The sequence below is a fragment of the Camellia sinensis genome, chromosome 5 (assembly GCF_055761805.1).
Source record: "Camellia sinensis isolate YWXY chromosome 5, ASM5576180v1, whole genome shotgun sequence".
NCBI classification, from domain to species: Eukaryota; Viridiplantae; Streptophyta; class Magnoliopsida; order Ericales; family Theaceae; genus Camellia; species Camellia sinensis.
In genome coordinates this window covers 211,542,290-211,614,378 of record NC_138965.1, presented here as the reverse complement: position 1 = coordinate 211,614,378, position 72,089 = coordinate 211,542,290, and the positions used below count along the sequence as shown (strand labels likewise).

Sequence of the window (72,089 nt, the reverse complement as noted above, 5' to 3'; positions counted from 1 at the left end):
TGCTATTACTTTTGTTCTTATTTCAAATTTCTATTTTTCATTATTTGATTTGCATTGCTTGATTTTTGTAATTATTTTTCTTGTCTCATGATACTTTATTTAATATTTTCTTTTAATATACTTTCTCAAATTATTTGTTTTTTTATTTATAAATATAAATATATTATTTATTGTTTGATATTGTTTGCCAAGAAATTTGAGAAAAGAATTCATATTTTGGTTCTCAATGCTTGAGATTAGGAAAAACGAAGCTCTCTTTCTTGTAGTTTCCATTTGAGACTAAAGTTTCTCTCTCAAATTTCTTTCCAATCAAAATTATTGTCTTAGTTTCTAATTAACTTTGCCATGTTTTGTTTCGTTTTTCAATATTTTTTTCTTCGTTTCAAGCCCTGTAAATCTCTATTAAGAGGTCATATATCAACCTCTGTGTCGTGTCTGCAATTTCTTTGGTTCTTATTTTCAAATTTCTATTTTCTATTATTTGATTAGTGTTGCTTGATTTTTGTAGTTTGTTTTTTTCTTGCTTTACGATACTTTGTTTACTATTTTCATTTAATATACTTTCTCAAATTATACGGATTTGCTTTGATAAATATATAATTTATTACTAGATTTTGTTTGCCAAGAGATTTGAGAAAAGAATTCATATTTTGGATCTCAATGTTTGACATTAGTAAAAACAGACCTCTTTCTTGCTAATCTCCATTGAGACTAAGTTTCTCTTCACGATTTCTTTGCAATCAAAACTATAGTCTTAGTTTTTAATTAACTTTCTCATATATGGTTTCGTTTTTTAATATTTTTGCATTTTGATCCCGGCAAATCTCCGTTAGCGATTGATGTATCAGCCTCTCTATCGTGTTTGCTATTACGTTTGTTCTTATTTTAAATTTATATTTTCCATTATTTAATTTGCATTGCTTGATTTTTGTAATCATTTTTCTTGTCTCACGATTCTTTGTTTAATATTTTCTTTTAATATACTTTCTCAAATTATTTGGTTTTGTTTTGATAAATATATTATTTATTGCTTGATTTTGTTTTCCACAAGTTCTAGAAAAGAATTCATATTTCTATACTACTATATATAAACCACAGTTCCTATTTGCTACATAACATGGCTTGTACTTTACTTTCCCTTTTTGCCCCTTTCTTGTCATGTGACTCTCATCCGCTCCCTCTCTCTGCTTCTCTCTCTCTCTCTAGCCCCCTCCCTCCCCACTACCTCAACTCCTTCCTCCATCGTCACCATTGCATCGAATGAAATTTATTATATTTCATGCAAAATAGATCTCGCCAAACTTTGACGATTGATAGGTAGGGCTCTCTTGCCATTCTTTCTCACACGCATTCATCACCGATGTTATTCTACATTTTAAAACCCTAACCACTATATATAATTATTTTTAGGAAATCCTAAAAATCAAGCTGGTGTTAAAGAAACCTAGTGACAATTTTCTTGCAATTTTGTCTTCCAAATTAGAGCAATGGCTATGCCGACCTCAAGAATACTGGTTAACTAAATGCTTTGTTCCAGGTTTCTATCAAAACATTCCAAACGGAACCATTGATTACTGCTTTTGATTACCACCAAAAAAGCATTTAATTAGTCTTTTCTTTTCAATTTCTCATAATTTTGTTGGGGTTTTGATTTATGATGTGATATGGGGATTTTGATTTTTTAGGCTCCATTGTAACTCTTTTTTGGGCTTATGCTTCAATTTGTATCTTGGGTTTTGGTTGGTGTGAATTTAAGTAATTGTTTGTTGTATTGCCTAAGTGAATTCAATTCTTGTATTGATTCAGCTTCTTCAAAAAAAAAATTTGTTTTGTTTTCCCTTTTGGTTTGTTATTCACTCCCCTTTGTTTTGTGCTTGTCACGAAGGAAGGGCATTCACTTATGTGTGGTGATTGAAGCTATTGGTGCATTTTTTTATTGTGTTGTTCTTGTTCATAATAAATTTTTCTTTTTTAATTATAATTTATTGGTTATATATATATTCATTTTCCTTGTTACAGTATTCTTGTGATTCTTTGTTTGCTTGTTGGAAATTATATTGCTTTTACATAGCTATGTAGTTAAGTACTTGTCACGACCCCATTCCGCCCCTAGTAGAATGGTACTGTGATGGCCAGTAATCCGAAATTACCGAAGGCCAACTTTCAAAATTCACACACAATCAGAGTATTACATATGGGGCTAACATGTGCGGAAGCAGTATATACAAATCTAATTAGTCCATAAGAGCAGTGCATAAGTTAAATGGAATGGCATACATCTTTACATAGCTTTAATACAACAAAATGAGGTACAAAAATACATCTTGACCAAAAGGCTTCTTAGCCATCAAATACAAAATACAATGAATTACAACTAAGAAGCATAATCTTCAAGATGCTGCAAAGGTGCAAAATCCAAAACAAGTGACAAGTACATCTAGGCGTCACCGCCGTCCTACTCGTCACCTACATATATATAGAGAGGGGTGAGCTTGGATACTCAGTGAATGGTATAAATAATAAAGAGGTTTACATGAACGATATCCGAAGCCTTTATCAAATCAAGGCACATCACATTTTGTACAAAATCCAAGGGCAAATCAAGTTTATCTAACAAATCTTTTAAGTCCCAACAATTAAAGTCTTTCAAGGCCTTCAAGTTCCAAGGGATGACATTAACAAAGGTTGTGCTGCAAATGCTTATAGTCCCCTAGCACGTACGGACTTTCAAAGATTGTGCTACAAATGCTTATAGTCCCCTAGCACGTACGGACTTTCAAAGATTGTCAAAACCCAAGGCTAATACTTGATACACAAAATAGGGATAGTCATTCATGCTTAACAAATACTTTTCCAAAACAAGCAAGGCAAAATTTTATCAAAATTTAATAACATAACTTTATTAAAAACACCACTCACATAGTTCTTCAAACGTCGGGGTCGAGGCAAATCCAAGTCCTACAAACACATGACAAAGTCTATTGAATGCACTACTCAAAACAAGTCTTGCATGCATGCAAATGACCTCGGCATTCTTCAAAAACTAAGTCAAATCAAAACAAAACACAGTTTCTTATCTCGGGAAAACATGCTGGGCAACTACCAGGTCTAGGCCGAGGTCCCACACCTCCTTGCCGAGGTGTAGCCTCGATGGCCACATTCAAGGAAATGAAGTCGGGAAAATCTGGATTTCCCTCTCTTGAAAAACATGAACATGAGGAAGATGAATGCAAAGATCATAATTTGCTATTACAAAATCTGAGATTTCATGCTATGAATTCAAAAACATGGACCTGGGTACCCATATTCAAGGATCTTGTGAGAACAAACACAAAAACATGAATCTTAATGCAAACTTTCGGATCAAACAAGACTTTTTCTTCAAGAACACATGAACACTATTTTCTCTTTCTAAAACCAACTTTAAATCAATGCATGACGTGCAGAACAGGTTCGATCGTGCAATGCAGCTAGATAAACATAAAGAACAACAAGAGTAAATCAAGAATCTAACCTCAATACACGAATCTAACGGTTTGATCTCTAGGAATCAAGCTCAAAAGCCCACTCTTTCACTCTAAAACTTCTTCTTCTTCCTAGAGCTTCTCTCTCTCTACAAGGCAAAGATATAATACAAAAATGTATATTTTCTGGGTCTGTCGGCTGACTTAACCCTCTGCAGGGGTACGTGGCAACGGTTGGTTGGTTCTACTCAAAAAGGTGACTGAGTGAAAATACAAGACTATGACAAAGTGTACTCAACAAGCTAGGCGGCAAGAGCACTACGACAAGTAACGACATCGGCTAACAACAAGACTTCGGCAAGCAAGGGGCAAGGACATCGGCTAGAAAGGACAACACTTGGCCTAGCTGTGCCACACCTTGGCCTAGATGTGCCACACCTCGGTCTAGGTCGTACCAATCCAGGAGTAAGGTCATTTGGGTTCAAGGGTAACATCTCGGCCTCAGCGATGAACACCTCGGCCTAGATAGTGACATCTCGGCCAATATGTCAGAGCGAAGGTGGAGTCAACCAAAGTAAATTCCAAGATGGTCTTAGATGTAAGAGGTTCAAAACTGACCTAGGCTCAGGGTGACCTCGGCTAAACCCACACCGGTAAGGTACAAAGCATGCTGTAACACTTAAGCAAACAAGGACAAGACTTGAAATGCAAGATTAACAAGACAGAATCATATGAATGCATATGAGTACAATTAGGACAGTGTGAGGGTTATTACATCCTACCCCCCTTAAAGAAGTTTGGTCCCCAAACTTGAGTTACCTCGATTCAAGAATAACTCTGGATATCGGACTTTCATTTCTTCTTCCATTTCCCATGTAGCATCCCTGCCGTAATGCTCCTTCCATTCAATTTTCACCATCGGTATTGCCTTGCTTCTCAATTGCCTCATTTGTCTATCGATAATACGCATCGGCTTTTCTTCATAGCTTAAATCTTCATCAACCACAATCCCAAAATAATCTATCACGTGCAGTGGATCCCAAATATACTTCCTCAACATCGAGATATGAAACACATTATGAACTTGACTTAATCTCGGTAGTAAAGCAAGTCTGTAGGCAACCGGGTTAACTTTCTCAAGAATTTCAAACGGCCCAATGTAACGGGGTGCCAATTTACCCTTCTTCCCAAATCTTGAAACTCCTTTCATCGGCGAGATCTTCAGGAATACATGATCCCCAACTTCAAACTCTAACTCCTTTCTTCTCTGGTTGGTGTAACTCTTTTGTCGACTCTAAGCGGTTCTGATTCTCTGTTGGATAAGCTTGATCTTTTCGGTTGTCCTTTGAACTAGATCGGGGCCGATCAAAGCTTTATCTCCTACTTCGGTCCAACATATCGGCGATCTGCACTTTCTTCCATACGAGGCTTCATACGGCGCCATGCCAATGCTAGCTTGATAACTGTTGTTGTAAGCGAATTCTACTAATGGCAAATGCACTTCCCAGCTTCCTTGGAAGTCCAATACACATAGTCTGAGCATATCTTCAAGTGTTTGAATTGTTCTCTCTGTTTAGACATCGGTCTAGGGATGAAAAGCCGTACTAAACCTCAATTCGGTCCCCAAAGCCCTTTGTAAACTCTGCCAAAATCTAGAAACAAACTTTGGATTTCGGTCTGACACAATGGACATCGGCACACCATGAAGTCTAACAATCTCATTAATATACAACACAGCATGTCGATCAGCATTAAACAAAGTCTTAACAGGCAAGAAGTGTGCTGATTTAGTTAATCTGTCGATTATAACCCAGATCGAATCCATTCCTTTCTGCGTCTTCGGCAAACCAATCACGAAGTCCATGGAGATGTGTTCCCATTTCCACTCAAGAATCGGCAAAGGTTGGAGAAGTCCTGCTGGCCTTTGATATTCTGCTTTCACTTGTTGACAATACAAACACTGGGACACGAACTCGGCTATCTCTCTTTTCATATTCAACCACCAAAAAGTCTGTTTTACATCTTGATACATCTTGGTGTTCCCTGGGTGAACTGCAAATCTGGATCCATGAGAGTCTTGCAAAATCTTTCCTTTCAACTCTGGGACGTCGGCCACGCACAATCTTACTTCAAACTTAAGCACTCCATTCTCAAGGGTGTAACCTGACCTCGGCCTGGTGATAATCTCGTTGGCTACCTTCTTCAGGAATTCATCCTCCATTTGCCTTGCCTTTACTTCCCCAATAGTAGTCGGCTCCACTGAAATCATGGCTAGGCATGCCAAACTTCCCACTGACTTTCTACTCAATGCGTCAGCTACCGAGTTTGCTTCACCTGGGTGACACTGAATCTGCATGTCGTAATCCTTCAATAATTCAAGCCATCTTCTCTGCCTCAAATTTAGTTCCTTTTGAGTGAACAAGTACTTCAAGCTTTTGTGATCAGTAAAAACTTGGCAAAAAGCTCCATACAAGTAGTGACGCCAAATCTTCAAAGCAAACACCACGGCTGCTAGCTCTAGATCATGGGTTGGATAGTTCTTTTCATGAAGTTTCAACTGACGAGATGCATATGCTATGACTTTGCCCCCTTGTATTAATACACAATCCAAACCCTTATGTGAAGCATCACTGAAAATCTGAAATTCCTCATTACCTGATGGGAGTACAAGAACTGGTGCCGTAACTAACCTCGTCTTCAACTCTTGGAAGGCTAATTCTCTATCATCGGTCCATTCATATGTTGTTCCCTTCTTAGTTAGTTGCGTCAATGGTACTGCAATCCTTGAGAAGTCCTTCACAAACTTTCTGTAATAACCTGCCAAGCCCAGAAAACTACGAACCTCGGACACGTTGGTCGGCGTCGGCCAATTCACAATGGCTTCAATCTTACTGGGATCAACTGATATACCCTCTTCGTTAATCACATGCCCTAAAAATGAAATGCTGAAAAGCCAAAACTCGAACTTGCTCAACTTGGCGTACAACTTCTTGTCTCTTAAGATTTGCAGGACAAGTCTCAGATGATTCGCGTGCTCAATTGTACTCTTGGAATAGATCAATATGTCGTCAATAAAAACAACTACGAACTCATCCAGATACGGCTTAAAGACTCTATTCATCAAGTCCATGAATACTGCAGGAGCATTGGTCAATCCGAAAGGCATCACCAAAAATTCGTAGTGGCCATATCTTGTCCGAAAAGCAGTCTTCTCAATATCCTCGGCTTTAACTTTCAGCTGATGGTAGCCCGACCTAAGGTCAATCTTGGAAAAGACTCGTGCTCCTTGTAGTTGATCAAGCAAATCATCAATCCTAGGCAACGGGTACTTATTCTTAATGGTTACCTTATTAAGTTCTCTGTAATCAATGCAAAGGCGAAGTGTGCCATCCTTTTTCTTAACAAACAGAACGGGTGCTCCCCATGGTGAAGTGCTCGGCCTAATGAATCCCTTATCCAACAATTCTTATAATTGCAGTTTCAGTTCCCTAAGTTCAGCTGGGGCCATCCTATAAGGTGTTTTGGAGATAAGTTGCGTTCCCGACATGATGTCCATAATAAACTCTATTTCTCTATCGACTAAGTGGCCAGGCAACTCATTTGGAAAGACGTCGAGGAATTCCTTAACAACTGGTATGTCAGCTAACTCAACACTTCCATTCAAATCACTTAGTATATTGCACAAATAACCCTGGCACCCTTTTTGGATCAACTTATAGGCTTTCATGGATGAGATTAAGTAAGGCGGAGGTACTACTCCCTTACCCTGGAAAATGACCTCGGCTTGGTTTGGGGTCTTCAATGTGACGCTCTTAGTGACACAATTAATGGATACATGATTCGCTACTAACCAATCCATTCCCAATATGACATCGAAGTAAGTCATGTTTAATGGCATCAAATCAACTAATAATTCTACACCCTCAATCACCATAACACACACCCGATATATGGATGCAACAATTTTTGTTCCCCCAGATGGAGTAGATACAGATAGCATATAATCAATGGGTTCTAGCGGTCTGTTCAACTTCTCAGCAAATTTAACAGATACAAATGAATGTGTAGAGCCCGAATCAATCAAGATGTATGCAACTTGAGAGCAAATTGAGAGTGTATCTGACACTACCGTTTCAGCATTCTGGGTGTCTCCCGGCACTAGAGCGAAAACTCTGCCCTATCTCATCTATGTCCTTTCGACGTTGCTTCCGTGTGCAGAGCCCAAGGTGCTCCCATTTTTCTTACCATCATCAGCCCTTGCCTTCGGATAGTCTTTCACGCGGTGGCCTATCTCGCCACATTCAAAGTAGGCCCCTGTCGCCCAAGGACAAACCCCGAGATGCGGCTTCCCACAACTTGCACACGCCGGCTTAGTATTACCATCCCAATTTGAGTTGCTGGAACTGCCCACGTTCGCCTTCTTCTTGGCATTAAATGACATCCGACGACCTTCATAGTTCTGTCTCTTCCTCTGACTCTCTCCTGAATTTTGATACCGGTTTAAGTTAGCTTGCTGCCAGAATGGCCTTATCTAACACCTCGGCGTAAGTCGACATATTGAGCATGTTGACTCGATCCTGGATCAGTCCACGTAGTCCACTTTCAAACTTCCTGGCTTTCTTATATTCATCACTGACCATATGAGGCGCATATCTCGCCAATTCGGTGGAAGTACGGTCGTATTCTGCCACTGTCCTGTTGTCTTGCGTCAGAGCTTGAAACTCTGTAGTCTTGCGATCTCGAACGCTAAGGGAAAAATGCTTGTTGTAAAACAGTTCCAAAAATCTGGCCCAAGTTAAACCAAGATTAGCTTCCCGGATCATTATCCACCACCTTCGAGCGTCGTCGTCTAATGTGAATGCTGCCAATGTCACTTTCTGAGCGTCGGTGCTGGGAAAGATCTCGAACAGCTTCTCCATTTCCAAAACCCACGCCTCGGCCTTCATCGGCTCTATACCCCCTGAGAATCTCGGCGGTTTCATCTTCTTAAACTCCCTAATCAAGGCGATCGTGCCGTCCCCATACAAGGCTGGCTGCGGAGGCACTTGAGGCACTAGAGGAGGTGGAAGCGGAACTGCATGTCGGCCATTCGTCTGTTCGGCCTGGGTAGATGTAGCACTAGCATTCTGTTGCCTCATTTGTCTCAACTCACGGGTTAAACCTTCAACCAATCTTTCTAGTCTGTCCAGTCTATCCTCTGATTGATCTCGGCCAACTGGTGGTCTACCTCTCCTCATGATGCTATGAGTATGCAAAATGCAACTTTAAAACAACTGGACCAAGAATCATGTATGCAAATAACAAATGGTCATGCCGAGATGATGCACACCTTGTCAAATAGCAAGCAATATGATGCGATCCTAACATTTTTCTAAGGAAAATCCTATGCTCTTTAGGACTCAAGTGTGTGAATAACGTAATATAAGAAACTTGTGCTCTGATACCAATCTGTCACGACCCCATTCCGCCCCTAGTAGAATGGTGCCATGATGGCCAGTAATCCGAGATTACCGAAGGCCAACTTTCAAAATTCACACACAATCAGAGTATTACATATGGGGCTAACATGTGCGGAAGCAGTATATACAAATCTAATTAGTCCATAAGAGCAGTGCATAAGTTAAATGGAATGGCATACATCTTTACATAGCTTTAATACAACAAAATGAGGTACAAAAATACATCTTGACCAAAAGGCTTTTCAGCCATCAAATACAAAATATAATGAATTACAACTAAGAAGCATAAACTTCAAGATGTTGCAAAGGTGCAAAATCCAAAACAAGTGGCAAGTACATCTAGGCGTCACCGCCGTCCTGCTCGTCACCTACATATATATAGAGAGGGGTGAGCTTGGATACTCAGTAAATGGTATAAATAATAAAGAGGTTTACATGAACGATATCCGAAGCCTTTATCAAATCAAGGCACATCACATTTTGTACAAAATCCAAGGGCAAATCAAGTTTATCTAACAAATCTTTTAAGTCCCAACAATTAAAGTCTTTCAAGGCCTTCAAGTTCTAAGGGATGACATTAACAAAGGTTGTGCTACAAATGCTTATAGTCCCCTAGCACATACGGACTTTCAAAGATTGTGCTACAAATACTTATAGTCCCCTAGCACGTACGGACTTTCAAAGATTGTCAAAACCCAAGGGATAGTCATTCATGCTTAACAAATACTTTTCCAAAACAAGCAAGGCAAAACTTTATCAAAATTTAATAACATAACTTTATTAAAAACACCACTCACATAGTTCTTCAAACGTCGGGGTTGAGGCAAGTCCAAGTCCTACAAACACATGGCAAAGTCTATTGAATGCACTACTCAAAACAAGTCTTGCATGCATGCAAATGACCTCGGCATTCTTCAAAAACTAAGTCAAATCAAAACAAAACACAGTTTCTTATCTCGGGAAAACATGCTGGGCAACTACCAGGTCTAGGCCGAGGTCCCACACCTCCTTGCCGAGGTGTGGCCTCGATGGCCACATTTAAGGAAATGAAGTCGGGAAAATCTGGATTTCCCTCTCTTGAAGAACATGAACATGAGGAAGATGAATGCAAAGATCATAATTTGCTATTACAAAATCTGAGATTTCATGCTATGAATTCAAAACATGGACCTGGGTACCCATATTCAAGGATCTTGTGAGAACAAATACAAAAACATGAATCTTAATGCAAACTTTCGGATCAAACAAGACTTTTTCTTCAAGAACACATGAACACTATTTTCTCTTTCTAAAACCAACTTTAAATCAATGCATGACGTGCAAAACAGGTTCAATCGTGCAATGCAGCTAGATAAACATAAAGAACAACAAGAGTAAATCAAGAATCTAACCTCAATACACGAATCTAACGGTTTGATCTCTAGGAATCAAGCTCGAAAGCCCACTCTCTCACTCTAAAACTTCTTCTTCTTCCTAGAGCTTCTCTCTCTTTACAAGGCAAAGATATAATACAAAAATGTATATTTTCTGGGTCTGTCGGCTGACTTAACCCTCTGCAGGGGTACGTGGCAACGGTTGGTTGGTTCTACTCAAAAAGGTGACTGAGTGAAAATACAAGACTATGACAAAGTGTACTCAACAAGCTAGGCGGCAAGAGCACTACGACAAGTAACGACATCGGCTAACAACAAGACTTCGGCAAGCAAGGGGCAAGGACATCGGCTAGAAAGGACAACACCTCGGCCTAGATGTGCCACACCTCGGTCTAGGTCGTACCAATCCAGGAGTAAGGTCACTTGGGTTCAAAGGTAACATCTCGGCCTCGGCGATGAACACCTCGGCCTAGATAGTGACATCTCGGCCAACATGTCAAAGCGAAGGTGGAGTTAACCAAAATAAATTCCAAGATGGTCTTAGATGTAAGAGGTTCAAAACTGACCTAGACTCAGGGTGACCTCGGCTAAACCCACACCGGCGAGGTACAAAGCATGCTGTAACACTTAAGCAAACAAGGACAAGACTTGAAATGCAAGCTTAACAAGATAGAATCATATGAGTACATATGAGTACGGTTAGGACAGTGTGAGGGTTATTACAGTACTTCTTACTGGTGTATACTGGTCTTTCTTTGGCTTCTGCTTCTTAGTTTGTTCTTACATTAGGTCTGTTGTTGTCATGCCATTACTACGTGGATGCTTTTTAATGTATTTTTATTTTATGTATTTTTTACCTTTTTTCCCTTAAGCAAGCTGTTTAGACTTTTCTTGCTGATGTCACAAGGTTATTGCATCACGTGTTTGTTACAATTAATGAAGCTGCCAAACATGTTTAGTCTCTACCAAAGAGAGACACCTCGGTAATAATTTTTTTTGACATATTTTTATGGATCTTTATATGCACATGTTTCGTGGACTTTTTAATTTTAAAGGTGGGATTGTTATTTGCTTTTTGAAGATCTGATCTATTGATGGTTTTGGCTTAAATACTACTATAGAAGCAGCAGTGCTGGTGAAGAAATGGACCTTGATGATTATGATATAATTTGTTTTCTTGCTCCCTCCCGACCATTTTTATTGCAATATTAATCTAGCTCAATATAATTGTTGCAACTTGGGGACTACTTAACTATTTGTTTGTTTGTATCATATTGGAACATCAAACAATAGTGTACTTCACTAAATTAATTTTTCTTTGAACCCTTGAGTTTCAGGGTAGTTTTTTGGGAAAGATCTAATGTAAGAAGGAAAAAGCTACAGATTGACAAAGCTGTTCTGTACATGAATTATGAGAACATCCTTCCTTTTAATAAACTCACTACAAGAATTTACACATTTTGCGACCACTTTTGCCAACCAAAAAAATTTTGGTCGCAAAAAAATAACATTTGGCGACCAAATATTAATTAGTCGCGAATGATCATTATTTTTGCCGACCATATATTATTGGTCGCAAAAGGTTATATTTTGGCGACCAAAAAATGAGTTGGTCGCAGAAAGTGGTATACTTTTGCCGACCAACCAGAAATTTAGTCGCGGAAGGTCACATATTTTTTGGCGACAAAAAATTTGATCGCGAAAAACTTACTTTTAGCAACCAAAGAAAATTAGTCGCCAAATTAGTACTTTTAGCGACTAATATTTTAGTCGCCGTTGATTGAGATTTGGCGACTAAAAATTTTTGTCGGCGAAAGAACCTGTTTTTGCAACTAATTTGATCTTTTGGTCGCCAAAAGTTTGGGGGGAAATTTGAAACGTGGGGCGGGAATTGAATTTCAGAAAAAAATTAAAGCCTGATCTCCCTTGAAGGGAACGAGTGGGATTCGGAGACCTTTAAGGTTTTTGTGGTCCCTCATTCACATAATGACCTTCAACACAGAGGATCGTTGTCTTTGAAGATACAAAAGTAGCTTCCGATCTACTCGATAATCCACGAACACTCACTGCAGCTGAACCCTAATTCCGAACCTTGAAGATCACTCATACATATCTGAATCTTCTGTTTATTCGGATAATAGCAAACAAAAATGGATTCGATTGTTCCTGTTGCTGTGGTTTTGGTCGTTGTAGGATCTCTGATCGCGCTCGCTGTGTTCGGGAACTACTTTCGCAAGAGAAAGTCCGAAGTCGAATCGATCGCACAGCCAGATGCAATTCAGAAAGCTTCAAAGCCTCCCCAATCAACCTCTAAGAAATCTCGTTCGAAGCCTCACTCTCATGCCGCTGATAAGGTACCCCATTCATTTCTATTTCTAGGGCTTCTACGTTTTTCTAGTGCTATTTCTAGGGCTATGGAAGAAGAGAGGATTGGCTAGGAGTGGATGTTAGATTGGTGGGCAGAACTGGTGGTGGGGATGGATCTGCCTCTGTCCATTTCTTAATTTTTCTTGTATTTTATCTCCTAATTTCCATTCAGTGTGATTAATCTTTACGATTAATGATTTGGGTCTCTTACCTTCCATTTTTGTTGCCGATTTAATGGGTACAAGTGAAAGAAATTCAAAATCTTTAAAATCTGTTGGTTTACGAAGATTTGAATTTTCTCTCTTTTTTGGCCTTTTCTCAACAACCAAACAGAGGTTGCATATTACTGGGGAACTAGTGTTGGCAATATGTTCTGGTTTCTTTGTCAACTGAATGTGGGTCTCTTGATTTCATTTATCATGTTTTGTTTTGTGGGTTTTTCTTTATTTATGATCATATTGATTATCAATTGTTTTGTTGGTGTAAGAGATTAATAACCATTATTTTGATTACACAATTGCATGGACTGAAGTGACATATAGGTTTTGTGTGGAAATATACTCAACTTTTTTGGATTGTTACTCAACTTCATTTTTTGGATTGTTACTGTGTATTTGAATTTGGCTTTTGATCATTAAACACTGTCAAAAAATGAAGTTACTTGGTGGTGTAGTATCATACTTGAAACATTTATTTGACTAGTGTATTTCAATATTTATTTTAGTAAGGTGTTTCTCTTTTCTTTTGCTTGGCAGTGGAAGAGTATTTAGCAAAAATTCGCTTCCTTTCATAAATAATAGCCTTCTATGGAGCCAGAAAGGTATGCTCTTCAGTTCTGCGCATCTTGTCTGTTGAAGTAAGGAGTTTTTTTTTTTTTAACTCTTTCTGATTTATAATCAATATTACTCCATCATTCTGTACCCAAAAAAATATTAAAAAAAATTTACTCCATGATTTATAGGAGGTCATAACATATCAATTAGTCTTTCGATTTCTTATAACTATGAGCAATCATACATGGTAATATATTTTTACTAGCCTTGCTCCTCAACAAACATACCCCAAACATCTTCTGATTGACAAGATGATCTGAGTTGTGGTCCAATTGCATTTGAAAATTTTGAGTACACCAAATATATATATATATATATATATATATATTTCTATCAGCGAATATCATAACAAAGAACAAGCAAGGGACACATTGCATTAAGTGACTGCTGATGGGAAATGAGTAGTTTTGTACCAAGATATTTATGTTTTTACTAGGTGAATAAGAATATATTGCAATGCTTCTTCTTCTGTATCTGATGATGCTGGAAACAAAAGCATATTTATTTCCCAAAAACAAAAAAACCAAAAAAAAAGTGCTTATTGTTCCGATCTTAGTGGTGCATCAATAACTCTCACACCCCGTTGCAATGATAATGTTGAAGAAGCCTGTTGGTTTCTCTAAGGCCACTGAAATAGGCTCCATGAGTAGTTGAATAATGGGTTCTATGTGTTGCTTCACCTGCAAACAGAATTTGGAGTGGAGGAGAGACAACAGCCTCACAATTTTCATTTTTGGGCAATGGCATAGAAAAGAACCAACACTGAGCTTTCCATTAAAGCCTTTTGCTGCTATAAACATTAAGAAATCCCACATTCTATGCTTGCCATCAAGAAATCCCACATTTAGTGAACTCACATCCCTCATTCTAGGTACAGCATTCTTCAGAACCGTGTGAGGTAGTCTCCACTGATTTTTGCCTTTATAGTTTCCATTTTCTCCCTGAAATTTTGGTTATAAGTACTATCTGTTGTTTATTGATGATTTTACCAATTTTTCTTAAATTTATCCTGTTCATGTTAAAACTAAGGTGTTCTCTGCCTTTGTAGTTTTCAAGGCTCATGCTCAAAAATCAATTCTCTACATCCTATCAAATCTGGAGGACTAATAATGGCACATAATTTGTTAATAACAAAATGCATGATTATGTAGCTGCTTATGGCATTGTTCATTATCTTGTCATACATTTTCCTTTATCTTATCAAAATGGTGGAAGCCACAACATTGTCAGAGAAACTACACTAAAAAGCATGATCAAGATCAAACCATAAAATGTCTTTTTTTTCCTTTCTTTTCTTTCCCTCGTTCTATCAGTAGTAACCTTAACTTCCACGAATGTTCAAGAATTTTAAATACTTATGTTTTGTGCAGGTTTACTAATAACATATTGAGCATGGCACAACAAGTATTTCTTCAAAAATCAGGGGTTACAAAAAATCCAGTGAGTAAATTCAGTGATAATATCATTAAGAAGGAGGAGCAATCCCAAATTTAGAAATCTGTTTTTGAAACCAGCACCATCATAAAGGAACCCCAAGTGGAAAAGTCAACTTCAAAGGGGCTCCGTCCTGGTGAAAGGTTAATTCTTGTTGATTTATTGTAATATGATGACATTGTTGTTTAATATATGACATTGCTCGTCATATAGACTTGTGTGTGTGTGTGTGTGTGTGTTTTTTTGTATGATTGTATTGTTGCAATGGAAAATCTTGTTTTTGGTCTCAAGTTATTGGCGTTACCCAGATTTAAACAATTAAAGGAGCAAGAAGCAAAGAGGAGACAACAAAGAGAGGAAAAGAAGAAGAAAGCTGAAGAGGCAACTGCTAATGTAACTCAAACGAATGGAGCACATGAGAAAGAGGCTATTTCAGTTCAAGGGGAAAGCGGAGATGAAGTTGAGTCAAGTGATTCCAAGAATGGAAGCCCTAATTCTTTGACTGGTATGACCAATTCATCCAGCACTGATTATCGTGTTGTGAATGGTAATCTTTCTAATTTGGACTCCAAGGAAGATCAAAGGACTTCAGGCCTTTTATTGAATCGAGTTGTTGTGTCCAACTTTTATTCCCTCTGTTTTATCTGTATTATGGTTCCGTACTTCCTGGTAGGATTCACCAGTATGGTGATAACATAATAACTTGTAATGGTAAAAAATTGATAGTTATTTTTATTCGTTGCAGTCTTTGGTGTTGCAAGCAGTTTCTTTCTTCCGTTACCCCTTCAGGCAATTGGGTGTGTTGCAAGGGTCTAAAAATCAAATAAATGGATGGCACTGTTTTTGTTTCATCAGAATGTAAGATTAATTTCTGACCATTTGATTACCATCTCATTTATCCAGGAAGAAGCAGTTGCTACCACGGGCACTGCAGATAACAAACTTTCTGGCGAAGATTTGCATCAGGGAAGAAGTGAGTGAAGGATGGAAATCGAAGTTGTGTATCACATATCCGACTTAACGGGATTGGCAGGTATAGTTATTTTCACACCCATTAAATGAAAGAGTATACAACCAAATTATTACTGTCCCTTACAATAGCTTGAGTATTGAAAACCATTCGAATGGATAGCATGCTCTGTATGCTTAGTTAGATTGTAGGGTTAGTAGGGTGTAAAATATTGTCGTCACACATGGATATCGAGGCTAGTAAAGTTTTGGAGGGGCGATGTAATTTTAGATTGAGCATTAATGAAAAGTAGTCTTCACCAATGGTTTGCTAATTTATTATCGTTGTATGTTTATTATTAACCCTTCCTAAATTGCGTGAGGTTGTAACCTGGCATGATGGCAAGTGTTGTTTGTTTCCGGTTGTGATGTGTAGATTGGAGTTATGAGAATCGACTTTATAAAAGAAGTGAGGGTGAGTCTGTCTTTTTATTTATTACCTCTTTTTAAACCATGTTATGAAGGGGACCCTTGAGCATTGATTATGGTCTTCCTAAATTGTGGAATTTGTTTTTTGTTAGTCATTCTTTGCTGGATAGGGAGATCATTTGTGTGATTGTGTGTCCACAACTATGTTATTAGCACTAATTTTTTTTATACTAATGGAAAAATGGAGTTTGTTAACAGAATTTGTTGGGAGAAAAAGTATAAAAATTCAATAATTCTACAACACTATCGATCACAAAATTAATCACAGAAAATACAATTGAAATGAGTATCAAGGCAGAAGAGGTTTTTATGATAGAAAAATTTTATGCAAGACTCTCTGAGTATCAGGGCTGAATCTTGGCTAAATGAACTACTGTCCGAATAAATGTTTTTCCATCCTGTTATTGTTATTGCTGTTAGTTTTTTTCTCTGTCAAGGCACGAAAAGGACAAATCATAGCTCATTTATATGACAAAGAGTCTTGAATTTTGTTCACAAATAGTATATAATTTTTGATCATCATGCAGGTGGATTCTGTAGTTTACCTTGTTGAAGCGTACGACAAAGAGAGATTTGCAGAGGCCAAAAAGGAGCTAGATGCCCTACATAAAAAAGAACAATAATACTCAACCTTGTTAACACCAGATGTTCTTTTTTTTTGAAATTGATGCTGATTATGTTAAATTTTTGTTGGAATGAATTGTTTTTTGGTTTTTGGCGTTTAGAATAGGGTTTTGTGAATCGTTCCTTGTTTTTGGAATCAATGTTGCTGCTGCTGAGTTATGTGTTGAAACTTGGATATAGAAAATTTTATAATAAGACATGTTTTGATTATGAATTCGTCCTGTTTTGATTATGAATTCGCTAAATATTACAGGTGTATTATTTTCCTGCTTTGGCGACCAATTTATTAGTCGCGGCATCCAAAATAAATTTTTTTCGCAAAAAATGATAATTGCCGACCAAGAGTTTTGGTCGCAAAAAATACATCTATTGCCAACCAAAACAGTTCTTGGTCGTGAAAACTCACTTTTGCCGACCAAAAGTTTTGGTCGCGAAAAGTAACAAATGACAACCAAATTTTTTGGTCGCGAAATGTGATAATTGGCGACCAAAAAATTTGGTCGCGAAATGTGATAATTGGCGACCAAACTTTTTGGTTGCGAAATGTGACAATTGGCGACTAAGAAATTTAGTCGGGAAAATATCACTTTTCGCGACCAAAGTATTTTAGCGACAAAATAAATTAGTCGCGGTAATTAAATATTTAGCGACCAAAAATTTAGTCGGCAAATCCAACTTTTGCCGACTAACGAAAATTTTGGTCGCGAATTACTTTTGCCGACCCTCAATTGGCGACCAAACTAGCGACCAAAAATTTTGATCGCGGATAACTTTTGCCGACCAAAAATAGACTTTCAGCGACCAATTTTTTTGTTGCTAAAAGTGTTAATTCTTGTAGTGACTTGCTTATTTTTGCTTAGTTTATATGTTAATATTTAATGAATTAGAAATTATTATTCTTTGATGATGATTATGTTGATTCTATTTGTCTATTTATTTAATATTTTCCAAGTAATGCAAACAAATGGAAATAGGTAGGAATGTTTGTGGGTTCTTTCAAAACTACAAGATTTGTGAAGCCAACAATCCCCTATATTCCAGGTTTGTGGTATTGTGAATAGTATTTTTTTGTTTCTATAACTTGTAATTTTTCTCCCCTAGTGGATTTGAAGGAAACAAGGTTGCTCTATGATGCTTAGTTTTGAGCTATTGACGCCATGAATTAGAGGGCATGGAATTTGATGGTTAGTTCAGATGGTTGCAGTAGTGAGACTGGCGGCAGTCGTGGTGGTGGAGGAGATAGGGTTTGTGAGGACCGCAATTGTTGTTGTAGTACCAAGGGATGGTGATTGTGGTAAACAAGTGGTAAGCTTAGGGGTTACTAGGGGAGGATAGTGGTAGCCGTTGGTGGTGGAGAAAGGGGCCAACAAACCAATTGTTGTTGTAGGATCAAGGGATGGTGATCGTGGCAAACAATTGGCAAGCTTAGGGGTTAGTAGGGGAGGATAGTGGTAGCCGTTGGTGTTGGAGAAAGGGGCCAACGAGCCTTTTCATGTGTCCGATTTATATTGTTGATTACTTTTGTTTTGTGCGATTTTTTGTTTTGTTTTTTTTCAAGGCATGGTGACCCTCCTTTTTGCTTGTAAATTCCTTTAAAAAGTTCTTTTTTCATGCCACCAGTTTATTGCATACTCTGCATTTCTCGGGTTTAAGGTTTGGTGTTTTGTCTGTTTAGACAGGGAATCCTGCTTTTTAGTTACATATCTTTTAAACACGTTCTTCATTTCACAGACTCTTCTCTTATGCAGACCACTCCATTGCATAAACAACAAGAGTTGTCTGCTCTGCATTTCTCTGATTGAAGGTATGTTTATTGTGATTGTTTATGTTTTGTTAGCTTGCTTGTTTAGTATCTAGCCTGGGTATCCGCGCGTAGAAAAATAATTATACGTGCATAGAAACTGGTTCGACCTCATTTGGAAACATGCTATTTTAATAATTTTTTGACTTTTTAGTTAAAATATGAGGTAAAAAAAACTAGTCAGTGTGTTTGGTTTGAGTTTTTTGAATTAAATTTTTTGAAAACTGAGTTTTTTTGTTTTCATATTTTTTTGTTTTTAGTGAATATTTTTAAAATTTTAAACATTTTTTTTTACTTTTTTAGATGCACCTTACTTAGATGTATCTAAAAAGTAAAAAATTTGTGAAAAAATATTTTTAAAAATTAATAAATACATAAAAATACAAAAAGTGTACTGAATTCTCGTATTTTTTTTTATATTTTTGGTATTTAGTGAATTTTTAAAAGGTTTTTTTTAATTTTTTTTTTTACTTTTTAGGTATATTTATGTTAGGTATGTCTAAAAATTAAAAAAAAAAATTGCTCAAAATATTAAAAAAATTCAGTAAAAACAAAAATACGAAAAATAAAAAAATAAAATTTTCTGAAAAGTGTTTTTGAAAAGTTGTTACCAAACATATTGAGTATGTTTGGAATAGCTTTTTAACTTTTTAAGAAAATATGCAAAAAGTAAAGAAATTTTTTTTTTTAACTTTTTAATATAAATTATAAATTTTTTAAGTTTTTTTAATAATTTTTTGATTAAAATATTAATTTGCCAAACGAGGCCGCCCTGCATGGCTGCGCATATAAATGTAAATTTTTCCCACAATTGGACTTTCGCCTTTTTGGGCATCTTGTCCCTGGAAAAAGTGAAAATCCTTTGTATATGGTGCCTTTTTCTAATTTCATCACTTAGCAATTCCATATATTCTTTTTAATTTTTGTAGTTCTTATTTCTGTCTCACAATTCTTTGTTTAATATTTTTTTTATTGTTTCATAAAATTTATTAAATAGTTTGGTATTCTTTTGATAAAGTTCTCAATTTTCCTTTGTGAGAAAATCTTGATAAAATAATCTTGGGTGAATTATATTAACAATTCTTATAGTTTGGGACTTGTGTCACTTTGGTCCTTAATTTTTTAATTGTGACACATTTAATTTTGAATTTTAAATCTTGTTTCAAATAAGGATAATTAAAGATATCATTGCTCAATTTTAAGGACAAAGTTGTTAATTTGATAAAATATAAACTAATTTGATAAAAATAAATATCAAAAAAATATTTTTGAATTTTTTAAAATTATTTCTATCCACTAAAGATAAAATTATATAAAATTGATAAATAATCTTTTACACACTTTTTTTTACCAAATTATTTTTTATTATGTGTTTGAATGATGATCATGAATGGATGATTGTTTTTATTTTCATAATAATTAGTTTGAGATGATCTAAATAAGTGTATTTTTTGGCTTTTTATGAAAAGATGTACAGAAAAATAAAGAGATGATGTGACCCAAAAAAGATAAAAAGATGAATAAGTGCACTTTTTTAGTGTATCCCAAACAATTATAAAAGTCTAACAACTACCTATTACATGATCATCATTCAAACGTATAATAAAAATTAATTTGGTTAAATAAATAAATGTGTAAAAGATTTATCAATTTTACATAATTTTATTTTTGGTGAGTAGAAATAATTTTTAAAAATTCAAAAATATTTTTTTAACATTTATATTTGTCAAATTAGTTTATATTTTATCAAATTGATAATTTTGCCATTGAAATTGAGCAATGGTATCTTCAATTGTCCTTATTTGGAACAAGATTTAAAATTCAGAATCAAATGTATAAGTGATACGAGTTCTAAATTATAAGGACGGTGAGTGTAATTCGCTCAATAATTTTTTGTTTTAATGGATAGTATTGAAATTTATATGAGGACATTTCTCTTAATTTCTCATTTTCCTTCATTACATGACAAATGAACTGTTCAAAATTTTCAATGACAATTTTTAATTTATTTACTTGGGGTGTGTTTGGTAAACGTTTACGTTTTCAGTTTATATTTACAAAAATTTTATAAACTGATTTTTGTTTATTTTTTGAAAAACATAAACTACAAACGCGTTTGGTAATTGACAAAATGTTTAAAAATTTTAAAAAATATAAAAAAGAGTGAAAAATGGCAAGTGGTGGCAAGTGGCGGCAAGTGGCGACGAAAGACAATGGTGAAAAGTGGTGACGGTGGGTGGTGGGTTGGGTGACAGTGGCAGGTGGGTGGGTGACGGTGGCGGGTGGTGGGTGGTAGCGAGCGGATGGTGGCGGTGGCGGTGGTGGGTGGTGGGTGGTGGGTGGTGGTGGCAAGTGGGTGGCGGATGACAGGTGGTGGTGGGTAGGTGGCCGGTGGTGGTAGTGGGTGGGTAGGTGACGGTGGCGGGTGGCGAGTGGGTAGTGGTGGTGGTGGTGGTGGCGGGTGGTGGTGGCAGGTGGGTGGCGGATGGCAGGTGGCGGTGGTGGGTGGGTGGTGATGGTGGTTGGGTGGGTGACGGTGGCGGGTGGTGGGTGGTAGCGAGTGGGTAGTGGTGGTGGTGGCGGCGGCGGGTAGTTGGTGGTAGTGGGTGGGTGACGGTGGCGGGTGGTAGGTGGTAGCGAGTGGGTGGTGGTGAGTAGTGGTGGTAGGTAGGTGGCGGGTGGGTGATGGTGGTGGTGGTGGTGGTGGGCGGGTGGTGGTGGTGGTGGTGGTGGCGGGTGGGTGGGTGGGTGACAGGTAACTGGTGGTGTTGGCAGGTGGTGGATGGTGGTGACAGGTGGGTGGTGAGTGGTGACGGCAAGTAGGTGGCGGGTGGTGGCGGCAGACAGTGGATGGTAATGGCGGTAATGGGTGGTAGATGGCAGGTGGGTGGTGGTGGTGGTGGTAGTAGTGGCAAGGGGTGGGTGGTGGTGGCGAGTGGGTGACAGGTGGGTGGTGGTGGTGGCGGGTGGTGGGTGGTGGTGGCAGGTGGGTGGTGAGTGGTGGTGGCAGGTGGTGGTGGGGGGTGGGTGGTGGTGGAAAATGGTGGGGGGTGGTGGGTGGTGGTGGCGGCGAAAGACGGTGGTGGAAAATGGTGGCGGGTGGTAGCTAGTGTTGGGTGGTAAAAAAAAAAAAAAAAACTGAAAATTCAAAATGGAAACACATTTTTTGGCCAAATTTATAAACTGAGACCACTGATTTATAAATCAAAAATTTTACCAAACAAGTTTTTATTTGAGTTTTTAAAATTTTTGTAAATATAAATAGAAAATTGAAAACGTAAGTATTACCAAACAGCACCTTGGTAATTTTTATTGATTTTCATAAATTTTATTTAGAAAAATGAGTTGGATCCCCTCAAGGAGGCACCCCCTTTGACCCCCTCTCTTTTTTTGGACCCCCTCTCTTTTTTCTTTTTCTTTTTTTCCTTCTCCTCCAATCACCACCCGTCATGTGTGTGGGGGGGGGGGTGGTGATTGGAGGGGGTCTTAATCACTTCCCTTTTATTTATGTCCCATAATTTTTGTTTAAAATTTGTGTAATGCGCCCCTTACTAGTATAGGTGGATACACTAAGGCCAAGTTTGGCATGTCACAAAAAAGATAAAAAGTCAAAAAGTTACTCAAAAAGTTAAAAAGTTATCATTATTCACTAAAAAAAATATTAAAAAATTAATTTTACACACAAAATTACAATATATTAATCTGACAGCGTCAGATCTGTGCTGCGTTGTGTAACAAAAATTGCACAGTTAGGGTGCAATTTTAACACACTGTTGTTCGGCCCGTGGGGGCCCATTATGGGTCCCGTTTTGATAATCTGAACCGTTCAATGTGTAGAACTCGTCGAGTACTATATGTCTGTAAAAAATCACATTGATCGGATACCGATAACTACATGATCAAAACAGTTTTTTATAAAAAAATAAAGGTGTTATAATTAACGGTTGGAAAAAAAAATCTGATCAGATAGCTATCGATATCCGATTAACGTATTTTTTTTACAAAATATAGTATTCGACGACTTCTACACATTGAACGGTTTAGATTATCAAAACTGGATCGATGATGGCTCCTACGAGCCGAATAACATCGTCCAGTGCAATGTCCAAAAAGTAGACAATTACTTCTTAGCATCTGTTCCACCTTTGTAGACATGACAGCCGTACAACTCACACTCTAATTTATACACTAATTACACACTCCAAAAAGTAGACAATTACACACTAATTTATACAATTTTTTAATACACATTTTTTCATAAAAAGTCAAAAAGTTAACCCAAACAACCATATTTTTTTCCTCAACTTTTTAGTCTAAAAAGTCAAAAAGTACACTTATTTAGGAAACCCCAAACAACCCCTAAAATATATATAGGATAAAAGATACTTTTTAGTCTTTAAAGTAGAGAAAATTGGTCTAAGATCCCTACTCAACTTTTAGTAGAATGAGAGGTCCGCAATAATATTTTTTGATGTCTAAGGTCTCTCAATGTTATTTTAGGTTGTAATAGAGATTTTCGTAGAACATCATGGTGTGCAGATCAATCGTGCCTTTTACACTTCTCTCTCTCTCTCTTTCTCTCTATCTCTCTCTCTACTGTGTGTCACTACTGAGCTTCAACAATGGTGGATAAAGAAGAAGAACAGCAAGCTCTGATCTACGAATCCCCTCCCCCAACATCGTCTCCCAGACCGCCCTCCCTCATCTCCGCCCTCTCTAACTCCGCCCTCTCTGCGCTACTTTATTTCCACGCTCTGCCACCCTACCCTATCTAACCACCGCACTCTCACTACCCTTTTCAAGTCTTGCTTTCCCTTTCTTCTCTCTTCTTTCAGCCTCTAACTCCACTCTCTCTCTCTCTCTCTCTCTCTCTCTCTCTCTCTCTCAAGCTCTCTCTATTCCAAAACCCGACTTCTAGATAATAATAGTAAAGTGTTCGACAAAATTCCTCACAAAGACCAAGTTTGTTACAAGTCTATAATTGTTCAATTGAATTTTCTCTGGGTTGCACCAGAGAATTTCTCTAGTTGAATTTTCTCTGGTTTAGACTAGGGAATTTTCTAGTTGAATTTTCTCTGCTCGTCCGCCTTATTTTCAGGTGAATTATATATATATGTATATGTAACTATAAAGATTGATGAATTTAAGTGCTATTTTAGATGATAATGATGGTCATTGTGAAAATTGCGCAATTGGGTTTCCTTATGCTTTATTGATTAGTTGATTGTTGTATCAGTGGTTGCGTGTTTGGTTGTTGAGAAAACGTGTGAAATGGAAAGAAACTTAAAATTTGAATATTATTAGGTTGAAACGTCTGTGATGAAGATGATGAAGTGGGTCTGAGAGATGTTAAAAATCACAGAAAATGAAATTTCTCTGATTTTGAAGAGAATTTCTCTGGGTTTGAGAGAATTTATCTGGAAAGGTTTGCCTGGAAATTTCTCTGGTTTTGAGAGAATTTCTCTGGGTTGGGGAGGACTTTGTATCAGTGGTTGCGTGCTTGGTTACTGAAAAAATGTGTGAAATAAGAAGAAACTTAAAATTTGAATATTATTAGGTTGAAGATCTGTGATGAAGATGGTGAAGAAGATGAAATGGGTCTGAGAGATGAGTAGAGAGCTAAAAAATGAAATTTCTCTGGTTTTGGAGAGAATTCCTCTAGGTTTGGGAGAATTTCTCTGAAAAGTCCAGGGAAATTCTGGGAGTTCAGAGAAATTCTTTCAAAATTTCTCTGGAGATAGAGAATTTCTCTAGATCAATTTGAGGGACCTTAGACATTATGAAAATATTAGATGTCCTTTATGTTATATAATCTTAATATTAGAGACCTTAAAAAAAATTCTCCTTAAAGTATGTGTTATTTTATTTGTCATTTTAAATTGATAATAGGAAAAATATTGTATCTTTGGTGAAAAGACTCTTTTGTTCTCTAAAGTGTGTGTTCTTTGTCATTTGTCTCTTAAATTTAATATTGTTATTTTAGTTCTCTAAGTTATCAATTGGAATTAGGACCAAATTGACTCAAATTAATAATGCTGGGAATCAAAATGAAAAAAATTGAAACTTAAAAGATTAAAATGACAAGGAATACATACTTTGGAAATTAAAACTGTCTTTTATCCATATTCTCATTATCAATATAGGTGGACGACATAGAGTTAGGACCAAATTGACTCAAATTGACAATTTTAAAGGTTAAAATGACAAAATTAAAACTTAAGGAATTAAAATCACAAACAACACATATTTTAGAGATTAAAAATATCTTTTATCCATATATATATAAATGTGGTAAGTATAACTTTATTATTATTATTTTTTTAAGTTTATATATTTCTTAAGTAGTTTATTTTTTTTTACATAAACACATTATTTAGTGTTTTTTTTTTTCTTTGGTGTGTTATATTTTCTTAAGTAGTTTATATATATATATATATATTTTTATCTAATTACTTCATTTAAGTTAGTTATATTTTCTAAATAAAATTTTCATATTTTTTTAAAGTTTTTAGTCATTTATATACATATTTTTGTTGTTACACCACATCTAAAAATTCTAAAGTTTCGGCGACGACAAGGGATGCTGGGACTTTTAACCATGATATTGACTTGTAAATTATAGACAATTTGTAACCTTATGGGTATACAAATAATTACCCATCAATCAACATCTTACTATGGGTTTGGCAGACATTGGACCAGTGCCACAAATAATTATCCCAATAATTGGTGCTATGTGATGCATGCAATTATAGTCTAAAATAGTTTAAAATGTAGAGTTGAAAACTTTATTAAAAATTAAATATAATAAAATAATAATAATTATGGTAATAGGATTAAAATTTAGAGTCTGAATTTTCTAGTGATTTTTTTTTTTTTTTTTGTTAAGAATAATGTCTATTGTATTTTTAACTTTTGTAGGTTAACCCTAACTCTAATAAATAAAAAAAAAAATTGCTTTAATTATAATTGTAATAGAAAGAGGGAAGTTCAAAATTGATTGAAATAAATAAATGTTTGACATTTTGGTTATTTTCCTTTCTCTTTCATTTTTTCCCCTCCTCCTGCCTCTGTCCTATTGCTAGTCACCCTTCTTCTGTTCGTGATCATTGCTAGCCCATTGTTTATTATGGAGGGTTTTGAAAACTTTGGTAAAAAGTTAATTTTTTGACTTTTTAACTTTTTTATACAAAAAAGTTAGCTTTTTTAACATAAAAAAGTCACAAAAAAGTCAAAATTTTAATTTTTTACCAATTTTTCAAAACACCACTATATCTCTCACAACCTCCTTTGCTAGGGATGGTGGGAAAGGGTGGATGAAAAGTTGAGAAGTGTGGCGAGGAGATGGTAGGGGAAAGGAAGCGTGGGGAAGGGGTTGCGGGAGAGGGTGATTGTGGTGGGGTGGGGTTTGTAGAGAAAAAAGAAGATAGAGGAAGAGAGAGGAGGGACAATTTTATCATTTCAAAAGTAAATTCCAATCTTTTCTTTAGAAAAATCATTCTTTCCAAATGATTTTGTACTAATTTATAATTTTTTGACTTTAAATCTTTTTTTTTTTGGATTAAATACTAGAAACCCAATATGAAAGACGGATAACTTGATCCATTGGCATATTCTTGAATAATTGAACTATTTTATAGTAATAAAATTGCAAATCAACATTTTAAAAATGCATGTAATGTACGGATTAGATATGGATTGGATTTGCTACGGCGAGCACAAAAATTCACCTAACGTGGTCTCCTCCAATAATATCTGATCAAAACAAACTATAAAAGAATAATAATAAGACTTTAGTTGGTTTATATCTAAACCTGCTCGACTTACTCACTACATGCCAAGTAAAACTTGTAGTATTGCTTATTCTACGGCTCTCATCCCAACATAACTTTGTTTATTGTACTCTTTTCATGTAGTTATCTGTTGGATAGGAAAGTGAATGTCAAAGGTTCAAGGTTGAATGATAAAGTGACACTAGTATTTTTGTTATAATTTAATTTATTAATATTTTATTGTATGATAAAAAAAAAGTTTCATTATTTTTTCATTTTAATTTTTTAGGTTGTGTTTAGATTATAAATTTGGATAAAAATTCAGAAATGAAAAAGAAAAAAATAGATATGAAAAATATGTAAAATGTAATTATATTTCATATTTTACTTGCTTTTTGTTTTTCTTTTCAAAATCATGAATCTTAAATCTCTACTTAAAGTCTTAAATCGAATACAATCTTAAAATATATTTTTTTCTCACTTTAATTCATAACGTCTGTAAGTATTTTCACTTGATTTTTAAAACCAACTATGTGAGCAAGCCACATGGTGATACGTGACAAAATAGATAAATTACAAATTACCTTAAGTTTCATAGTTTCTCATTTTGGCTATTTCACTTTCACCTTTAATATCTGTAATTCTTCCTTATTTACTCCCAAAATCACTGTCTGTCAAATTTTAATATCCAAAATCCAAATTCCAATCTCCCATCTCTTTATTCTCTTCAAAGTCATCCCAAATTCCAAATCCAAGTTCCACTTAAAAATATTACTATGTGATTCAATTTAATTTTATATATAAACACCATAATACACCAATTCATTTCCAATCATACTCTAAATTTCTATATAAAATTCTTGTCACTTTTATGGGGGTTTTGTCAATCAACCAAAGGTCTAAATAGTGGAGCATGAAAGCATATTATATGTAATAAGTATTGCATGCACTTGACATAGGATTCTAATCTATGAGGGGCCCTGAGGCCATCACTTCCCATATGTATGTTGTCTTTTGGCAACTTTTTTTTCCCATTTCTTTATCAACCAAAAAAAAGCATTACAGAGAACTTTCCCACCATATATATATATATATACATATCGCAAAGGGCGTCCGAGGTGTTGTGGGTGGGTGGAGAGTGATTGGGTTGGGGTTAATTGGATATGATGTGGGGACACAAAGAGAAGAGTGAAGTGAGTGAAGGATCAATGAGTAATAATATTGAGTGATGACACAGGGCATAAAAAAGAAAGAAAGTACTTTGTGGAAGATATGATAGGGGGGTTTTTGAGTCTGAGTCTGAGGATTATTGGGGATATGTCTTTGTCAATCACAGCTTTAAAAGCCATCCATGCAGAGCATCTCATGCCATGGAAAAGGAATTTTTACCTTACCCTCTCTTTTATTAGATAGGTTTTGACTTGCATGCCACAGAGAGAGAGAGAGAGAGTATATGGGAGAAGAAAATGTTTTTTTTTTAATTTATTTATAAACATATTATTGTTTCAAAATGATTGTACAAAAATTTTCATCAATACATGGTAATGATGATGTGTGTTTTGTTTGTAAAATAATTTTAAAAAAAATTGTTACTATTTTATATTTCTTTCAATAAAATTATTAACAAGTATGATGTGTTTGTAGTAATTTTATTATTTTAAAGCGATAAGTTCACAAAATTTAACATGTGTATTTTTCATATGAGTTTTAAAATTTAATCACAGAACTATATACACGAATTTGTGTCCAGTTATGTATTTCACTTCTATACAAATAGAAGAATTATAGTCCAAAAGACACTAATGAGAGTTAAATCTAAGAAATTCAAAGTCTATGGCTCGCGGTAGAGTCTACTCCTTTACCGACAACCATGCCGGTCAAAAGAAGAGGAGTTGGAGAATATGAGATGATAAGTCGGATCATTACCATGTTTAGGTTCAAAGTAGATAAAGAAGAAGAATGGCTTGAAGAGAAAATCAATGAAACCAAAGTCACATAAAATTTCCATTTTATTGATTCATAAAACCATGTACATGAACTCTTACCCACTAGAGAAGAGCTAAAAATCATAAACAAAGTACAAGAACAACCCTAGTCAAATGATATCAGTGTTACACTTGACATTTATTTTAAAATTAAGTCCTTTCAACGCGGCGAATGAATACAGTTTCCAAGTCTGGTGGAGTAAAGAACTCCTTAACGCCATTATAATGATACCTTGAAGAAGGCTTTCGCTTCCTCGGAGGCGGTGGACACATCAGCTTGCTTGGAATTCTGGCTTCTTCGGCTGTCGGTGTAGTTGAACATTCTTCTCCATCATCATTCTCTCTCTGTTTCTCTGGAGTAGTAAATATGGGCTTCAATGGACTCCGCAATGGAATTCCAGCAATGACCCAACATTTCTTTCCCTCTGATTCAACACCACCATCCATCTTTTCTGGGTACCCCATTTTGTTTGGACCGAACTTGTGCTCTTTGGAGTTGAATAAATAGATAAGAAGAGATATGAGTTTTTTTTTTAGGGGCGAGGAAATGGAAAACAGAATAGAATCTGGAGAAATCAGATGGAAAATCTTGAAAAGTGAGAGAGAGAAAGATAGAGAGAGAGAGAGAGAGAGAGAGAAAAGGGTCTTTGGTTGATGATATATGAGAAACTAGAAGGAAAGAGGTGTAGAGGGAGCATTTGAGAAAGACGGAAAAAGGGTTTAAATAAATGTGAAGAAGAGTAATGTGCAATGTTCTGTTAATACCCAATCAGAGAGACAGAGAGAGAGGTGCCCGTGAAAGTAGCTGACCGCGGGCAGCATAGAAGGGAATGGACCTGACTTTTGGCGCCAATCGTTTCTTTTTGGCCGTTAAAATGTTTGATTCCTCGTGTCCCGTATCTGATTCCCCCCTTCCCTTTTCTAATCTAGAACGAATTGTGAACTTAGGACAATTAAATAGTCTAAATTATTTTGTAATGTTTGAGATACATATTCATATCATAAGGGAGAAAGTATGCGGATAAGTTTAAGTGATATTTTAAATTAATAATTATTGATTTAAATTATAGGATATGTGTCAATCAATAAATAGAATAAAATTTTACTTCAGGAATATTAAATAATTTTTTTATAAAGAAATGAATGGAAAGGAAATGCAAGGAGTTGTTAGAGTAAGGGAAAATCGGTGGAATGAGTGTAGTTGCCAATAAGCTACTCGTGTCATGTTTTTGTCAATTTAATGTATTACATTTGGCTTGTTAATAATGGTTCAAAATTATCATCTTGTTACGAATGCAGTTTCACTTATCTTGTTAGATACTTTAAGTAATATAGACTACTAGATAGTGTGTTGACTTTATCTAATTATTTAATTAAGTTGTTTTTATTTTGAAAAGATTTTAATATTTTAGAAAAGCAACACTGTACATAATCCCTTTTATTATCCTATTTTCATATCCTAAACACAACAATATGATGTTAATGTCTATAGAATCTACTCATTATGTCTAATAAGAGTGTCCAACTAAAATAAAAAATAAAATTATATATAACATTTCTTTATTTTAGAATGTTTGAATCATTATATATATCATATTTTTGAATATCTAAAACCGGTTGGGAGACATTAGTGGACCAGACCAGTGCCATTACAGACCCTTTAGACCCCCAATAATTGGTGCTAAGTGATGCCATTAGATTAGAGTCTAAAATATTTTAGATTCTAGCGTTTGCCACTGCAATTGCACTCTCCAATTATATTAGTACAAAATTGACTGTTCAAGATAGACCCATTAAACTATGTATTAGTAGATATTTTAATATTATAATGTGTTATTAGTTTGATTTATTTTCTTTTCCTTCAAGAATCCTTTAAGTCTTCTTTTCTAAGTCTTCGCCAAGTCAAGTCAAGTCTCCATCCTTTTCTTATCCATCAAGAATAACCCTCCAAGCTTTCTCTCATATATATATTAAGCTATCTTCTTATCTTGGTAGAGTGAAGAAGTTTTGGTTGCTTTATTATGTCTTGTGTGAGATTATCAGGCAAATAAAAAATGGTGTATATGATAAAGTTTTGGGTTCAACCAATTGTGCAGTATTGGTGAACCATACGACTTAGTCGGGCTGTTGTATCCTGGGGGAGACAAGTCAAGGTTTTTTCTGTTGCACTGGTGTGAGGCTTTACCTAACCGTAGAGGGCTTGAATCTCCTTAAAGAGAGCGAATTTCTCGCGCCTCAACCTTTATACTAGTTATTGTAACTTTTATTATTTGTATTTTCTAGTGTTTTATTTGTAATTATCACCAACAATTTTAAAGAGATTCAAATAGCAAAAAGCCATGGAGCCAGTACTAGAGAAACCCAACGAGAATACTGGTGATCTCAACAAGCCCTTCCGGTTCAAGGGAGCCCATTTCAAGAGATGGAAAGGCAAGGTGCTTTTCTACTTCAGTCTCCTCAAGGTAGCCTATATCCTGACCGAGAAAAATCCCAACAAAGTCCCCACTGAAGAGATGACCGACAAGGAGTATGCAGCTCATCTTGAAAAAATCAAGAAATACAACACAAATGAGTATAAATGTCGGCATTATCTTTTGAATTGTCTTTTGGATCAATTTTATGATTATTATGATACTACTTACACCACTGCCAAGAAAATTTGAAAAGCCTTGCAGAATAAATATGACACTGAAGAGGCAAGCGCTAAAAAATATGCTGCAAGCCGTTTTTTCAACTATCAGATGATAGATGGAAAATCAGTGGTGGAGCAAGTTCAAGATTTTCAAATGTTAGCGGCTGAAGTTAGATCTGAAGGCATCAAAATTGGAGACAATCTTGTTGTAGCAGGTATTGTTGACAAACTACCATCACCTTAGAGGGAGTTCCAGAAGTCAATGCGTCACAAGCAAAAAGAGACGTCCTTGCAGACTCTAATCACACGGATTTGGGTGGAGGAGGAAGCACGAGAACAAGATGCGCTTATGACACAAGAGCATACCACTGCAAAGGTAAATTTAACTTCTGAAAATACTTTACCTAAAGGTCGATTTCATAAAAATAGTCACTTAAAGCCAGTTAAGAAAATCTGGAAAAATACTAGAAGGCCACAAAATAAAAATTACCCGAGGCAAAAGAAATGGAACCAAGAACCCCTTTCACAAGATCTGACAAATGTGACATGTTTTGTGTGTGGCAAAAGTGGGTATATTGCTCGAACTTGCAAATTTCGGAAACAACAGTCTCAACCACTGGCTAATGTTACTGAGGAACCATTTGTGGCTATGATTACAGATATTTTTATGGTTCAATCTGTGGAAGGGTGGTGGGCAGACTCTGATGCCAATAGGCATGTCTGCTATGATAAAGATTGGTTCAAAGATTTCACTCATTTTAATGAGAAGATGACTGTTATGCTTGGTGACTCCAGTTTAACCAAGGTGCTCGGGTATGGGGATATTGAGCTGAATTTTACCTCTGGACGTGTGTTTGTTTTAAAAGATGTGTTGTACACACCGTCCATGAGGAAAAATTTGATGTTAAGTTATTTGCTCAACAAAGCTGGTTTCAAGCAGACTATTGACTCTGACCAATATGCAATCACTAAAAAAGGCATATTTGTGGGGAAAGGGTATGCCTATGATGAAATGTTTAAATTAAATGTTGAGAATAAGAAAACACATGTTTCTATTTACATGATGTCTTCCATGAATTTTTGGCATGCTCGTTTGTGTCATATCAATAGTCGATATATGGGAGTTATGAGTAGTTTAGAATTAATTCCTAAACTAACAAATAAGTTTGAGAAATGTAAAATTTGCAGTCAAGCAAAAATAACTAAAAGGCCTCGTAAAAGTGTGGTGAGAAATACTGAATTGTTAGAATTAATTCACACTGATTTATGTGAATTTGAAGGAATTTTAACACGTGGTGGAAATAGATATTTTATCACTTTTATTGATGATTTTTCAAAATACACTTATGTATACTTCTTGAAAAATAAAAGTGATGCTTTTGAAAAATTTAAAGAATTCCTTCTTGAAGTTGAAAATCAATTCGGTAAAAAGATTAAAAGATATAGAAGTGATAGAGGCCAGGAATATGAATCTTTTGGATTCAACTCGTTTGCTCAGTCTTTGAGAATAATCCATGAAACTACTCCACCATATTCACCTGCATCTAATGGTGTAGCAGAAAGGAAAAATAGGACTTTAACTGATTTAACAAATGCTATGCTAATTGAAGCATATGCTCCTTTAAATTTGTGGGGAGAAGCAATTTTAACTGCATGTTATGTTATGAATAGAGTGCCACATAAAAAAACAAAAGTTACACCTTTTGAGTTGTAGAAAGGGCATAAGCCAAATTTGAGATATTTGAGGGTTTGGGGTTGTCTAGCTTTTGTTAGACTTGTGGACCCTATAAGACCTAAATTATGTGTTAAAGTTGTCACTTGTGCTTTTCTTGGATATGCAACAAATAGTACAGCCTATAGATTTTTTGATAAGGAAAACAAAATAATTTTTGAATCAAGTGATGCAATTTTTCATGAAGAAAAATTTCCTTTTAAATCTAAAAATGGTGGGGGTCAAAATTTTCAAGAAAATATTTTATCTGAAACTGGTTCCTCTACTCCTCTTTTACAAAACCAAGACACTGTAGATTAGAAAAAGATTTTGGCCTTGATTATCATGTTTTTAATGTGGAGGAAACTCCATTAACTTTACAAGAAGCTTTGGCATCTCCTGACTCTGTTTTTTGGAACGAGGCTGTAAATAATGAAATAGAATCATTATTATCTAATAAAACTTGGGTATTGGTAAATTTACCACCAGGTTATAAAACTATTGGCTGTAAATGGGTTTTGAGAAAAAAAAACTTAAACCGGATGGAACTATTGATAAATATAAAGCAAGGCTTGTTGCAAAAGATTTTAAACAACAAGCAGATCTTGACTTTTTTTATACATTTTCTCCGGTTACTAGAGTTACATCCATTAGATTATTAATTGCAGTGGCTGCAATTCATGATTTAAAGATTCATCAAATGGATGTTAAAATGACATTTTTAAATGGAGACCTGGGTGAAGAAATCTATATGGATCAACCTGAGGGTTTTGTGGAACCCGGTTAAGAAAGCAAAGTGTGCAAGCTAGTTAAATCCCTATATGGCTTAAAACAGGCCCCTAAACAGTGGCATGAGAAATTTGATTCCTGCATGATTAAGAATGACTATAAAACAAATGAATGTGATAAATGCATCTACTATAAATCTGAAGAAAATTCACATATCATTATTAGCCTCTACGTAGATGATTTACTTATATTTGACTCTAATTTGCATATCATCGTGAAAACTAAAAATATACTTAGTAGCCATTTTGATATGAAAGATCTTGGTGAAACTAATTATATTTTGGGAATAAAAATTTCCAAAATTTGTGATGGTATATTTCTTGATCAGTCGCATTATGTTGAGAAAATTTTGAGAAAATATAATTTTTATAAGTGCAAGCATGTTCTTACTCCTTTCGATCCTCATGTGCGTTTATTTCCTATTGAAAATGATGAGGATGTAATTAATCAAAAGGAATATGCTAGTATGATTGGTAGTTTGCGTTATGCGACTGACTGTACTAGACCTGACATTTCCTATGCAGTTGGAGTATTTAGCAGGTTTACTAGCAAACCTGGCAGTGATCACTGGCTAGCCATTAAGCGTATTATGAAATATTTATCTGGTACCATAAAATATGGCTTGTTTTATAATAAGTATCCTGCAGTACTTGAAGGCTACAGTGATGCCGATTGGAATACTTTGTCAAATGATTCATTATCAACTACTGGTTATTTATTTACATTGGGAGGTAGTGCTATAAATTGAAAATCGAAAAAACAAACCATTATTGTTAATTTAACAATGGAGGCTGAGCTTATTGCTTTAGCTACAGCCGGTGAAGAAGCAAATTGGTTAAGAGATTTGTTAAATGAAATCTCTTGTTGGGAAAAACCAATTCCACCTATATTGATTCATTGCGATAGCACTGCAGCAAATGGTCGAGTTAATAACTGTTATTATAACGGTAAATCCAGACTTATCAAAACTGTGAGATCTTATATGAATAATGACATCATAAATGTGGATTATATTAAATCTGGTGATAATCTTGCAGATCCATTAACTAAGGCCTTAGCAAGAGATAGAGTCTGGAATACATCGAGGGGGATAGGGTTAAAGCCCATTGAATATAGTAGAAGCCATGTATGAGGATACTCAACCCAGGGACCAGAGATCCTGTAACTGGGTTTAATCAGAAAAACGATCATATGATGGCCGTAAGAAATGCACTAATTACTTTTTACCCAACCCTATGATGTAAGTGCATTTATCCTGTAACGTTATACAGGTTGAGTTATTAAAAAACTTTTAATGAATTTCTGTAACTCTTATTGAGTGGGGTGTCATAGTTACAGGAGCATCCTTGACAAAATTCACTTATGTGAGTGTGGTAGTGGGGCCACTACCTATGAGATTTGGGCTAATTCTCAAACACATTCATGAATCTTGAGATCGCACAAGGCCGTAATGTGCTGGCCTTTAAAGCTTATGTGAACACCTGGAATATTATGTGCGTGCAATAATTATTTATTTCCCTTAAGCAGTCATAATTCAATGCTGAGCATACTTTTGGCTCTGGAGTAGATATTATTGTTTTACTAATAGAGGTTCAATGCAGAGCACACCTACCATGATGCATAATATCCTTATTTGCCTAATAATCTCAGTTTTTGTTACCTATAATATTAAAATAGGTGGGAGAATGTTAGCAGATATTTTAATATTATAATGTGTTATTGGTTTGATTTGTTTTCTTTTCCTCCAAGAATCCTTCAAGTCTTCTTTTCTAAGTCTTCGCCAAGTCAAGTCAAGTCAAGTCTCCATCCGCCAAATCAAGTCAAGTCTCCATCCTTTTCTTATCCACCAAGAATAACCCTTCAAGCTTTCTCTCCTATGTATATTGAGCTATCTTCTTATCTTGGTAGAGTGAAGAAGTTTTGGTTGCTTTATTATGTCTTGTGTGAGATTATCAGGCAAATAAAAAAGAGTGTATGTAATAAAGCTTTGGATTCAACCAATTGTGCAGTATTAGTGAACCATACGACTTAGTCGGGCTGTTGTATCCTAGGGAGACAAGTCAAGGTTTTTTCTGCTACACCGGTGCGAGACTTTGCGTAACCGCAGAGAGTTTGAATCTTCTTAAAGAGAACGAATTTCCCGCGTCTCAGCCCTTATAATAGTTATTGTAACTTTTATTATTTGTATTTTCTGATATTTTAATTGTAATTATCACCAACATTATGAAAAAATAAAATAAAATTGAGACCAAGTTCAGTTCAAGAGTAATTATTTAATAGTTTTAAAACATTATGGTGTGCTCCAAGCTAGTCAACTCTTCCTCCTCCTCCACCTTCACTAACACTAACACTAACACAATCACTAGTAGATATTAGATATTATGAAGAAAAAAAAATTTCAACATTCTCTAACGTTTGGTACAAAGAAAAACATTTTTTCCGATCAACGAAAAATAAGTTTAATTGGGCAAAAAATGTTTCACTACTAAAAAGTGAAAAACATTTTCCCAACTAAAGTGATACCAATGCTACCACACTACCACCGCCACCACCACAATGTCACCGCCGATCCACCATCACACCTCCATCACCACCAACCCGCCACTAATAATACAACTATTAAGTGCATTAGTATTAAGAAAGCAACCAAACATAGAAAAAAGCTCTTCCGAAAACATTTTCAAGAAAAAGTTTCATACAATTTTATTTTATTTTAATTTCACAAAAAAATATTTTTCGCTGAAACGATTGAAACATTGAAAGATATCACTATCCAAACAGAGACTGGCAATAAGAGGTCAAACAACAATTTTAAAGAGAAACCCATATGAGAAATCCCTCTTTAAACTTTGTACATGCTTAAATCACTTTTTTCATCTAGCATTCCATTCACATCCATCGTTAAAAGTAAAAAGTCATCTCTGTAATACCTATTAAAGTGATCAGTTGGATACAAGAACCAAATTTTCAACAGAAAGAAATTGGGAGAGAAAAAGGATGAGTGTTTGAGAGGTGTACATCAAATAGCTTCCCACCAACAGAAGAGAATTGTACGAATTAGACAGTTCAGAGACATCACTTACATCCTCGAATAGCCTCTGTAGTCTTCATATTGGTCCATGAACTCGTCGTTGAACTTCTTGAAACTGGCCATGATCGCAGGCATGTCTTCCTCAGCCGGTAAGATGGTTGTTCTCAAGTGGAAGACCCTATACAGGAATGAATGACAATCCATCAGAAAATCGAAGCAAGAGGTTAAGCACACAACACAAGTATCTTCCATAAATAGATAGTAAATTGGTAGTTTACGCTCTTTTTGTTTCGGCTGAATCTAGAAAAAAATAAAATAACTGAAAACTTGTTCCAGAAAATATTTTTCTTGTGTCTGGTTATGACCTTGAAACTAAAGTTATAGCTGTTATATTAGAGGGGAGGGGCGGGTGAAGGCAGTAGTGGGCGGTGGTAAAATTAGTAAAACCTAAAGTCCCAAAAACATTTTCCACTTTTCAAAAGTGTAAAATATTTTCACCCAAATAAGCTTTTTTTGCTGTGGCTTTCGTTTTTTATTGAACCAAACACTAGACCCGGAACAAATACAGCTTAGTTCTTACACGGGAAAAATTGTTACTAGTGCATATGAATGAGACAATCAAGAAAATATATGAATTCCAAGTATTCTAATAGAACGAATGAAAAAACAAGGTTATAAAAGAAAATGCTTCAAAAAGGTAGTTTTGTGTGAGAAGTTCTATAGGGAAGCGGCCTCCAAAATGATGAACCAAAAAAGATAAGTAGTTACCCTTCTTTTTGCCCAAATCCTGAACCTGGGACAGTGGAGATGCCCGTGGCTTCCAAGAGCTTGAGACAATAGAAGACATCAGGAACTTTTCCAGCCTTTTTGGCAGCCTCTATCGCTTTTGGTGGCAAGCGTATTTGTGGGAAAGAATACATGGCGCCTGAACCATTTACCCATGAATGAGAATAAATTTTATAAAAATAAAAAAACTGATATTTGAATGAAAAATTATTCACCTTCTGTGAAATTACAAACCACGTTTCTGCAGCTGTTGAATCCATCGGTCATTATTCGTGCTCTCTTCCTCAGAGACTCGAGGATACCTTTGCTGCATTTGTTTAAGAGAAATACAATTGTTCACTGCTAGAAAGAGCCATATCACACTAGAATTTAGCATTGAAGTAATATTTGTGCTAAGACCGTGCTTTTCAAGAAGTTTGTCGTGCCCCACCCGCACCAAAAGAAAAAACAAAAACAAAAATAATGATCTTTAAAACACTAACATTCAGTTATAAGAACTATATGAAATGGTGGCAACAGAATGCATTGACACTCAAATAACCGTGGTGAGGATTAATCATCAAGAAAATGCTTGAAAAAAGAATTAAGGTTTACTCTCTTCATTTTTCACTAATAATAGAGAAACCAACTTAAATGGAATTGAAAATCAGTTTACCTCTCTCTAACAAACCGATCGTAAGAGATATCTCCTGGTTTAGGTGGGTTGACCATTAGCCCTAACTGCAAAAGAAAAGTATTTTTCTCAGCAGACATGATAGTTTACATAGAAGAAACAGGGGCTACCTAATTCTGTGGAAGCATAAAAATTCTTGACATATGAACATGAATTAATAATGTTTTAAGCAAACAAATTTTGCTTCCTCAATGACACTCAACCAAATGATTGGATTTCAACTTACAAATATCTGCCCAGGGACATTTGGACTGAGTGATATTGATGCCACCTTATAGATTTCATCTACTGTCTGCAAAATTGGATGATAAAGATGAAAAAGTGCCTCAGTACATGTATACATGTGTCACATACATACTCTTATCAATTGTTATATTGAGCTTGGGTCCATCCTCCAAGGGGAAGAAGACTGTCATTCTTAAAAAAGAAAAAGTATTTGTTCGTGTGTGGGTTGCAACAGTAGTATCCCATGAGGAAGTGACTAGAGAAAAGAAAATAAAAAACTAAATGTTGGGAGCTTTTATTAAATTACATCGTAACATTTATTCACAACTTTTTCCATAAATTCCAAACTCAAGCCAATTCTATACTTCCCACATGGTTCTATTTTGATGCTCAAAATCTCAATATATGAGAGAATACTTCGCAAAAATATTTAATTCCTAGAAGGCAATAACCATCTTCTCATTCATTGCTATGCGCTAAAGAGCTCAGGCCATTGGCTTTATTCATGTTCACGATTCAGTGAATGTTCCTTTATGTAGTGATACTGTGATAGATCTTTATAGTTGGAATGAGGGGAGAGTCAAGAATGGGGAGAAGAAGGCTAGGTGTTTGATTCCTTTGTCTAAAGTGGGCTATTGAGAGCAAAGAGAGCCTTTATATAGGTTGAAGAGTAGATTTTTGAATATTTTGTATAGCTGGGACAGGGGTTGTAAATCCTACACAAACAATTTTTAACTTTTTAAGTGTTTTAATACTTGAGAAGGTGGACATCTTGTTTTTGTATTTTCTGCCTTCTTTTTTTCCCTTTGTATACAGATGGCATCTCCTTTCGATGCCTTTCCTAAACAATCTTTGCTTTCTAAAAGAAAAAAATCTTTCTCTGAGAGAGAGAGAGAGAGAGAGAGACTTGCTTGCAATTGAAGAATCATATGGAAGACATTAGCAAATCACAGCAAGGCAAACCTGTGGAGGAATGTTAGTCATCTCAAAGTATCCACCGCGCTGTCCACATTCACCCCAATATCCTTTGGACACAGTATGAAAAGAAACAAGCTGGACCGCCTTGCTTATGGGTGGGCCCATGTCCAACAGAACCTTCCAGTATACGAAAAAATTAAAGCATAATTTATAATGTCAGTCTCTCAGAGGAAACTTAACTTGGGGACATCATTGATCTAACAGCATAAGAATATATACCTTTCTTGCGCTTATGAAGGGGCGCTCATCCTGGTAAATGTTCTGCTGATAAACTTCATCCCCGAGCAAGACTAAGTTTTCTTGGTAACAGAACCGTAAAATTTCTTTCAAATTAGCTTCACTAAGACACTGTCCAGTAGGATTTCCGGGATTTATAATTACCATTGCTCTTACCTGATTATATACAACAAGGATATGAAGATTAGAACATGGAACTGAAAATAGTTGTCAGGACTTCAGCCAATAAATCATGTACCAAGAAGAAAGATTAGGAAGTTATTATTTGTGGACTAACCCTGGACTCAGAGGGTTTGTTTTGGGAACTAGCTATTTTAGTTGGTTTTTTGATTTTTTACGAAAAGACATGCAGAAAAATAGAGAGAAGAGTTGACTTTTTGTTGACTTTTAGTAGTGACTTTTGGGCTTTTTGGCTAAAATAACCTATTGTTAAACTTGTCCAAGTTGGTGCAGAGACAAGAATAAACAAAGAAAAATATAGATTTCAATATAAAAGAGACAACATTGTTTTACCATCCACATGGCTAACAAATTATTGTAAAAAAGTGAAGTGTTATGTGATTTAAAACTTTAAGGGAGCTCAATGTAATTATATCAAAACTGTGAGACCTACTGTATTTTCTCCATACCTTATGGAAGGTTATTGTAATTTGCCAAAATCATCTTGGTTTCGCAAATATTTCCTACACTTTTCCTTAACAAACATGCAAAAAAAAAAAACATTCTTACAGTTATTCCTTTAAAGCGAGCTTGTACAACTGACTCTCGAAGGTTATTAATATCAAGACCCCAATTTGCTGTCTCTTCCAGGTAATACGGAACAAGAGAACCACCAAATAAAGATATTGCAGCTGAGTAAAGTGGATATTGTGGAACTGGCACCAATATCTGGCAACACATCAGAGTTTATTATCAAATACATTTTCGGAAACATTACAAAGTCAAATAGCACAAAAGTACCAAAATCATGTTTATAAAGTCCTGGGAATGTTAGTTACCCCGTCTTGTTCACCACGGATAATAGTGTTTAAGATCTGCATTACTCCTTTGCTAGCACCATCGGTGAGAAATATTAGTTCTGGATCACTGTCATTGAGGCACGAGGCAATATTAACACTTTTATTTCAAATCAATATTCAATACAATATTCAACTGTCAATATTCACCTTCGATACCCATCGCGCCTTTCAATGAACTCTGCTACTTCCTTCCTTACTCCAGGAAGGCCTCTTGAGTCACTGTAAGCACCTAATTATTTTATAAAGCAACTTATTAAAAAGCAGGTGTGAGAGAGAGAGAGAGAGAGAGAGAGAATGTTCTTGAAAAGCTATACAATGGTGTAAATTAAAACATTCCGATCTATATCCATTAAAACATAGAGACGAGAGGATACCTAGACCCCCCGAAGTCAATGAAAGATAATGTTTAGCTCTTGCAATTGCATCCGCAGGGAATACAAGTCCAACATTAGGATCATCCAGTAGAAACGGAGCTTGGCATAGAGCAACCACCTGCAATAAAGTATTTGTTGATGTAATATCAACTACATGCAATAGTCTCGTGCACAAGCCAAACAATTTGAGTTTATAAAATTGGACGAATAGGGAAGGTTTTCTTAAAAAATATGAATTGATCAGACAGAGAATTGCAATTGCATCGAACCTGACGAGGGAAAGTCAGTGGCTTCTGTCCTAGGGCATGAGGGTTACCAACATTTGTGAAAATAATCTGCAAGAGAATAATTGAAATGATGAAACAGGAAGAACATGAGTTGGAGAAGAAAGAGCTGCAATTTCCAAAATAGAATCATCTTGAGCAAATTAATATACTCAAATAGTCAAAAAAACAAATTACTTAATGCATTCACAAGAAAAACATATATATCCTTGCCCTCTAATGTCAAAAATTTTCCAGGGAGTTACTCTAACAAAAAAAAAAAAAAAAACTTTCCATGGATTCCTTAATCATATAAAAACTTGAGATAAATAAATGTACGTATCAAAATAAAATCATAACAGAGTGACAGCTACTAGCGCATTGATGTGCACTACAGCAATTGGAAAACTCACTAAACAGCAATCTAGACAAATTTTTTGAATATCTACAAAGGGATTAAAATCAAAAACTTCTGAGGTATATATGATTATCTAGTGCCAGTCAAGTCAAGAGTTGGGCCATTTCATTGAATAAGAAAACAATTGTTAGGGGAAAAAAATAAATCTAGTTGCAGACCCTCCACTGATGAGAAAAATCCATAACAAAATATAAAAGTTCAACATGCTACAGAGTGGAAGGATTAGGAAATATAACCTCAAAGTAAACAATTAAATCAAGAGCATCATTGCCCCGTTATCAAAGAAAAAGCAGAGACAAATACATACATGCATGCATACACAAGCACAATTCATGAAATCCCAATAGAATGATTCCAATAGAACAGATGTCTATACCTTCTTTCCCTCCTTCTGAAGCTCAGAAGCTCGAAGATACAGCTCACCTCGAACAGCATATTGAACCTTCTTCACATTTTCATTCAATGACTCATAGTCCAATGCCTTAGGTAACATGATGGAATAGATATCGTCCAATTAACACCACCCAAATTACCCAGATTATAGGCAGGAGGACAAACAGCAACCAATGAACTCAGTTCATAACCTGAGAATTTTCACATGTTTTGCAAGAATCAACAATAATTTAGCATGAAAATTTGATTAAACATGGGTATGCCAAATCTATATATTTTTCATATTGATTCATGTTCTACTCTACTATCCCAAAATCCAAGCACAAAATTCAAATTTTATAATCCATCATTTTCCTAGAATACAGACATTAAAATCATAAAGAGACTAAAATCATTTAAAAGGAAGACTAAAACCATACAGACATTAAAATTACAATACTTCTTGGAAGAAAAGCATGCAGAAAGTACAGATCAGCAAGAGATAGAAAGCAATGCATGTGACACTGAAACCATCCAAACCCAAGACTGGATTCGAGCTCTGAACAAGAAGCAAAAACAAATATTTGGAACTGAACGAACTTTGACAGATCAATGACATAACGCATATTAATAAACGATTGAACTAAAACAAACCCATTTAACAGATAAATGAAAATTGAATCAAACAGTGAGAAATTAGGGAAGAATGAAGAAACAAAGAAGAAAATCGTAATTCAAAGCGGATTAAAAACCCATTTAGAACCTAACCAAAAAACCCAATCGAATCGTACCAATCAAGCGTCTAATAGGGTACTTCTGGACTTTGCTTGTGAGAACTCGAATCGAGTTTGTGCCAGGTGTTTGGGTGTGCAAGTCTCGGGTAAAGATTGAATAGTCTTGTTGTGATAGACAGAGTGAGAATAATCTATATTTATGTGGCAATGTGGCATCACATGAATTGAGAGGCAACACCACAGCCACTGAAAGTGGGTAGATGGATTATTTGACATTGCCTTCGTACGAAGAGAAGAGCTTGGGGATAAATCTAGTGCACCAAGTGTGGTGGAGCTTCAAAGCTACGAGCTTGGGTTCTCTACCTTGGTCTTTTCCACACTTTGGTCACTCCCATCTCATGGTAGAGGGGATTTTTTTTTTTTTTTTTTTTTTTTTTAAAAGATAGATTTATTTTGTTCGATTCTCCAGTAATTGTAAAGAAAAATGTTTGGGAGCACTAATTAGTGCTCCCACTAATTAGGTGACAGTGGGTCCTGCCATTAATGATGTGATGTTTTGGTCTTGGAGTTATATTTTTTTTTTTTTTTTTACTTTTTTAATACATTAGTGCTATTAGTGGTGATGTTTTTAGTGGGATGAATCATTGTTGAATTGTAAATGTAATGAGCAGTTTTTTTTTCTACTCCAGGCCTAGCCTAGCCTAGCCTAGCCTTCATTTTTATTAATTTGACTATTTATTTATTTTTTGGGCAAATTACATATACACCCCTCGAGGTTTGGCTAAATTACAGATACCCCCTGAAGTTTCGGAAATTACATCCCGCCCCCTGAGGTTTGTATTTTCATAACAATTTGCCCCCTGAGGTTTATATTTCATAACAAATTACCCCCTAATTTCTTATGCAAATATAGCATTCAGGGGGGAATTCGTAATTTCTCAAACCTCAGGGGGCATCTGTAATTTAGCCAAACCTCGAGGGGTGTATATGTAATTTGCCCTTATTTTTTCGGAGTAATGACCAATGGCAATGGGACTTGGTTTATCTAATAAGATTTTTTTGTAGTATTATAAATACAACAAAATTTGATTTACTAATACATGGGCCCAAAAAAAAAAAAATTTTTGCACAGTTTTAGAAGAGAAAAAAAAAATGAAAGGTTTAGAAATATATGAATGATTAGAAAAGTTCATGTATTTTTAAATTTACAATGATATACTGTGATGACATGCAAAATTAAGAACATTGACTTGATTCATTTTAATTAATTGAATGATTAGAAAAGTTCATGTATTTTTAAATTTATAATAATAGGCTGTGATGACATGTAAAATTAAGAATATTGACTTTATTTATTTTAATTAATTGAATAGTCGTTAAAATTGGCTTCATCCATTTTTAATGGTCTTTCCGCACTAGCCACAATTGCAAACCCTTCCCCCACCACCACCATGCATCATTTCTTTCTGTTCTCAACCCTTTTCCTGCTACCACCACTCCAATCCCTTCTCGCACTGCCTCATCACTCTCACACTACTCCAAACCCTCTCCTTCCACCCACATGTTACACTTGTATTGAACATAAGGAATACCTGCACACTAAATGTTATTTGTAACAACATGATTAGGGTTTGAGATCTCAACAATGACAATTTGAGAGTGTGGTTTGTAGGATTTAGGTAGCTAAAAATTAAGTAGATAACGTTGATCGTTGGGATAAAAAGGAATTGGAACGATGAGGATGATGGTGGTGGTAATAAAGAAGAGTAGGAGATGGCTTTGGAATAGCACAAGGGGCTCATTTGTTTTTAGAAGTAGAATGGATGGGATTGATAGTAAAGGGATTAAGTAAAATTTTGTTTGTTTTGATGATAGTTATTACTGTAGGAATTGTTAAATTATTTTTATATAAAATAATAAAACAAATACAAAAACATTAAACATTAATGTTCATAAAAAATGCCCAACATTTAAAAAATATAAAATAAAACTATAATTTTTACTTAACAAAAAATACAAAAAGTTAAACATTAATGTTCACAAAAACAAAAAAGTCCGGTAGACTATTTTCTAATACCAAGTCCCAAGGTCCATCTTAATCCGAAGGTGATTATGAATCCCCTCTTTATTTCTCAAAATAAATATAATATTAGTAGGTCTCACCTCAATCCTAATCTCAATCATTCCTCTATTTTCCAAAACAAACGGGGCAAGAGCGAAGAGTTTTGTCCTAACAAAAAGCACCTAACTGCAATTATTTTATAAGCTTCCATTTCTTGTTTAATTTTGAAAAGAGCATGTTACCTTATTTTCTTGGGATAATTGCATCCCATTTTAATCAAGAAAAAAAATTATATATTTATGGAAAAGTTTATAATTTTAATTATTAATATTTATAATTTATTTTAGTAATTTGTAATTATTTTTTCAAACCTCCGCTGGTTTGATATTTCCTTATTTTCTTCTCAACTCAAGGCAATAAACTTGCAATAATAAATGTATAAGTAATGTTAGAGATCTACATTAAGAACTCCAAATAATACTCTTAATAATGTGGTAAGAAAATAGAGCCTCACATAATTAAATATATAATAAATCAAAAGTTGACATTTATCATTTCACATCATTGTGGCTAAAATTATAAAAAAAAATTATTAGGGGTTTCAAACATTTTCTTTAAAGTATATTAACCCTTTTTTTTTTTTTTAATCAGAAGAAAATCCATTGAAGGAAGTCAAATCGGCACTTACAGAGACCATAAGAGATTAAATTATATATAACAATTTCTTTTCAAAAAAAATATATGCAACAATTGAGGTTCAAAGTCTAAATTATATGTGACCAACAATTCAAGGATGCTGATTCAATTCCAAGTTCAATTTTATTTTATTTTCTACATCAAGAACTCCAAGTAATACTCTCAATGATGTGGTAAGGAAGTAGAGTCTCACATAATTAAATATGTAATAAATCAAAAGTTGACATCTATCATTTTATATTATTGTGGCTTAAATTATAAAAAAATTATTAGGGGTTTCAAACATTTTTTCTAAAAGTATATTAACTTTTTTTTTTTTTTTATCAAAAGAAAATCCATTGAAGGAAGTCAAATCGGCACTTACAAAGACCATAAGAGATTAAATTATATGTAACAATTTCTTTTTTTAAAAAAATACATGTAACAATTCAGGTTCGAAGTCTAAATTATATGTGACCAACAATTCAAGGATGCTGATTCAATTCCAAGTTCAATTTTATTTTATTTTCTACAATAAGAACTCCAAATAATATTCTCAATGATGTGGTAAGAAAGTAGAGCTTCACATAATTAAATATGTAATAAATCAAAAGTTAACATCTATCATTTTACATCATGGTGGCTAAAATTATAAAAAAAAATTATTAGGGATTTCAAACATATTTTTTAAAAGTATATTAATTTTTTTTTTTTATCAAAAGAAAATTCATTGAAGGAAGTCAAATCGACACTTACAGAGGACATAAAAAATTAAATTATATGTAACAATTTCTTTTCAAAAAAAAATATATGTAACAATTCAGGTTCAAAGTCTAAATTATATGTAACCAACAATTCAAGGATGCTGATTCAATTCCAAGTTCAATTTTATCTTTTTTCTTCATAATTTCTAAGTTTGACGTTCAAAGTTCAAACTCAAAAACATGAGGCAGGGGTATAAATGGAAACAAAGTCCCGACAGTTATCTCCACTCCGCGCGCAGTGAAGATCGTAACCATAACACACCCCCACCACCGCCATTATCAACCACCGTATGTCAACCACTCTACCACCACTTTCATCTCCATCCAAAAACCCCATCAAAACCCTAAAACCCTCTTCTTCGTCTTCTCTGTTTCCAAACCCTCAAAAGCTTCGATTTTCTGTCAAGAATCGGATTCAATGCGAGCTTGGTAGCTTCGATAACCCTCAAAATTGGACCATTGATTGCGTATCCGGAAGCGATCCGATTCACATCATTCTCAAGCCACTTCATTCTTCCATTCCAATGGCTTCCAACGCTGCTTTGGGTTCGCCTGTGACGAGCTCCAAGAAAGTGTGCTTGTTCTACTGTGCCGAGATGAAGGGTTTGGCTGAGAGAATCGCCTCCGAATCTGACGCCATTGAGCTTCGTAGCATTACCTGGAGGTAGATTCTCATCTAGACTGATTCATTGTTATAGAAAGGCTCTGGAATTTGATTTCTGTAGGCCATGATTATATATAACCAGTTTAATTACAGTAAGGAAAATCATCTACAAACAGAGAGTTTTTATACCAAAATCTTGTTCAGAATGATGCGAGAGTGACATTTTTTTATTTATTTATATAAATTATAAGCCACAATAATGGGCATTTTAGCTCGATGTGAAAGGAAAACAGAACACATCATTCTTTACCCGTAGAGATAGTGTTTGGTTCACTTGAATGAAAATGGAATGAAGGTAGGATGAAATGATTATTATATCAAAATGTTCATTCTCTCATATTTGATTAGCTTAAAAATGATGGAAAATGTATTGCAAATGAATCATTATTACATATTAGAAGAGAATGATCATTCCATAGGGAGACTACCATTCCATTCTACCGGCAGTGAACCAAACAATACCTTAAAGAAGATGGCTCATTTATGTAAATTACATAAATTGTGGGAAAGGCTGTGATTTCCTTGCTTGAGGTGTTCAATTGAAGCAATGCCTAATGTGATGCCTCACCTTCTCCAAGATCCTAGAACAGGATGTTTTCAATTCACTTGCTTCTTATAGAGATATCTGTTTCAGTTCTCGTTAATGAGTGTCCTTGTGTCTTTAGTTAATACAATTTAAATTGATTGTACATTCTTTATGACACATACTGTCATAAAAAAAATGTACAACTATTTTAAGCATCTTAACAAATGTCTAAAATCCTTCTGTTTTTGAGGTCTGGGCCTTGTTCATCTTCTAATGTCATGTAACATTTTTCCACTTTTTTACCACTGAAAAATATACTAGGAATACAATATATGTTATCCAGAAAAAGGAAGAAGTGGAAGAAGAGTTTGTTTGCTAGAGTTTTGCTTTAATTTTGATTCACTTTGTCCATGTGCAAGTTATGAAATTGAAGGTATTCTTAATACTTCAGGACATTCGATGATGGTTTCCCCAACTTGTTCATATCCAATGCCCACGGCATTCGTGGACAACACGTGGCCTTTCTTGCCTCATTTAGTTCTCCAGGGGTGATTTTTGAGCAACTCTCTGTTATCTATGCATTACCAAAGCTGTTTGTCTCCTCATTCACACTTGTCCTTCCATTTTTCCCCACGGGTACTTCTGAGCGCATGGAGGAGGAAGGGGATGTTGCAACTGCTTTCACTCTTGCCACAATCTTGTCTAATATACCGATTTCAAGGGGAGGGCCCACTAGTTTGGTGATTTTTGATATCCATGCATTGCAGGTTGGTGCTGAATATACTGGTGTCACTGATTTGACAGTCTTTTCCATGCTATCCTCAACTGATATGGGATTGTGATTACTCTAGCTTCTTTGTCTCCTTGTTTTCTTGTATTTCAGGAGCGATTCTACTTTGGCAACAATGTTTTACCATGCTTTGAGAGCGGGATTCCTATGCTCAAGAATAGGCTTCAGGAGCTCCCCGATTCAGACAATGTAAGATTTCTTCTTATGACGAAAACCATAAGATAATCTATCATTTGTTTGGAATTAATTTTTTTGGAAATGAAGTGTTTGTAATTAGTTTTTACTTCTACAAACCAATGTTACAATGAAGTGCACCCTGGCATGAAATACTAAAGACTAAGGGTCGTTTGTTCAGTTTCCTATTTCTGTTTACAAAAAGCAAAAAACAAGTTTTTTTTATTTGTTTATTTATATATATATATATATATATATATATATATATATATATATATTTGTAATGAAAATGAAAAAGAATACAGGAAATAGAAGTGTTAACAAACAACCCCAAGTGTTAAAATGAGCCCACACATATAGGCAAAATATCAAATTTTCCCCCTGCTGCATCCAGAATTGTGTGCTTGTGGAGGTTAGATGATGATATTAATTGCTTTATAGGCTCTTTTAAATCTGTGACAGAGGTCCTGTTTTCATTCTCTCTCTAGATATCGATTGCTTTTCCAGATGATGGTGCATGGAAACGGTTTCATAAGCAGCTGCAGCATTTCCCAATGGTATTGTTCCTAATCATAATAGGGATGTTCTAGATCCTTTATCAACTTATCGATTACACATCAAATTTATAAAAACATCTCCAGGAATTAATTCCATTTTCAGTTTAATTTTGCTTGCATATTTTTTTTACATTGTTACATATTGCGTTGCTACCTTCTCTTCTCTACTTCGAATGGTTATTAAAACCGATGTAATCATTTGATTTTTATGTATCAAAAGTTGCTTAGGAACATGTATTTGTGTCTTTATGTATTTGTGTCTTTACCAAATATGTTATCGCCTTAGCTGAATCACGTTTATTAGACCTTTATTGATTTTTAACGTCCTACTTTATAGTGCATCTACATTTTTTTTTTGGTCGGCAAAGAAAAATTTCACTAAAAATATGAAATTACAGGTACAAGGAAATAAAACGCATTAAGAGAGATTCGAAGAGTAAATACTCACTCTCCTACTACTGCTACTCGCGTTCTTACAACCAACCCCTAAGCCTCACGATTTTAAATTTTAAAAGACAACTAAAAAATAAAATAAACCACACTTGAGCCCCCACCAAAACCTCAGCTACACTGAAACACCCCACCTAAACCACAGCTACTGACTCGTGGAACACCCCACGCCTCTTGAACCCCACGCCTGATACACACTTGATACACTGATACACACTTGATACACTCAACCTCCATACTTGCCGGACACTCAGACTCCATTCCCGTCGTGGACCACCCATGGCCGAACCTCCTTTGCTTCACCTCCATACTTGACAGCCTCTTCTTGCACCATTCACTCACCTCCTCTTGCTTCCTTCACCTCTTCTCCGTGACCCAAACAACACCCTCCATTGCAGACACCTAGCAACATTGACAACCTCTTCTTGCTTCACCATCGAGAACCACCCGAGACCAAAACTACTTTGCTTCGCCTCTGAACATCGACAGCCTCTTCTTGCGTCACTCTCCTCTTCAAGCTTAACCGGACACAAACATCGACCACCATAGGATTGAACGGAAATCACCCCTCAAACTCCCACTCGCACAGAGCGCTCGAATGAAGATCCTAAACTCCTAAACAACTCTGGAACCTCCACCCCTAAACTCCCTCTTCGCAGCGAAGTGCCCGAATGAAGATCGTGAACCAACCCACCCTTGGTCAATGCATCCACCCTAAACCGAAACCCATGGCCGAAACTGAACACCATGGCCGAAGCACTACCACCGAACCACTTCAATCGAGAAAAGAACCCTCCAAAACCACCCAACAAAGCTCCCAGAACACCAAAACCCAAGGAATAATCAGCTAAAAGCCCTAAAGAAAACCTGCGAACACGAGCAACCTATACAAAAACGAAAAGATAAACCCTAAACAAATCTAGAGATTAGATCCGAAAAGGAGGAAAGCGGAATACAAATGGGGGCTCAAGATTATTAGGAGAGAAAACAACAACACAAAGAGAGGAAGCTAGGCCAGCCAACCGCCATGGCCAAAGGCGGCGGCCGGCTGGCCAACGGTGAGGCCCGAGATGGAGTTTTTTTTTTTTAGAGAGTTTTTTTATGGAAAAAGTACGCACTAGAACAATTGTTAAACAAATAAAAATTTATAGTGCATCTACATGACCCACTGTATAGTTGATTTTCAGATTGTTTGCGCCAAAGTTCGAGAAGGTGATCAACGGATTGTACGCCTCAAAGAGGGAGACCCTAGAGGACGTCATGTTGTGATAGTTGATGACCTAGTACAGTCGGGTGGAACTCTGATTGAATGCCAGGTGCAAAAATCCTTGAAATTTTTTTTTTGTTTGTATTCCATTTTGATGAGTGTTTTTTCTTTCATGTCACTCTTAATCACTTCATAAGTAGGACTGGAATAAACATATACATATATTTATAAAAATTTTATTTTATTGGGTAGAAAGGAGAAAAACAACAACAAAAAACAAAACAAAACAAAGAAGTGATTATCATTATTAGTGGAGCTGTCTAGTCCTAAAGCGAAGAAACATACTATTCTTCAATGTTTGTCATTATTCGTGTATATGGTAGAAGTTCATTAAAATCCTTTGTTTATAGATGGGTATAAGCTGCTTGTAAGATTTTTGACCTTTGTTGTGTCTAACCTTTGAATTTCTGAATTTCTGACTCTTTTAGAAAGTGTTGGCAAAACATGGAGCAACAAAAATCAGTGCCTATGTGACACATGGAATTTTTCCTAATAGGTCATGGGAACGCTTCAAACATGATAATGGAGGTACGAATATATCTTTGAAATTAATTATTTAACAGGGAGTACCAAGATTCAAAATTTGACCTTTTTTATTACCAGAAAGCTCCTAAATTCATCTTAATACAACAATTCTGTGAAAATTGGTTGGTAGTTAGTCATCTCTCTCACCATCTTCAATGTTGAAGAAGGTTTGATTTTGGGAATCTTCCTTCACATCCTGGTTTGAAATATAGTAGTACAGTGAATAGAAGGCATTCCATTACCATGTGATGCTTTTTCATATTTGATAGTTTTGAAAAATCCCGTGTCCATTCACCACCATTAAACTAAATGGTTGGCTTGAAATTGTTGATCGAATTTTAAGTTTCTTAATATTTGACGAAATTTAAGTTTCTTGATTCGGGGATCAGATTCATAAATCCTCTACAATAGTGAATCCAACACATTGCTAAAATTTTGATCAAATGACATTTCTTTTAATAAGCTTTGGTCAAATGACATTTTTGCCCACACATTGCTAATACTTATCCCTTCCAAGCAATGGTGTAATTTTATCACATTTTTCTCCTCTGGTTTCTCTTTTTCTCTTCAGGGTGCCCGGAGAATGGATTGACTTACTTTTGGATCACAGACTCGTGCCCAATGACAGTCAGAGAAGTGAAGAACAGAGCTCCATTTGAAGTTCTTAGCCTCGCCAGTTCCATAGCGGCTGCCCTTCAGATTTAACCGTTGTTCCAAGCATTCCATTGCTAACACTCTAAAATGGAAGGTGTTTGTTGGTTTGTTCTCTCACTTCATTTTTATCTACAAGGGAGTTGAGATCTTGAGATGCAGCGAAAATTTATTAATGTTCATCTTGTTTCATTAATGTAATAAAAGTCATACAACATTTTGGTAAATTAGACTTGACCTAATAACCTTGAGGTTATGGGTTCAAGTCTTGGGCCCACCACTTTGTGTATTATGCCAAAGGTTAGGTGTGGACTCAATCTTTACCCTCCCAAACACACATTAATGTGTACTAAGTGGGCGTTGTTTTTTTTTTTTTTAGCGGAAAGGATTTGAATATGCTAACCTTGAAGTAGTTTCAAAGGGAATGTGGATGTCAATAATCTAGCATCACAAACAACTTGTGGATGATGATATTCTACATGGTATTAACCTCCTCTTCTTGCAGTAAACTTATGTAATGATATTCTGTTGTTGCTTTAGATCTTTTATATATTTATTTTGTTTTCCTTTCTCTGTGTTTTATATCTTTTATTCTTTTCTTTTTTTTGTTTTTTGGGTTAAATACGACATGGGTTTTACCACTTGACCCAGTGGTGATTGTTGTTATGCCTTAAACATTGTGCATTTTGTACCGTTTTTGTTTTCTCTTCTGTTCTCAAAAACAAAAAACTGAAAGTGATGCAAAAATCCATTTGACAAATTGTTTTCAAGAAAGTTTCATGGAAAGACCTTTTAGGAAACAATATTAAATTATTTTTTAAATTTACAAAAAATATTTTAGCACAAACAGTGGTGGGTTTTTCAAAAAAAATTATTATATTCACCCCTAATTTTAAATGAGTGGTTCTATTAGCACTTCATAAATTATTTTAGACTCCTCATTTCTTTGGATCCTCACTTGTAAATTTTAAAACCCTTAAAATTTCTTCCTCCCAAATAATAACAAAATTATCACCCATTGAATGCACACCCCCCACACTCCAAAAAACTCCACTTCCAAAAAATCCTAACAAAGTCCACGAAGAAGAAGAAGAGGCAATATGATTACTGTTTCTGCTACCTCATCCACTATTGTCATAGTTGGTATGCGCTCTCTCTCTCTCTCTCTCTCTCTCTCTCTCTCTATATATATATATATATAGATACACACATAATCTCTGTTTTCTCATAATAATTTCTTCTCTTACAGAAAAAAAATATAATAATTGGTTTAGTTTTCTTAGTAAAACATGTCTAAACCTATGAATAATGCTCAGTTACCTGTTTCTGAACAAATAATAAATGTTCAGTTACCGATTCCCGAACAAATAAACAATATTCGGGCCTGTGTTCCCTAATTTCGGTAATACATTCGGGAGTTCAGTCCTAAAAAAATGACGAACACATTTTATTATTTATGCCATTTTTTTTTAAGAAATTTACCTTTACAAGGTCAATCTCTTCTGAGCTAAGAACAACATCAAAGTTACGAACCTTTTCTAAACTTTTATTGTTGTACTCTTCTTGTCTTATAAAGTTGTGATTGCTAAAAAAACTTTCACTCATTGTCATTGCCGGAAAAGCATAGGTAATCAAATGGTTGCCACTATTACTACAGGAATAATACCGCTAAAGGGTTTTCAAGGTTTTGATGATGGATTTTGAAGGTAGGATTTGGAGAAGATAGATAGGTTGTGATAGAGATGGATACTCTCATAAACCTTAATTTATGATATAGTGAGCCTAGGTTTAATTGTGAAAGGAGATGTCTCAAAATTAATGATATCCTTTGTAATAATTTTATTTAAAATTATTATTGTAATAAAAAAGAAAAAACTAAAAATTGAGAAGTTCAAAATAATTTATAAAGTGCCAATATCAGCACTCTTTTAAATAGGATTTAGATATACTGCAAGAATCTCTCAGCCTGCCTTCACATTAGGCTTGAATGCTCATCCCTCAGAGAGAGAGAGAGAGAGAGGCATTTCAAACCTACAATTAACCACTGGTTTGCTACGTCACAACCTAATGCAAATGACTCTGAAATGATTCAACTTCCATCTATAAGATTCGAACAAGCACAAACACAAAAAGCACTAAAGGATTCCATGCTGGGAGATAGATATACATGACACCTGCTAGCATAAAATCAAAATTGTTCCCATGGGCAACACTTACAAGAGTGACCAAAACAAGTGTAACTACCGAAACAAATTGTCTAAATTACCCCCCAAGAAACTGTAAGTAATCTATTCCCCACTCCCATTTACTGATTTATGTAACTCTGAAAATTACACTAGTCACCTCTAAAAAAAAAAAACACAAGAGGCAAGCACCTATGAAAACCTACTTTACAACTTCAATCTGTGCGAGATCTTTATGTAATTTAGAAGCCGGGTTAAGGCCTTGCCACTGTCAATGGCCTCCCTGGCTCTATCCAGGGCCGAGGATATATCTTGTGCACCATCACATCCAAGTAAGTGATCTACCATTCCAGCATTTAAGACGATTCGATCATATGCTGGGCCTTTCTCACCACGTAGAGCTGCTAAACCCAATTCTATATTCCTTGAAACCTGTTTTTCAAAGGAAATGTCATCATTAGTCAGTCTTGTCATAAACCTAAGCTTGTACAAGAGAGAAAATCAAGTAAACAGCCATTTGAGAAAGAAACAGAAGCAGCCGGATTGAAAAAAAAGAATCCCCTGACTTAACCTGAACCAACCATACCAGTAAACTTAAAACTTTTTCTAAAATAAAATAATAATTGGATTCTTACACCAATTAGAAACCAACTAGATTAAAAACTTCTTTGGAGGGAGCACCCCAATTAGACATCTAGAATCCCAAAAATGACGTTCAAAATCAGAATCCTGAAAATATAAAGTGTTTTACCTTTTCCTTCTCTAGATTTGATTATCACATGGAATGATGGGTATAACTAAAAAATGTCAAATCCGTCACAATATTTCACAGTAGTTCACTGTTAATTATGATGGCATGCACAACGCAAAGAACTTGAAGGAACAACTTCACAATTGAATGGAAAAGCATGGGCTTTTATTACAAAATTGATGTGCATTGAAGTGAGATAGATAGGCTTATTGTAGGTATGCCATAATTGTTTATCATTTTGAGCAATTTAATCCTGGCCCCCTGGGTGTGCTGTTTCTTTTAAATTTGCATCAGACAAAAGCTAGGGTATAAGCTAACAAAGAAGACAAGAGATGGCAACAAAAAGAGAATCTAGAATACTTCAGAATCTAGAACCTTACCGATCTATCAGTTCTGGGAGTATCAGTGGGTTCAAAGCCATAGTCCTTGGCATTTACCTCGAGATTGAAATTCTCACGTGACACACCTGCAGTATCGAAACTAGATTTTAGAATCAATGCAATGATGCAAGGAGCTCAATTATCAATAATGCTTTCATGGAAATACTGCCATTAGCCATTCAAATATGTACACAATTCAAACAATAGACCCCAACTATAAATGGTTAAACAGGGAAAAAAAATAAGAGGAAAAAAGAATAAAAAAGGTCATTATAAGATACACACCATCTGCTTCATAAGCAGGCGCTACATTCAGCGAACGGAACCCTGAGCAGTAATTCACAGGGATGCCTTTTGATGAGCTCAATGATCTCAATCTTGTTGTCATTGAAAGGGCGCCTTCCTCACCCTACACCAACCATATTAGATTATTCTTCTATTTTCAAGAGAAGGAAAGGTTTCTTTATGGGTTCAGTCAGAAAAGATTTTAAAGAGCTGAGTACCTTTACCACCAAACCAGAACGAACACCTCTTCTTCTCATAAGCATTAAAAGTGGTTCCTCATAACCTTCATGATAAAACCCAGCAACAATTGATTCTCTCCCTCGTGCCTATTGAGAACCCAACACTTGACATTATGAGTAAAGTAGGATAGTAAGAGAAATAAAAAAAGTGGATGCCTTTTACATATGAATGGAATTTGGGCTATGATTAATGTCAAATAATTTCTTTTGCCAGTATTGCTTGGTGGAGAAGGGCACAAATGATACATTTTGCATTAGCTATAAAACTGGAAGAATGAGTCTTAACTCTTATGAGCCTACAACGAAAACTAAAGAACGTCATAACAGGTTTCTAGCTTGTATGTTTGTTACAGGATTTATCTACACAATATGTTTGTCTAGTTTCATTTTACTTGAAATTCTGTCAGAAGAAGAAAGGAGCACCTATATAACACATTGAGGAGCAATCCCATTGAAAAAAAAAATGCTGCTTACCCTCACAAATTGCTGAACCTTCTCAGATGTTGCCAGTGGTGGGCGTTTCTTTATATGTTCCCTCAACCCAATTAATGAATATCTGATAAAACAACACATGTAATGACTACAAAGAAAAACAATGACTACAAGGAAACTTCAGGACGCAAATTGCCTATGTCCACTTAAGAAACAGGAAAAAAAAAAGTTTGACGGAGAAATAATCTGGTTAGATTTGCATACAGAGATGGGAGAGCTTCACGTTGACTTACATAAGCAAATCCGACTTCCTCATCCTGAAATAAACATTTTGGAAAAGTTAAATACTACAAAGAAGATATTTAAGAGACAGTATAATCACAATAATGGCAGAGCAAGAAAGCATGTGACCTCAATAATTTTTTTTGCCTGCAATGGGGACAACTGTACATTTGCTCCCATGAACTTCAGCATTTGTTCTTCATTTACGCCCCCCTGGAAACAGAAGACGTTTTCAATTTGGATAAAACACAATTTTGACTAGTCTATTCTTTTTGTTGTTAGTGATGGTGTTGTCGGTATTATTATTATTTCCTTTCAAAGGTTTCATGTACCAGAAATAAGAAAATAATAATACTCAAATGAGTAAAGATGCATTTTGCATACAAGCAAAACTTCTCTGTTTAACACAACCATTCCCAATAAACAGCAAATCCAAATGATGCTTTTCACAATGTCGGATGCCACCATCAATGAAAGTTTGAAGAATAAAAAAAGTAATACACAGAGACCACAATGGCAAGGTAAGCTAACTGATGACCTTTGGCGGCATCCATTCCACCCCATGAAGCAAGCAGGATTCGCCATAACAGGACCTAACTGCAGCAACAAAAAGTGTGCTCCTGAAGTAACGAGTGTTCCCATCATAAGGCTCGCCGTAATGAGTCAATGATCTGACATCAGCGATTGGTGGGGGACCTGCTAATCAGTAGATAAGAAGAGTAAGAAGAACAACGATAGGCATCGATTTCAAATGTTCAATTAATTAAAAGTCGATATGAGCTGATTGGTGGATCAAAAAAATTACCAAGTTCATCGTCAAATGCTAGGCAGTATGCTTTCAATTCACGATCTGTTTCTCTATTCATACGTTGACCTATTAAAAATGCTGAAAGCAGTGACTCACTTGCTGATGTCTTGTTTTCCAATTTAAGTGGAAGAACATCTTTTAGAACACCTTGAACCTCTTCATATCCTAGGTGACCCCCTGCCAAGACTTCCCTAAGGGCACCCACCAGTCTCATTTCATTAGTACCATTGCCAACATATTGGGGCCCTATCGAACTTCCAAATCCCATTATAGAGCCTTCAGGATCAGCTATGAAGATGATATCCGGGGGAAGTGTTCGAATTAAATGTGGCCAATATGTGTTCATTGCACGCATTTCCCCCTCGCTCCATTGGGTAGCTTCAGGAAACGCATTTGCACGAATAGTCATTGCAGCGAAAAAAGCCCCAAGCTGTGCTTTTGAAACTTCTTCTTCATCGTTAAGTTCTCCCTTAGCTGAGTTCACACAATTAGAAAAGCATCAGCCATCCAAAGTTACCCAAGGGCCAAAGTTGAGGAACATTTCTCAAATTTAAATAAGTGACCGATTAGAATCAACAAAAAAGTTGGGAAAAAAGAGAGTGAGGGTGCTGGGATTGGATCAAATTGCTGTTGGACCAACATAGGCTTCAAAAATTGTTGTTCACTAATGTAGAAATCAGTATAGGCTTTCAATAGGCCATACTTTCTTTTTCTTAGTTATATATAGGCCTGACTCAAAGGAACTATATAGGACAATAATGCAATGCACAACGGGGTTGGCACAGGTGATGAACTCACAAAACAACTCCACCGGAGCTTGGAGATAGTTCAATCTGAGTACTACTGCGCTGAGCTAGAAAGTCGAAACATGGCAGTAAGTTCAAAGTTTTGTGTGGTAACTTGTTATGTGTCATGTTTCCAGCTGTTCTGAAATTCACAAGCACCAAATACATTATCTATGGCTCTGCTCCGCCTTTGCATCCTCTCTAATATATATATATATATATATATACATATATACATATATACATATTCTTTTATATCCACACGGAGTTTACTGAATTTGAAATTCTGGAAAATGGGTAGACAAAAACACACTGCCAACTTGAAATTAATGGCATTAGGCATCTCTTTAGAAAGTGATTCATTAATTACTTAGCTCTCAATCTTATCCCAAAAACAAAAGATTACTGAGCTCAACTATGCCATTATTATTGAGTTATGCAGCCTCCAACATAAGTAAGAGTGAATTTCGCAGACAATTGAAATTTGTCAAAATGAGCTAATTAAGAAACATTCAAATTCCCAGAAACATTGGGAATGATATAGACAGATATATAAGTAAAGTGGAGTGTATTGAACTACAAATTGATAAATAAAATTGAACAAAAAAGCTATGAGTGAGAGAGAGAGAGAGAAATTTATGACCTGATCTCAAAATGGTGTCCAAAACCTTGAAAGCTTGTTCTTCAGTGAGAGGCCTAGTCTGAGTGGGGCCAGTGCAGACCTTGGCTTGAGCTTCCAACACGGTCTGATTGGGTTTCCGAAACTTGGAGCTCCTATACGAAGTCGAAACTGCCGGATTTCGGAAATCGGATTCCGGAATCCCTAGTTGATCAATCGTGGCCGAATCACTCACAGATTTCGCAGTGAACCGAGCTTTCCGTCGAATCAAACGGTGGTGGTGGTGGTTATCTTTTGGAGAGAAGTGAAGAGAGGTTTGGATCTTCGGTTGAGTGAAGTTTCGAGGATTGATGGTGGAGATGGGGGAGATGGTAGTTGAGTCAGAATTAAGCAGAGCTTTCATGGCGATTTCTGTGTCGCTCTCCGGCTATGCTCTGCGTCTGCGTGGGAGAGAATCTACCCAATAAACAAAAAAAATGAAGGGAATGCCAACTTTGCTAGCTATAAGTTTACCTTGGGATATGTTATTCTATTCCAAAAAATTTTAGCGGTGTTTGGGGCGCGAGGATCCTCTAAAGTGCCTTCTCTAGAGTAATCTCCTGTAGTGAACAATCAAAAGTTGTGATTTTTTCTCGTTAAAATGACGTCGTTTTGACGTGAAATTTGAAAAAAAAAAAATCAAAAAAAAAACTTAGATTTCAAAACAGAGAGAAGGGCTGAGAGAAGAGAAAGAGAGAGAGAAGGGCTGAGAGGAGAGAAGAGGAGCTGAACAATCTGAACAATCTGCTTCGCCGTTCTCCATGTCTGTCGACGTTGCCTTCGTCTTCGATCCATCGATGAGCTGAACAATCTCCTTCGCCGATCTCCATGTCTGCCGATCTCCATCGTCTTTGATTCTGTCTTGAAGAAACTAAATGATGCTTATGTTGATTTAATCTTCTTTTTTATTTATTCAAATCTCACGGATCAAAATCCATTTTCATTTGATTCAATCTGTAAATATACATATAGATATACATATATACATGGGGTCTGTTGTTGATCAAAAAAAAAATATACATGGGGTCTGTAAATATATATATATATATATATATATATATATATATGCATATAGAGATACATATTCGTAGGTTGATACGGAAGAGCACTTGAAGATGGATTTTGATTCAATTTAGTACGAGGTTGATAAGGAATCGAGAAAGCAAGAGCACTTGAAGAAGCATTAATCAACTGGGTTTTGGGGATTAATCAACCTCGCTATGCACTTGAAAATATACATGGGGTCTGTAAATATATATATATATATATATATATATATGCATATAGAGATACATATTCGTAGCTGTGCATTAATCTCACCCTTTCTGTTGATTGTGCAAAGAATGCAAGAGCACTTGAAGATGGATTTTGATTCAACTGGATTTTGGGGAAAGAAAAAAAAGAGAACAGAGACAAATCTGAGTTTTTTTTTTTTTTTTCTTTATTTCTTCAAATTACACGCCAAAACGACGTCATTTTGGCAAGGAAGAATCTCAGCCCTTCGATTGTTCACTCTAGGAGATCACTCTAGAGAAGGCACTCTAGAGGATCCTCACGCGTGTTTGGGAAGTAGGCGTTTTTTAGTTTTTTTTATTTTTTATTTTTTTGGTTAAAATAGTATTGAAAGACAAAATAAATGAAAATTATTAATAAAACAAAATATCACATCAAATTCATAATTATTTTATTTTTTCTCCTACAAATATCACATTCAACTACAAAAAATCTAACTATTTTCCCAAATATAAAAATTTTAACCTCTTAAAATAACCAAAAATTAAAATAACCTACTAAAATAGTAACTTTTCAAACACCCACAAAATGAATTATGCTAATAAAATGAAGAATAGTGCTATACAAATAAAAAAATATATAAATTGATGTGTCATGTAGAATATTAGTAAGTTAAGTCTCATTTTATATTTTAAAATTATATCATTTCATGCCACATTAATTTATAAGAAAAGTTTGTAAATTTTTTATTTATTTATATAACATTTTCCTAAAATGAATTTATAAATTAAAAAAAAAAAATTAATTTTTAACTTACTTTTCAAAACCATCCTAAATTTATACCAGAGGCGCGCAGAATATGCTGTAATGGTTTTGGATTCCGACTGCCCCTCCATGTGACAAATGTTTTAAAAGTCGGATTTGATTAATGAATTAGAAAAAAGATTGGATAGATGGATTATCAATTCAATCGTCTGGTTTAATCATAATCAAATCATGAGTAATAAATGTACGGGGAGCAAATATTTCGGCAAGCCCGTACTCCTTTCTTCCAAGCTCCTGCCTGTCCGATCGACCTACGAGCACAATGGCGGTGAGCTACCCGGCAGTGTGTGGTCGGAATACCCCTCCGACGATCAAGTTAGACACACATAGGAATAGAGTGAGAGAGGGGATTGAGTGTTTAGTGTAAGTCTCACCAAATGCTCATCTGCCACAGCGTGGGGGGCATAGACTCGCTTATATACCTTCTGCGCCCCAAATCTACTCCTATTAGTCTCTCGACACGTGGTGCTGTTATCCCATCTGTCAGCACAAATCTAGCTGAACATCACCTAACTGCCAGCCCACACCACTGGGAGCTCGGCACCGGGCTGCAGCATCTCGGCTGTCAACGGCCGTGCTGCGCAGCTAGCCAGAGCGCTCCGCTCGCCAAGCTCAATGACGACCGAGCTCGATTGCATTCCGGCTTAGCCGAGCTCCGGATAAGTTATACTGGTTAGCCGTCGGCCTTCCTGCCGAGCTAACGCATGAACCATGGAACCCAGTGAGGCAGCGAACATCTCGGTCGAACCTCACTTGACCGCTAATACGACATCAATTATGCAACTATGCCATTACCGAGCAACTATGCCATTATCGAGCAAGTAGCTCGGTTTCACAGCAACTGTGCCATTACCGAGCGAAAATCCTTTCTGGATGGGCCCAGGCTACCACGGCCCAAATGTGTTCGGCCCACAATTTGTCCGACCCTTACCACGGCCCAATCTAAACCATCCTAAATTTATACCAGAGGCGCGCAGAATGTGCTATGATGGTTTTGGATTCCGACTGCCCCTCCATGTGACAAATGTTTTAAAAATCGGATTTGATTAATGAATTAGAAAAAAGATTGGATAGATGGATTATCAATTCAATCGTCCGGTTTAATCATAATCAAATCGTGAGTAATAAATATATTAAAATTATATTTAAATAAAAATATAAGTAATAAAATTATAAATTAAAAATATTAAATTATTTTAAATATTTCTCTTAATATTTGTTTTACTAAAAAATATAATAAGATATTTTAAAATATTATTAATTTTAATTTTAGAAGAGGAAATCAAATATTCAATATTCTCTCTATATGATTTTAATTTAAATTATTTGATATCAAAATTTAAAGTTTCCCTCCATTAAATTTGATTGAGTCCCACATAGATTTCTTGAGTTTTTTTCGAAGAATTTTTTTTCTTATAAATAAATAGAGACTTTTACAACAATTTCAAACTCTTAATGAGGCTCCTCACAAAATGAGGCCCTTAAAAGAGAGTTTTCAATTAAATTTTTTTATATATAATAAGAAAGAAATAAAAAATAAAAACAAAGTTAGAAAATATCCACACAAAAAAAAAAAAAAATCAAAATTTTCAATTTTATCAACCCGACGAAATAGGCCGATTTTTTACTTCAAAAAATTTAGAAGGTGTATTCAGACTGAAACCCCGATTGATCGGCAGTTCAACTGATTGAACCGGTCCAATCCAATTTTCAAAACAATGCATATGACGTGATGATGGAAAATGATACTGTACTTTTTACTTGATTTAAAATGTGGGTTTAATTTTTAAATTTAAACAATAATATTTTAATAAAAAAGTGTATTGGCTTCGATTCAAATTTGAATTTAGAATTTATTAGACCATCTCTAACGGTGAACCAAATTTTTTACTAAATTTGAGTAAAAAAAACTAATTTTCTCAATCTGATTTTTCTTCCTCCAACCGTGCATCAAAAGGAGAGGGTCGACCGGTAAGGCAAAATTTTTTTTTTTTTTTTAACCTATTTGAATTTTTTTGACCAGTTTAAACCTACCTATTTGAAAGGGAACCGATCGACCGGTTAGTCTCCTCCAGCGATCATGCACAGTAAAGTAGTGAAATTTGTACCCTGTTCTCACTTTAATGAATTTTTTGGTGAATTTTCATTTTGATACCAATTTGTTGAAACCATTGGAGCTCCAAAAAGTGACTTTTTCACCAAAATTTAAATCTGATGCCAGGTTTGGTTCACCGTTAAAGATGCTCTTAGGCCATCTCTGCCATTGTTTCATTAAAATTAAATTTAATAAAAGTTAATGAAAATTGTGCTCCAACCATTTTATTAAATTGAAATATTTAACATTTTATCAAATTTCATAAGTAATCGTTGGTAGATAACTGGATTTTTACTCTTCACCAGATGACTGACCGGACGATTGGCATAATTGATAAAGATCGTACGAGTACAACATATCAGATCAAATTTTTACTCAAATTTAATAAAAAAATTTATGAAGTGTTGAAGATGCTCTTATAAGTGTTGTTTTGATTATTTTAAAAAGAAAATTAGTGATAAATCTAATTTAGAGAGTGTATAAGGTATTAGATCTAGTAGTTATTTTTTATTGGTAAGATATCCATCATTTGTGAAATAGCTTGGTAAAAAATTCTTTTATTAATTTTGAAAGACATTTTGTTTTCAATTTTACCCCTTAATTTATTTGTTGACTTTTTTTACCTGTTGACTTTTTTGACTATTTGTTTAAATTTATATCTATCTATTCAAATTATTTACCTATTTGTTCAATTTTTCCCTTTATATTTAAACTTATATCTGTCTGTTCAAATTATTTACTTATCTGTTTAAATTTTTTCCCTATTGGTTTAAATTTATAACTATTTGTTTAATTGTTCTACCTACCTATTCAATATTTTTTTATCTATCTTTTAAAATTTAGATCTGTTTGATTTTTTGATTTTATCTGTTCAAGTCATTTTTTTTTTCTGTACAATGTTCACAACTAAGTCTATTTGTCCATATTTATGATTCAATGAACCCCATTAAAAGAAGCATCTATCGTTCAATTTTTGTATTTGTCTATCAAACCAAACATGCCTTTTCTCTCTCTTTCTCTCCCTCTACACACACACACTTGTGTTTTCTATTTTTTTTTCCCTATTATCCCTTGATCTCCAATCCAAAAAAAAAAAAAAGAAAAAGAAAGATTAGATTAGATCAGATCAGAAAAATTAAATCTAAATTTAAACAAAATTAAATCAGAAAATACTTCAAATTGAAAATAAAAAAAAATATATGAGTTAGAGAAGTCGTGAGAGCAGATCTAGTTTCTACAAGATCAAATTTAAAATTTCAATTTGAGTAGTTAACCACGTCATATATATATTATGGTGCAATTCAACAAATCAATATATATATATATTAGGGTGCTTGCAGTTCGATTGCGGCTGGGGAACCTCCAATCCGCCATCCGTTTGCCAAATTGACAGATTGAAAAAAATCAATCCTCATCTCTCTGCCAAATTGGCGGATGCGGATTAAGCAGATTGACAAATTGGCGAATGAATACGAATCGGTTTGTGATTTAAATTTTTACAAATTTTAAACATAATACAACAATTTGTCAATAGTTTTTTTGGATAACAATCCAACCCAACATAACCAAAAGCTTATCAAATAAATTGTCAAATACCAATAATAAATACATATAAGAAAATTATGCATTATCAAAACTATTTCATTACTTTTTTTTAATCAAAAACAATTTAATTTGATTTTTTTTAAAAATGACAAAATTGAGCCTTATATTTTTCACACAAATATACAAACTATCAACACTTGCCATTTGATAAAAAGATTTCTAAATTGAAAATAAATTAAAAACAACACATAATATCTAAACTCTTTTTTAATTGAAAATACTAACAGAATATCTAAATAAATTGAAAACATAAAGTCTTACAAATTACTAGGGGTGCTCACGGTTTGACAGTTCGATTGCGGCCAATGGAATCTCAAATTCGCCATCCGTCCAAAACTAGATTGATTGGAAAAAATCAATCTGCAATCGTCTGCTCGTCATCACGCATCTGTCCAAAATACGACGAATCGGTTTGGTTCGATCAGTTTGGACGAATCAAAATATTCGTTCAGCACCCCTTATAGGTCCAGCAAATCCAAATAACCAAATATAAATTTCAAAATCAATGACATATCAGTAATGATGCTCACAATGAATGTGGTCAACCGCTTACGTTCTCAAATAGTTGATCAACCCATTTTTATCACTCCTTGCTTAAGAATTTGGTCACTCACAGCTTGTATGATATATCCATGCCATGATGTATCCATAACTCACAGCTTGTGTGAATGTTACAAATGTATAAATTGACTTGATATGGAATAATACTCTCATTGATCTCCCTCTGCTGATGGTGGTGAAGGCGGTCATAGATCTATATTTCTCAATTTGAAACAGTATAGATCTGGTGAATATGATGGAGGCGGCAGCCGAGCCGCAACAATGCTCGAACCGCCAAAGAGAGATGTGGAGTCCACAAATGAGACGGCGAAGGGATTGAAAGTTGTCGTCGTAAATCTGAAACTTGGACATAGTCCAATCTTGGTCGCGCCACTGCCAATGACCTCATGGTTGATGATGATGATGATGATGATGAGAGATTACGCATTTTACCGAGGGGAACGGACCGGAGTCGTTTGCATCCATCGTAATAATTATTTTCGTCGACACCACCATGATGGGATCAATATATACGGTGGTTTCAAACACCTATGTTGCTGGATCTACAAGAATAGCGGTGAGATCGCTGGTAGCGACGGAGGCGATGGTCGGTTGGCATAAAAAATGAAAAAGAGGAAAGAGATATGGAACAATACTCTCACTAATCTCTCTCTACCTATGAAGCACGGGTACTCCAAAAATAGTGCCGTACACGCACCGGGTACTTACCGGGTGCGGGTGCGGGTACGTGTACCGGTACGGCTGCACGCGTACCGGGTACGGCAAAAAAGTGGTCGGGTACGTCTGCCTCAGTTGGGTACGGAATGGGTACGCCGATGGTGCATTTTGGGTACGGCAGGGGCAAAAATCAAATTTTCTGAAAAATTGAGGGGTACCGGAGCAATATTAAGAAAAATTAAAAAGAAAAAAGAAAAAATTGTATATACCTAATCAGTGAAGTCTTCGACTTCGACCATTTGCCCTAATTAGTGAAGTCTTCACCTTTTGCCCTAATCTCATCGAAGCAAAGAGGACTTCGACCATCATCACCCTCCTTCGACTTTGACTTTTGCCCTAATCTCATCTAAGCAAAGAGGCGACTCCGACCATCAGCCTCGTATTCGACTTCGACCATCAGCCTCGTCTTCGACTTCGACCGAGAGACTTCGGCTTCGACCTGCTGTAGAGAGGTATAAATTATAATCTTTCATCTTTATTTTTTTTGTTGTTTTTGTTGTTTCTTCTTTTTTTCTTCAGAGGTATAATTTGATGTTAATAAATTAGAACACAAAAAATCATATTTAGAACAAAAAAATTAAAAAAATTAGAACCAGGTTATTCAATCATATTTAGAACCAAAAAAAAAATTAGATCAAAAAAATTAATAAATTAGAATACAAAATACTTACATAATGTTAATAATCAAAAAAATTAATTATTATTTTTAATAATGAAAAATCATATATATTAATTATGATTTTTAATATTTTTAATTATTGTTGTTCAATCATAATATTTTTAATTAATTATTATTTTCAACAGAATGTTAATAAATAATCATAAATATTATTTTTAAATTTATTTATTTGTCTTTTAGTTAATTATTTGTCTCTTATATTATTTGTCTTTCAATCATAAATATTTATTTGTCTTTTAGTTAATTATTTTTCTTTTAGTTAAATATTATTTGTCTCTTTTATTTATTATTTTCAACAGAATGTTTATCATAAAAATCATATTTGTCTCTTATATTTAATTATTTGTCTTTTAGTTTTATTTATAGTTCTCTTTTTAGTTTTGATATTTAACTTCAATTTGTAAGTTGGATCTTTTAACCATAATTATAAAAAATAAAAAAATATCGGCATACCGCAACCGTACCCGCACCCGTACCCTACTTTTTTGGAATTTTGCCGTATCGGCGTACTCGTACTCGTACCCGTACCGTACTCGTACCCACACTCGTGCTTCTTAGCCCTCCACTGATGGTGGTGGAGGCGGTCATAGATCTACATTTTTCAATTTGAAACAGTACAGATCTGGTGAATATAATGGAAGCGGCAGCGGAGCCGTGACAGCGCCCGTACTGCCAAAGAAATATGTGGAGTCGACGACAACGCCAGAAGATGAGACGGCGAAGGGATTAAAAGTTGTCATCGTAAATCTAAAACCTGGACAGAGTCCAATCTTAGATGCGTCGTTGCCGATGACCTCATGATTGATGATGAGAGATCAAGCATTGTACCGAACGGAACAGACTGGAATCGTTCACATCCATCACAATAATTATTTTCGTTGACACCACTGCGACATGATCAACATATACAGTGGTTTCGAACACCTATATCGTTGGATCTACAAGAACGGTGGTGAGATCGTCACGATCAAAGCACCATGGTGGCGATGTCGTTGGTGGCGACGGAAGCGATGGTCGGTCGGCATCAAAGATCAAGAAGAGAAAATAGGAAAGAAGAGAGAGAGAGAGAGAGAGAGAGTTGTGAACAGTGTTTGGTTAGGGTGTGGTTTGCTTTGGGAATAATATATATACTTGGAGTAGTTTGGTCATTTTGCAAAATGATGTCCTTATGGGCATATTACTTTTAAGCGTGAACTGTTAGGCAAAAAGATTTGAGATTCGGTAATGCTACATACATTAATTAATGTATATATTAGTATACTAATTGGTGTTATGTCATCATTATTGACCCAACCTATTATACAAATTACAAATACTCAAAACCTCTAAATTATGTCACATCATCTGTTAGTATATTAATTAGCACATTAATTAATACATATAACATTATTCTTTAAAATTTGAATTTTTAGCCTAAGCGACCTTACTTAAATAGTTTATTTTATTGATTCTTTTTATCTATCAATTAAAAAAACTAGGTAGATCAGATAATTGTAACTAATTCAATTTATTGAGTTTGTCAATGAAAAAAAATAAATGTTTAAAAATATTATTATCGCTCATTTTTTTATAAATATAATAAATTAAATAGGTTACAATAATTAAATTGATCAAATTATTATTTATTTTTTTTTATAGATAATATATACAAAATACTTTACAAAATCAAATATTCAACTTATTGAAATGGATCTTGGGGTGAATCCTACATATTTGGACAACACCCTTAGTCTATAATTTGGACCGAAAGGGAAGTTGACCCTTGAGAAAATAATAATTTATTTGGTTTCAAAGTTCTTTTAAAAAAAGATTAGGGTTCCGTTTGATTTAGTTTTTCAAAGAGTTTTAAATTTTTAATTATATTTTGAAAGATAAATTGTTGAAAATTAAAAAAAAATTGTTTGGTTATAGCTTCTTTAATGGCAAATGTTATATTAGCATTGTCATTACCAAATTATGGCGATGAACAATAGAAAATTATAGAATTATAGTAATGGTGCTCCCATGGAGGGCTGCCATTTTTGCCATTTTGGCACAAAAATTGGTGTGTGTAGAACGTCCAGGCAGATGTCCCACACATACCAATTTTCAGCTTTCGTTTTGCAAAAATGACGAACGAGAGGAAAGGAGCAGTGTTTTCCTGGGAGGGAGAGATGGAGGAAGGTTTTTCTTGTGTGTAGGTAGTTATGGCAATTGTCAAATTTGGCAGTTGTCATAACTTGCCATTAGAGCAAAGTTTCTGTACACTACTGCCAAATTGTGGCAATACTGGAGATGTTTTTCTGAGTTTTAAAATAATTTTAGGAAGATTTGTAATTTTTGTTTTTTTTTTTTTTTTTGGTAGTTGAATATATGGGTACAAGAAAAAAATTTGATTGCTTGATGTGTAGAATGTGAGAGAATGAGAGAGAGGAAATAGATGAGAGAAAAAGTTATTGATTTATTTATTAATTAAAAAAAAAGAATGAGAAACGAGAGAGAAAAAACAATTTTGAAAAAAGTTTTAAATGGGTTCGTTTGGTAAGAAGGTTCGAGTTGGGTTGGAGTTATTTTAGCCACAAAAATACAAATAATTTTTTTAGTCAAATAAGACAAAATGTCATATTCAAACCATAATCATTTCATTTTTTTCTCTCACAAAATTCAAAAAACCAAAAAGTCTATTACAAACGAGATCTTTTAGTCCCAGACTAAAAAAGCTAAAAAATAAAAAAGTCAACCCACATTCCAAAGGAAGGCAAAATTTGTTAACCAAACATGTTTTTTTTTTTTTTTTAATTTTTTGATCCAAATTTTAATTTAAAAACTAAATCAAACATTACCTAAGTTTTTAATTTATATTATCTTTTTAAATAATAAATTTTTGTAATAATTTTCAATTTTTTTTTTTAAATTCGCTTTACATCCAATTTTATTTTGATGTCTTTTAATTTTAACAAATGAAACAAATGTTAGTTGAAACCCGACCACAAGAAAAATGTCAAAATCAAGTATGATAAGGACACATTGGATTCATATCTAACCTTCGTTTGGACGGTGAGTTGATTTTTTAGTTATTTTACTTTATGACTAAAAAGTCTTATTTATAATAAGTTTTTTTATTTTTTTAATCTTTGTGAGAGAAAAATGAAATGATTATGATTTGAATGTGATATTTATTTTATTGATTTTTTTAACTATTTTATTTTATTTTTTGACTAAAATAGTTTTTTTTTTTTTTTTAAATGCCAAACATAGCGATAAGGTGTTGTATATAAAAAGGAGTTGAAAAAAAAGCAATGTGACGTGGGTTGTTAGGGGGGTGATGGGGAATTTGGTAATAAGCATGGATGATTAGGTGTTGCAGCTTGCATATATGGCAGTGTTTGGCAACTTGGTTTGTGGGTTTTTTTCTTTTGTTATTTTTTCACTACAAAACAAATATTTTGCAAAATCAAAAAAAATAAATCCACACAAAATATCACATCAAATCCTATAATCATTTCACTTTTTCTCATACAAACATTACATCCAATCACAAAAAAATCCAACTATCTTTTCAAACACAAAAAAAAATTTCTTCAATAATATCCTACAACTAAAAAAAACTACAAAAAAAATTCACTTTCCAAACACCTACAAAGTTTGGTGGGTTGGTAAAAGGGTGGGTAGTGTTGTTGTTCGGTGTTTGTTGGTCCAAGTATATCGGATCCAAATTTAAAGAGAAGGGAAACTAAATATATATATATATATATATATATATATATATATATATAAAATGACATATATATAAAAAATTTTTGAAATATTCCATATAATATTTTTATGAATGTGATATGTTGCGGGCTTGCCATGTTTGGGAAAACGCACTATAATCCTTTATGGGTTGGTACATTAGTTTTGGACTGCGCACATCACCTGCATCTTAGGTTGGGGCAAAACATATCCAATGTAAAAGCCCTCAGATCCACATCGATTTGGGGTGAAGCCCACATTGGTAATCAAGACATACAGACTATCAAACCACATCAGAATAGGTCATGAGTGACGGTCAAAAGGTCTTCCCATCGTCGGATGATCGGTGAACACATTCCACACCAAAGCCAAGTGACAACCCCCCACACCTCCCCCATCGGCATGTCTGTTGTCAAACATTTAGTCCAGTAGTAGAAAACACAAAATTAAACAGTAAATTTCATTCCGATTCGAAATATAAAGATTTTAGGGTTTTGTACAAAATATATCGTATTTGATTTGGTTTGAAATCCCATATGTGAGTATTAATATGGAAACCATATAATCGACCAACATTTTTAGATTTATTCGCGATTTGGTTTCGGATTTACAGGGATTCAATTGTCAGTGAATGGCAATGTGAGCAGTTTCGTAACCCACGGTGATTAGAAAGGAAAAGTAGCCCTCAAATCCCACGAAATCAGCGTCTATTTTGGAAAAAGCCCTAGTATAAGACTGGGGGTTTGGGGATTTGGAGGGTGGGTAACATTTGTGAGACGTCACTGAACATTTGTTTTGCTCTCATAATGAAATAGTTCTGCTAAAGTTGCTGTGTGATGGTGTGAACCACCCTTATCCCGATGACAATGCCGAGGAAGAAAGAGTATATGTATCTGTATTTTTATGTGTTTTGTGTCGTGTTTTTGAAATGTGGTTTGGTGAATGTATAGTTACTGTATCCATGTTTTGCATTTAGGGAGGATGCATATGATGTAGTTCGAGGGTGGGAAGGGTTTGGTGTAGTTAATGTTAATGTTGTTAGGGGGGCTACTATGTTGTTAGGGAGGATGGTGTGTGGCATGTAGGATTGAATGTGGTGGGGTAGGGAGTGATGTTCCTTCCCAAATCAAAATCGTAATCAATGGGATTGCCATACCAGACAAATAAGTTAGCACACAGAAACAAGGGTAAAATAGTCACATAATCCACCCCAAATCAGCCAAATAGGATCTTCCGGGTAACATTACCAACAAAATGAGACTTCCAAGAGTATTCAAAATAAAGAAGGATCTCTTGGTCCAAAACCCTCATAAATGAGATTTTTCAATAATTTTTCCTCATAAAAAAGAATGACATATAGACCCTAAAAAAATTATGAAATATTTTATGTAATATTCTTATGAATGTGAGTCTTACAATATTATGTAAAATAGTTAATAATTTTTTTTGACATTTCTAACATTGCTCAAACTAATTTCAAGAGTTTAAATTCCCGTGGAAGTTGTGTCTGGGAATTCATGGAGCCCGCGAGTTCAATTTGTTGGAAAGATAAAGACTCTACAAAATACTGTTTAATTTGTTAAAATTACATCGATCCGTAATAATTTGTACCGTTTTATCCGTTAATCGTATTTTAAACTTTAAAATTTATAATTCGCCTTCAAAATTGCTCTACTCTGCTATAGTCAATATATATATTTTTTAACCTATAATGAAATATTAAAGTAAATATGAGTTTGAGAGATATTTGATATGTTAAATTTATTACGAATTAGTAGTTTTATATATGAAAAATATTATGTAAAATTAGTTTGTGTTATATATATGAAAATATTTATAAATTAGTATTATATATTATGCAAAGACTTGATAATTTGTTAGAATATTTTTCAATCCGTCAATCCGTCCAAAACCACTCAAACTGCAATTTGTCAATCCGCTATTCGGTTTATTATTTTACT

General features: G+C 35.0%; 4 protein-coding genes and 1 long non-coding RNA gene across 6 annotated transcripts; 1 reads left to right on the top strand and 4 right to left on the bottom strand.

Annotated features, from left to right (window-relative positions):
- Positions 1-28,699: 28,699 nt before the first annotated feature.
- LOC114311838 (cyclin-dependent protein kinase inhibitor SMR6) lies at positions 28,700-29,014 on the bottom strand. The gene has a single exon (XM_028258010.2). It carries the CDS (start codon positions 29,012-29,014, stop codon positions 28,700-28,702), a length of 315 nt encoding a protein of 104 aa, XP_028113811.1.
- Positions 29,015-36,582: 7,568 nt separating this feature from the next.
- On the bottom strand, positions 36,583-43,168 carry AOAT2 (alanine-2-oxoglutarate aminotransferase 2). The gene is made up of 14 exons (XM_028258039.2): positions 42,849-43,168; positions 42,062-42,269; positions 41,274-41,339; positions 41,005-41,122; positions 40,778-40,859; positions 40,610-40,697; positions 40,341-40,499; positions 39,594-39,767; positions 39,360-39,491; positions 38,398-38,463; positions 38,154-38,218; positions 37,714-37,805; positions 37,481-37,637; positions 36,583-36,890 (listed from the first exon to the last, which is right to left on the bottom strand). Exons 2-14 carry the CDS (start codon positions 42,176-42,178, stop codon positions 36,761-36,763), a joined length of 1,446 nt encoding a protein of 481 aa, XP_028113840.2. The 5' UTR covers positions 42,179-42,269; positions 42,849-43,168; the 3' UTR covers positions 36,583-36,760.
- Positions 43,169-46,445: 3,277 nt separating this feature from the next.
- On the top strand, positions 46,446-52,463 carry LOC114311867 (ribose-phosphate pyrophosphokinase 4). Of its 2 annotated transcripts, XM_028258040.2 has the most exons (7): positions 46,446-46,956; positions 47,934-48,249; positions 48,366-48,461; positions 48,935-49,003; positions 50,641-50,769; positions 51,149-51,248; positions 51,817-52,463. In XM_028258040.2, the coding sequence occupies exons 1-7, from the start codon at positions 46,583-46,585 to the stop codon at positions 51,948-51,950; spliced, it is 1,218 nt and encodes a 405-aa protein (XP_028113841.2). In that variant the 5' UTR covers positions 46,446-46,582; the 3' UTR covers positions 51,951-52,463. The 2 variants fall into 2 exon arrangements, with proteins under 2 accessions (XP_028113841.2, XP_028113842.2); XM_028258041.2 differs by lacking the exon at positions 48,935-49,003 and having other exon boundaries at positions 46,467-46,956.
- Positions 52,464-54,054: 1,591 nt separating this feature from the next.
- LOC114311868 (anthranilate phosphoribosyltransferase) lies at positions 54,055-59,223 on the bottom strand. Its single transcript, XM_028258042.2, has 10 exons — positions 58,685-59,223; positions 57,254-57,730; positions 56,987-57,144; positions 56,578-56,661; positions 56,431-56,483; positions 56,209-56,290; positions 55,714-55,821; positions 55,496-55,619; positions 55,211-55,296; positions 54,055-54,511 (listed from the first exon to the last, which is right to left on the bottom strand). The coding sequence occupies exons 1-10, from the start codon at positions 59,061-59,063 to the stop codon at positions 54,287-54,289; spliced, it is 1,776 nt and encodes a 591-aa protein (XP_028113843.2). The 5' UTR covers positions 59,064-59,223; the 3' UTR covers positions 54,055-54,286.
- Positions 59,224-65,913: 6,690 nt separating this feature from the next.
- On the bottom strand, positions 65,914-66,148 carry LOC145791174 (uncharacterized). The gene is made up of 2 exons (XR_014331014.1): positions 66,000-66,148; positions 65,914-65,964 (listed from the first exon to the last, which is right to left on the bottom strand). It is a non-coding gene; the product is annotated as an uncharacterized LOC145791174 (long non-coding RNA).
- Between the last annotated feature and the right edge of the window lie 5,941 nt (positions 66,149-72,089).

Excerpts from the sequence above, each read along its gene's own strand:
- AOAT2 (XM_028258039.2), bottom strand. The coding sequence starts at position 42,178 with ATGTTACCTAAGGCATTGGACTATGAGTCATTGAATGAAAATGTGAAG. Across the intron at positions 40,500-40,609 it reads TCCGTGGTGAACAAGACGGG|ATATTGGTGCCAGTTCCACA; the intron begins GTAACTAACATT and ends ATGTGTTGCCAG. Across the intron at positions 38,219-38,397 it reads ATGTCCCTGGGCAGATATTT|TTAGGGCTAATGGTCAACCC; the intron begins GTAAGTTGAAAT and ends TTTCTTTTGCAG.
- LOC114311868 (XM_028258042.2), bottom strand. The coding sequence starts at position 59,063 with ATGAAAGCTCTGCTTAATTCTGACTCAACTACCATCTCCCCCATCTCC. Across the intron at positions 56,662-56,986 it reads TGGAATGGATGCCGCCAAAG|GGGGGCGTAAATGAAGAACA; the intron begins GTCATCAGTTAG and ends TTCTGTTTCCAG. Across the intron at positions 54,512-55,210 it reads CTCCCAGAACTGATAGATCG|GTTTCAAGGAATATAGAATT; the intron begins GTAAGGTTCTAG and ends TTTGAAAAACAG.
- LOC114311867 (XM_028258040.2), top strand. The coding sequence starts at position 46,583 with ATGTCAACCACTCTACCACCACTTTCATCTCCATCCAAAAACCCCATC. Across the intron at positions 48,250-48,365 it reads TTGATATCCATGCATTGCAG|GAGCGATTCTACTTTGGCAA; the intron begins GTTGGTGCTGAA and ends CTTGTATTTCAG. Across the intron at positions 51,249-51,816 it reads CTTCAAACATGATAATGGAG|GGTGCCCGGAGAATGGATTG; the intron begins GTACGAATATAT and ends TTTTCTCTTCAG.
- LOC114311838 (XM_028258010.2), bottom strand. The coding sequence starts at position 29,014 with ATGGGGTACCCAGAAAAGATGGATGGTGGTGTTGAATCAGAGGGAAAG.